This window comes from Nymphalis io, chromosome 20, assembly GCF_905147045.1.
Source record: "Nymphalis io chromosome 20, ilAglIoxx1.1, whole genome shotgun sequence".
NCBI classification, from domain to species: Eukaryota; Metazoa; Arthropoda; class Insecta; order Lepidoptera; family Nymphalidae; genus Nymphalis; species Nymphalis io.
The window spans coordinates 10,474,384-10,546,472 of NC_065907.1; the positions used below are offsets into that span (position 1 = coordinate 10,474,384).

The 72,089-nt window shown below is 33.1% G+C and overlaps 2 protein-coding genes and 1 long non-coding RNA gene across 3 annotated transcripts in view; 2 read left to right on the forward strand and 1 right to left on the reverse strand.

Annotated features, from left to right (window-relative positions):
* Positions 1 to 17,396: 17,396 nt before the first annotated feature.
* On the forward strand, positions 17,397 to 57,210 carry LOC126776459 (uncharacterized). The gene is made up of 3 exons (XR_007669952.1): positions 17,397 to 17,481; positions 18,069 to 18,151; positions 57,153 to 57,210. It is a non-coding gene; the product is annotated as an uncharacterized LOC126776459 (long non-coding RNA).
* A 6,788-nt stretch (positions 57,211 to 63,998) lies between these two features.
* On the forward strand, positions 63,999 to 68,955 carry LOC126776626 (uncharacterized). Its single transcript, XM_050499276.1, has 4 exons — positions 63,999 to 64,013; positions 64,384 to 64,549; positions 64,910 to 65,025; positions 65,356 to 68,955. The coding sequence occupies exons 1-4, from the start codon at positions 63,999 to 64,001 to the stop codon at positions 68,950 to 68,952; spliced, it is 3,894 nt and encodes a 1,297-aa protein (XP_050355233.1). The 3' UTR covers positions 68,953 to 68,955.
* A 1,930-nt stretch (positions 68,956 to 70,885) lies between these two features.
* The window catches only part of LOC126776354 (ribosome biogenesis protein NOP53), a 4,089-nt gene continuing 2,885 nt past the window's right edge, over positions 70,886 to 72,089 (reverse strand). The window contains exons 7-8 of the mRNA XM_050498816.1: positions 71,270 to 71,466; positions 70,886 to 71,096 (exon numbers count right to left, since the gene is read on the reverse strand). Coding sequence (XP_050354773.1) covers positions 70,927 to 71,096; positions 71,270 to 71,466 — 367 coding nt within the window. The 3' untranslated portion in view covers positions 70,886 to 70,926. The remainder of the gene's footprint in view (positions 71,097 to 71,269; positions 71,467 to 72,089) is intronic.

A 72,089-nucleotide genomic window follows, 5' to 3' on the forward strand; every position in this document is an offset into this window, starting at 1 on the left:
GGGATCTGTAGAGGCACACGTAGACTCGGCTCTGACAAACCAGGTCCACACGTACCACCAACATGGAGAAGGAGGGGTCCTCCAAGCAGCGCAGTCGGTGAACGCAAACATCCGTCCTGACGAACAAGCATACTCCGGCTTTCGCTTTGAAGGATTCGTCAAGCGTGTATCCGGGATAATTAAGGTAGCTGGTATCGGCAGGACGGAGTATTTGTGTCTCCGTGAGAAACAACATTGCTGGCCGTGCTGTCTCGAGATGGTGACAGCAACAGCAACAGCATTGAGGTTAGCGTGGAGTCCACGGATGTTAGAGAACTCGACCTCAAACAGCGAGGGTATGGTGGGGGTGTGCACCGCTGTACGACCGTTATTTCTGTTTTGTTGCGCTACCATTTGGGAAAAAAAATGGAAAAGGGACGTGAAGCGAGCAACGTATTGCCACGATAGGGATGGGCAAAGTGTTAAGGCGTTTTTCCTCAAGTGGTTGCCAAAAGGAAAAATACACTGACCCGCCGGACGGAAGGGCCCCCGAACCCCCCCGGAAGTGGCCGCCGGGACCCCACCTTCCGGTCACAACCGGCACGACGGTCCACCCCGAGATTATGCGTGGCCTGGTGGGGCAGCCTCGCGAGCTCGTTAGGCACGCTCGGGCTCCTGTACTATGCCACGGGTGGCCAGCGGCCGTTTCTTCAGGTCTCCCTGTCCGGCAGGTCAATACAGTTTCCCCCGGCATTGGTTCAACAGCCGTCTCCATTGGACCAACACCCATCGCGGCAATACTCGCTCGGGCACTGGCTGTACGCTGGCTGACCTTGAAACGCGGCTGCAAGCCACTTCACGAGTTTTTCACCATGCGTACGGTGGTAACAAGCCAGGCGGATGTTTAACATCCTACCACCAGATAAGCAGATGGTCGCTCAGATATCCCTTAGTCGCCTCTTACGACACCCATGGGAACGAGAGGGGCAGTGAAATGTATTCTTTCTCCGTCACTACACGGATATAATATATTAGATTATAGATTTAGATATACTTTGGTGAGTGCCGTATGAGGCCTTCTGTGAGACCGTAATGGTCCAGATAAATGAACAGGAAATGGCCGATTCTGCAGCCTTTTCGGTCCATGCCGAAGACTGCCATCGCAACGGTTTTCGAGTGGTTAAGAATCCCACATAACCCAGGCCCCTTTTCTGAAAATTTCTTAAAACTGCGTGTAAAAATGACTAAGTAATAAGTCCTGCAGCCCTATTATGCTTTTTCTTGAAATTATAGGCTCTATAGTTTCAGATATAAAAGATATTATTGTACATTATTTGTATTATTATAATAAGTAGTTCGTAATTCCCGAAATGAAAGTCTCAATTTTTAATAAAATATGTTCTATTTGGCGTTAATTATCTCGCTAATATAAACGACAGTTTGTGTAGTTTTTCATTTAGCAGTTACATCCGAAAGTTGATGTACTAATAAAAATATAGTATTCTGTATCTATATATAAGCCGAGATGGCCCAGTGGTAAGAACGCGTGAATCTTAACCGATGATCGTGGGTTCAAACCCGGGCAAGCACCACTGAATTTTCATGTGCTTAATTTGTGTTTATAATTCATCTCGTGCTTAACGGTGAAGGAAAACATCGTGAGGAAACCTGCATGTGTCTAATTTCATTGAAATTCTGTCACATGTGTATTCTACCAACCCGCATTGGAGCAGCGTGGTGGAATAAGCTCCAAACCTTCTCCTCAAAAGGGAGAGGAGGCCTTAGCCCAGCAGTGGGACATTAACAGGCTGTTACTGTTACTGTACTGTATCTATATCATAGTATACCACATATAAATTCTCTTGATTATTTATTAATTAAAAAAACCAAACGATATATCTTTATTATTATTAGCTTCAAACGAAGCTGGTAAAGATGGCTAGTATTTTCCTCGTAACAATCACATGTACTTTCTAATAAACATTAAATCTGTTCGCAATTATTCAATTGAGTAATTATGTACATCGCCCACAGTGAGCCATGCACGTGGTGAAATAGGGCGTACGCTGACAATGCGGGTCGAACACATCGAAATCCACTGCCATTCCGACGCAATAGCATCAAAATGCGTTCATTAGCCGCTATTGTGCGCGTTTAGCAACACTATTACAATTATTTTTAATGACACGATACAAAAGTTTTTTGGTTGCTAATTTTGAACGCTTCTATTTCTTCGCAAATTGATGCTATTAAAAAATTTAAATTGTGTAGTAAATAAATTATATGATATATTTAGTGATTTTTATCTTTTGTATCTAGAGTAATCAAATTATATAAATGCCACATTCAAGTTTATAAATGTAATTGAAAAGAAAAAATCTGATTTTTATTACGTTCTTAGACAATAGAATATCAGTAATCGGGACAAAGTTTTGGGACATCGAGATTATCGTGGACATGCATGAGTATGTGTTGTTATAACACAGTAACAATTCACTATTTACGTGATATTTATGTTAAATGTATCCGTCATAGAACCTACTCACACGCAGCCTTGTGGCGTACTGACAACTAATCAAAGATATTAATAAAAACCATAGACAATAAGTACTTTTTAATGATTTGATGGGATTATATTCTGTTAGGAATCTGCCAAGGAATCCCACGAACATCAATGACATACCTTCAAGGAAGACAACTGGCACTCAGCAATGAAGCAGGCATGGCTTAAAATTGTAAACTCAGATTGTATTGTGGAACGAGGAACAGCTATGTGGAGGTATGTTAGCTTGAAAAAAAACAGTTCAAGGACACGACAGGCTACCAGACCTTACCTAAGACATCCTGAAGGAGCGTTATGGTAGCCCACGTAAGCGATCCATCGACTGACTGCTTTTTGGTGAGAAGTTCAACAATAGGTCTCTTATTGAACTTCTGTAAGAATGATACATTTTTTCATTACATATATACATGTGTATATATAATAGGGCTATTTTTGAAAAACCATAAATACCTGTTTTAAATCTGTTTTGCAGTTCTAAGTTGAAAGTTAAGCTCGAGCTAACTTTCAAACATATCATGTTCTAAAGTAGTTCTCAAATGATATTTTTCTAGTTGATGACATGCTAAATATTTATCGTAAGACCAACTGTAGTCCGAAATGATTTTCTATGTTGAGTTAAATTACTTAGAAGAATAATAAAAAGGTATAAAAGAACCATATTTTAATGTGGTTATGTTATGAAATACAGTTGTTTAATATAATAACATTTTGACAAAAGCCAGAAAAGCGTGTTGTGAAAATTTGCCCATTTCGTTTTTGTCAAGAAACTCGATTAGTTTTTTTAAATTTAGTCAATTTCACAGTCTAGGTGGTAGAGCTTTGTGCCAATCCGTCGGTAATTCCACTCACTCATCAGATATTCTACCGCTAAACAGCAATACTTAGTATTTTTGCGTTCCAGTTTGAACGTTGAGTGAGCCAGTGTAACAGGCACAAGGGACATAACGTCTGTGTTCCCAAGGAATGGTTCCAAAAAATCTCTACGGTGGTAGTGATCATTTATCATCAGGTGTCCCATTTGCCTGTCCCCCTACTATAGCATAAAAAAAAACTTTCGAATGTAAGCTTAAATTCCTTACCTTTATAATGACACAAAAATAAAAAATAAAATATTGCTTGTAATTATGAAAAGAGAAAGAATTTATTGTTTTACACTAAAAATAAATTTGGTCATGATTTTAAATTTAATAAATTAATTTTAAATTAACAAATATTGATTAAGACCTTTAAAAAAATCGCCCATTTTTGTTACATTTGCCTTGAAACTATAGTATTGTAAGCAGGCTGTCACTTCCGTATGTATTACGGGTATGTATTGTTGATTTATGTTTTTACACGAAGTTACTTTTAAAATAGTTGTTAATTCATCTTTGAATGATCATTAAAAAATATCTTGTAATTTTCATTTGTTAAGGATAGGGTTGTTTTTGATATTTTAACTTTATATTGTACATAAAGACAAAGGTTTCATAGTGTGATACTGCTCTATAACTGTTGGGAGAGTGTCGTTAAATATATTATGGATCAGCATAATCCGACATTATATAATACCGTATATTTTCCAATTAATTGATACATTGTTATCGATAAGGCTTTGTCCGCACCGATGAAAATTATCAGAGAATATTACCATATTCTTGCGGTTTTAGATTTTTTTTTAAGTGATTAAAACTCGTTTTATTATTTTATACAACAATAAAATTACAGTGTTTTTTATTGGTTAAAATTACATAATATGAGAAATATTTTATGAGCTGTACATTTAGTGATATCTACCATCTCGCACTGTTTGAACAGCTTTGTGGTGTAAGCTCCAACTTTTAGCACAAAAGGAGAGGAAACCTATATATTGTTAAATAAGAAGATAATCTTATTATATAAACATAATATACTTATTATATTTTATCATACAGAGGATTTTACCATAGGTCACTTAGACCCAGCGAATCCCAAATTTGCCGCCCCCTTATATTTGCAATTGATTATAAAAAAATGGGGTATGGTAAGAGTACTCCCATTGAATAAGACTAACCTGACAAATGAAAATGACATTTGTTAACATATGAAAAAAATATGTTAAAAAAAGGAATAAAAAATCATTTACCATATTACATAATATTGGTAAGAAAACTTTCATCCAATGCAGCCCACGCCAAAGTGTCGCCCGGTGCGGACTGCATCCGCCATCTCCATGCTATGTCACTGTATACCTAGTACTTATATATATATATATATATATAAATTATAATATTCGAACCAATATAAACGAACCTTAACATCACAGATGAGCGTAAAAAACACTTTCGAGTTTCCTCTTGTCATCTCTTTTCAGCTTTTCTGTTGACTTTGCAACACAATCGTATAAATTGAGGCTACATTACTTCTGTTCATGCGGGATCCGTGTCAGCGCCTGTGAAAACATTTAGTAGCTAGTGACGTGACATTTTAAGATATCGATGTAATTTATTTAACAATTGAATATCTGAGTTTTGTCCAGCGATTATTATTAATTATTATAAACATTAATACTTACTAGTAGTAGTATTTAATTAAACTAATTTCTAGTAAGGTCTTTAGGGGGTTGAACTTGAACTGTAATTACGAATTAATTGATATTGAATTAAATTCATGTAGGTATTAATTGCTTACAATGTATGTTACATATTAAATGGGATTGAGTGCGAAATGTATGTAAAAAAAATGGATATTAATAAATGTAATGACGTCAATTAATTATCATAATATGTTCATATATGATACATAACATTATACTACAAACAGATATTAAGAAATTTAATACGAACGATCAAATAAAAACATAACATCGATTATAAACGAAATAAAAACCCATCACTATTTCCCACAGTAACACGTTTTTAGTCAAAAACGAGTTCATTTCTTCTAGTTAAATTATTATTTACATAGAGTAGCGAATCACGTTAAAATACTTAGTTAAGATTTGTGCCGAGATAACGAAAGATCACAATGGCGGCATTTACGAAACTGTCTCATTCTGTTGTTCAGAATGAGAGATTATATTATTTTTTGTTATAAATAAAATAAATACTTACAGTATTATATTAAATACTTGTAGCCATATTACTGTATCGTCTCATTGGTAATATAATTTACGCTCATATAATTACAGTTTAGATCAATGATTAGCTTTGTATAATCCAATAAAGCTATTTTGTATGTATACATTTTAAATAATTTACTAAGTATATACATACTTAGTATAAACTACACTTATATTTACGGAGACTATTTCTCATACGGAGACTATTTTCAGAGATAGAGTAGCTTAAAATATTTAAACTTTGTTTTTTTAATTTCTAATTAAAATACAGAGTATAATTTTAATTTAATTTTTGTAATAGAATACAAATGGGAGGTACATTGAAAATTTTCCAACGCTTATAATAGACATTATATGAATTGTGCATTTAAAAATTACTAAATATAAATATTTTCACATAGAGAGATAGCGCGTGGCGTGGTAGAGCTTTAACCACTTAGTACATTTACCGGAGCCCCGGGATCTCTTTTCACTTACATCTACATACTGAATACAGCGGGACAAAAGATTGAGCGCAGCTTCCCTTTTGGCTAATAAATGTATTGCTCTAAAAGTAACTTAAGTGTATCAAAATTAACTAACATTTGAGTAAATATAAGTTTTTCAAAGAATTTGTTGAGATTTGGTGGTAATATTGGAATAAGAAATACCTACTAACCGATGTAATAAACGGGAATATCAGGTAAGTGTTTAATTAGGGACAATTTACTTTTCGTTAAAACAATCCTTTTATCTTAGATTAAATACATTTTATCAAAGATTTTAAATTTATTTTAGACAAACCATTTAACTTTATTTATTTCATTGGTTCCAATATATTAAAATACCTATGGAAAGGCACAAGTGTCCCGACTTACATTGCCAACAGATAAATCTCTTGTTCAGGACAAAAACATAAATCTATACAAATAAATTAAAGTTATCAAATGGAATATCCATTTAATATTTTTAATTTTCGGAAATAATATAACACGAATATTATTTAACAAAAAAATTCATAAACTTCAAAACAACAATCTTTTCATAATATAAGATATTGGAAAACAACTCCATGACCGTACAACACTACTAAACATTATCAAATGTATTGTAACAGCCTTTCTTGTTGTGTCAAGATGAATTAATTGAACATTATAAAGTAGAACAACAATGAGCGATGAAGCTTGTTTCGATATCAGAACTACATTGTTTTACATATCTGAAGATTCTTTTATTACCATGTAGGTCGTTACTAAATAATATTAAGTAATTAATGTTATGTCAAGTCAAGTGGCACAAGCTTCCGCCTTATTAAAACTTTTGCTCTATCATTTATTTATGAATACAACGCTTATTATTTTTATATAGTTTTTTTTTATGTAATATAAATTATTTAAAATATATACCAAATATATTTATTTGTTCCGAACCAGAATAAACTTCTAATTAATTTCTTATCGAAATGTATGTACAACAAATTTAATTATGTTTTTTTTTTCAATTTATAAGACAACACAATTTTTAGAAACGAGATTTATCTAGTTTTTTTTTAAATTGTTTTGGGAATGATTTTGAGTACTATCTTCATTCATAATAGAGGAAACCGAATAGAAACGTTCCTACGGGTTAGACGCGCGACTACAGCGCCACGTGCTTTGAACTACCCTCTTCTCATCGATATCCGAACTGACCGGTCGATATTTTACGCGCTCTCATAGAAAACTCTAATCTGTGTTCTATGTGACTTCTATCATCATATATATAAGCATGGACGACACTCCCTGCTTCCTTAAGCAACTGGTAACCTGTGGAAGACGTGTGGATAGGAGGACCGAAGACACGTACTGGCCCAGTCTACGTAAGCTAGTTAGTGCTGTTGAAGGTAGGTGCTTAGGTTCAAGTGCCTATTGTACGTTACAATATTTAAGTATTCAATATATTGTTTAAATTATTTTTATTAAGAAATTACAATTTTAACTACAAAGATTACATTTAAACGATTTAAAATACCGAACGTTTTATTAGAGTTGTAACTAAATATATAAACTACAAATTTTCCAAAAAAATCACTCGTAAGAAACATAAAAAAATCGTATCATTTTCTACAAGTAAAGAATTATATCTACTCCATATGTTGCGATAAGTATTCAATCTCCGTTAATAAGAATACCGTGGGTATTCAATGGTATTAATGTTGAAACACCACATTGTCTTTTGCATGTATTTATATATTATATAAGGTATTATATTTTTAACTCATTTGAAAGTCATCTCTCGTGAGGCTAATGTAGTTTGCTGCCCGTAAAACATGAGAAATTTAATGACGTATGAATCAATGATTTCAGAATTAAATGACGTAATTTTTTTTTTAAAGAGCCATGGACAGATCTTTGAGTTTTAAGGTTGTCGTGTTGGGTTCAGAGATAGCTCGACTAATAGAAAATAGTTCACTAACCAAGATTGGCCACGCCCCAAAGGGTCTACTGGACCTATAGGGAAATTCGTGCCTGCCTTTACACCTAATCCTTTCAAGTTCCAGCTCTTCGGATCCCATTTAAAATCAGCTTCAAATATACTTTATTCAAATAGACGCATAAGCACAAATGCATCGTCACCAGCTCGGAATGTTTCTACTGAGAAGAACAGACGAGGAATTCAGTAGCTAAACATTTTTTTAAATATAGAATAATTAACAAGACATTAAATTCGTCCTAAAATAATAAAAATACATACATTAAAATATTCATTAAAATATATATGAATAATATTTAGGTACCAAATAACTAGCTGGTCTAATTGCTAAAAAACAAATGTTTTATTTTTATAATATTTAATTATGAAAGATAATTGATGTTCTTTTTCAAAAATTCTACAATTTCATTTTTAAACAAGTACATGATAAAACTTTCGTTTGCAAATGACGTAACATTACGTGCTACACTAATAAGCTGAAAATATGAATTCGTGAAAAGTAAAAGTCTTGCTGTATGTCGAGGATCTAGATAGGGTTAATACGTAATACCTAAACAATACATTACTAACTTTCTGAAAAATCGGTTTACGGTACACGCAATACGTTGTAGACATTCTAATATAAAAGAATTAAATTTTCAAAAAAAAAAATTATGAAAGATTTTTAGAAATGCATGAATAAGAAAGTTTTATGTTTTACATTTTTCATGTAAACAAAGTAAAGTTGTTAACTGCTGAAGAGAGGAGGAGCTCCTTCACCACACACCTCCATTGAGGTTTGGTGAATAAACAGCCACAATTTTATACTACATGCAGGTATCCTCGAGATGTTATCTGTTTTTTTTTTTATAGAATAGGAAGGCCGACGAGCATATGGGCCACCTGATGGTAAGTGGTCACCAACGCCCATAGACATTGCCATAGTAAGAAATGTTAACTTACATCACCAGACGCCACCGACCTTAGGAACTAAGATGTTATGTCCATTGTGCCTGTAATTGTACTGGCTCACTCACCCTTCAAACCGGAACACAACAATATCAAGTATTGCTGTTTTGCGGTAGAATATCTGATGAGTGGGTGGTACCTACCCAGACGCGCTTGCACAAAGCCCTACCACCAGTAAAAGTTTACTTAAGTACTTTAATTTTATTTTAATTTGATATGTTTTAATATGTAAGTGGTGTCCCTACGCTTGAAATAGAAATGTTCATTCATGTAATTGAAAATCTCAATACTTTTTGCAGATTTTTTTTTTGGTTATTTCTACTTACTCTTAGAAAACATTCAGTTTATGTTTTGTAAGGTATTTCGCTTGAAATTATAATGATGAGCTAATATGTGTTAAAATAAATCCTTAATCATTAAAAATGCGAAGGTGTGGTTCTTACATAATATATAATAAATAAATAGTTAAATTGAGACTTCGGTTTACAAACTATGTCTGGGTTCCATGTTATCCTGAAAAGATGCACGAAAGCGAAGTCCATAGGAAAACCATATAAGAATATTATTAATGCACTTTAAACTCAATTGAAGCTAGATTACCAATTCTTTATGAGCAATAAAATAATATATCGTAAGACTGAATGGAGTCTGCGCATTTATTGTCTAGATTTTGAAACTTTCATCTCTAAACTGGCACGCGGATGTGACGAGTGGCGAAGACCCGAATTAGGAGCGTTACGAATCTCACGTCTCATCTAGTTATATAAGGTATCGTCCTTATCTCACTTCCGTGATAATTGGTTCTGTATGGGAACATCCTTAGAACATAGAGCGATAGAAATGGCATCGTTCACTAAACGCAATTTTTTTGGATTTATTTATATATTATTTTTTGACATCATTTTTTACATTACATTTTTTACATTTTTTTTTCTTTACCGCAACAAGATAATATATATATATAACATAGATATCCATAAGTATTTCTTTATTTCATTCTCATTAATGCGAATTAAGCCGAGATGGCCTAGTGGCAAATCTTAACCGATTATCGTGGGTTCAAACCCGAGCAAGCACCACTGAATTTTCATGTGCTTAATTTGTGATTATAATTCATCTCGTGCTTGACGGCGAAGGAAAACATCGTGAGGAAACCCGCATTGGAGAAGCTCCAAAACCTTCTCCTCAAAAAGGGAGAGGAGGCCCTAGCCCAACAGTGGGACATTACAGGCTGTTACTATCTATCTATCTAAAGGCGAATTATTCAACTGAAGATTGTCATTGGGACGTGCTTCTGTTCGCCCTGCTGATTTGAGTTATCGAGAAATTTATACCGACATTCATAAAATTATTATTTTATATTAGTATTATCAGATACACTTGAAAATTGAAAAATGTTTTTTGTTTTTTTATGTAAACATCCAAGCCTGAGAAACTCTGTTGGATATAAATAACAGCAGGGATCGGGTCCTGTATTATCGTATATTATTAAAAAAATAAAAGAAATACGTTTTATGCTATTGGCATATTTATAGAAAGGATATCTGACTGACTGACATATCAATGCACAGCATATGCATATACATACATATATGAATTTCAGTTTCACAAGTGGATAGACGGGCCGTTGGCGTGGTTGGTCGATACTTGCCTTTCACGCTGAAGGTTGTGGATTCGATTCCCACCCAGAACAGACATTTGTGTGCATGAACATGTCTGTTTGTCCTGAGTCTAGCTGTAATTATCTGTATAGGTATGTGTTTGCAAAAGAAAAGTAGTATATTTAGTATATATCAGTTGTCTGGTTTCCATCGTACCAGCTCTGCTCAGTTTGGGATCAGATGGCCATGTGTGAATAATGTCCCAAAATATTATTATTATTATTATAAAAAAATGGCGTCGAAGTCTATTAATCTCAAACAGATATACCAAAATCTATTTTTGTAGATAGAGATGGTTATCGGCTTATTAATTCAATATGCTGAATTGAACCAAATATTGAACCTTTTTGGACACGAAATGCACCGACTTATACTTAATGAGTTACTGTATATCATCGAAACTATGAACATATCATTCATTTCATAAAAGAATGAATCTTGTAATTAATTTTTGTGTAAGGTTTAGGTTGATATTATAAAAGTTCGTTTTAGGAAATAGGATCCCTGAGGTCACGGTACCGGCGATGTCATCACCACGGACCTGTTATATTAGCGTTGTAATAAAAAAATATACCAATGTGTTGTTTTTATACTATGGATTACATACTTTTTTTTTCAAAATTAAATTAATAAAAAAAAATTAAGTACAATTTAGGAATGAATATTTTGTTAATTTTTTATTAATATATAAACTATGTGTATAAAATTACATACAAAATTGAAAAGCACATAAAGCTATTATACATGTACATATTTATTGTAATATAATCAACAATCAACGTATAAAAAATACAAAAAAATAAATGTGTTGTAATGTTAAATTCACTAAAAATAATATTTTTGAATAGCGTAACTGATGGACGGACATTGATGTGATTGGTTGAAGGCTTTAGGCAACATCGTTTAACAAATACTAAATGTTTATTGGTGTCGTACGAGTATGTCACAATAAATATCTCGCACGTATCGTTGATTTGTATATAACAATACTTTTTATAGTCAAATGGAAGGGATTGTCAATGCCAGTTTTCTTTCAACAAAGTGATGTAAATTATAGTGTAAGAAATCCTTTAAAACTTCATTGAATCAAAGTATACTCGTATATAGTATATCTCTATCTTGTTTACTCAGGCTAATACAATTTTTGAGGTTGGATGAAGTTTCCATCTCATCTATTAATGAGTAGCTTTGGGGCTTACCACGCTACTTCAGTGCGGCTTGATCAGATTATATATAAGATTATAGTATTGTAATTAATAAACTATAAGTTATCAATTTATGTAGGTAAGGCAAGAAAGGCAATATAAACTAACGTATAATTATTTTTGACAAGAAAATTAATGATTCTGATGATTTTGATTACGAAGTAGTATCGGGGAAACTTCGGGCTGGTGAATGAAACTAAAGAAGTTCTGTCCATTGTTCATATAACTATAATTTATTTTAACATTTGTATGGAAGTTTTTTTACAATATATATACGATTCAGAAATGATATATCGAATCGGCCATCTATAATATTTTATTTTTAAATTGTAAGACACAATATATCAACAAAAAAAAACAAACTTACATAAAATCCGCCGCATAACGTCCATATATACAAAGCAACAACCTCATTACCGTCTGTCCGTACACAACGCTTTCCTCCCCATTGTTATATCGGAGCAATAAAACAAGTATATCGCGTATCTGCGTTACGTGCGATAAAGAGGTCAATAGAAATGTGTAAAACATTATTTGTATTTAAACGTCTTCCTTTTACAGAGTTATGTTATAATCAAATTATCTCGTTTCTATTAGGGATACATTTTTAATAGAATAGGTAGGCATACGAGCATATGGGCCACCTGACGGTAAGTGATCGCCAACGCCTATAGACATTGGCATTGTAAGAAATGTTGACCGTTTACAACCTTGGGAAATAATATATAACATATTAGTACTTTTGTATTATAATTTCGTTGGAGCAGACGAGTCCTAGAGTGGAGACCGCGAATCGGCAAGCGCAGCGTAGGGCGCCCTCCAGCCAGGTGGACCGACGACCTTAAGAAGGTGGCGGGCACCAACTGGATGCGGAAGGCGGAGGACAGGGAGCTTTGGCGCACCTTGGGAGAGGCCTATGTTCAGCAGTGGACAACGATTGGCTGTTGATTGATTGATAGTACTTTTGTGCCTGTAATTACTCTGGCCTACTCACCTTTCAAGCCGGAACACAACAATATCAAGTACTGCTGTTTTGCGATAGAATCTGAGTGGGAGGTACCTACCCAGATGAGCTTTTACAAATCCCTACCTAAAAATTAGAATATAATATCTATAATATATAATACTAGGTTTAGGTGTTCTTCCTTGGGATAAAAGCTTGTTACCTACCAAATTTCATCAAATTCGATTTAGTAATTTTGTGATATGGCATAGTTCAATTTTATATTAAGGAAGGTTTGTAGAAAGCTAATACTAATAATTATATCCTCGGGCATTTTTTACGCACGGCCATCTCATCCAAAATATAGCTTGTACAGAGCTTGTACTTTGGAAACCGGACAACTGATATACTACATATACTATTTTTCTTTTGTAAATACTTACTTATATAGATAATTACACCCAGACTCAGGACAAACAGACATGTTCATGCACACAAATATCTGTCCTTGGTAGGAATCGAACCCATAACCTTCGGCGTGCAAGGCAAGCATGCATCAACCACGTCAACTGGCTCGTCAAATAATAATATTAAAATATTATATTATGTGTTTCAAATGTTTAAACAAAATAAAGCATACATTATTTACATCTGTACAGACAAATTGAAACCGTATAGTCTGTTCAACCGTTGACACCTTTTTAACGTTTCCCTAGGGTATTTTTTATTGCCATTCTGACCAGGTTTCGGCAAGCTAAATAATTTTTTTTCTATCTTTCATATTTTTAAAATAACTGGAAACCCACTGAAATAGTATGTAATAAGCTCCATATAGAGCTGCTAGTCGGAATTCGCTTCAACAAGACGCTATGTTTTACTGCCCACATCCAAATTATACACGACAATTACCAACCAAGTTTTTACTTAAATTTGATATCTCTACATTTGTTTTAAATTGAAGATTTTGTGTTTTAGACAACAAAACATGAATTTTCTCTACGGAACCCTAATCTAGACAATAATACTTATTTTCACTCACTAAGGCCGTCATCTCCGGCTCGGAGCTTTTCAATGAATTAAGTGTATTAGCTTGCTTACTTACGTGTTGTAGGCACTTGGATATAATCAATCATACTCCAAAAAGTCTGCTGTTCTAAAATTTTAATAATTAAAATGAATGTACTTATTGATCACTATTATTGTGATAAATTGTTTTATTTATATAAAATAATATATATAATAAAGATATTAGTTTCAAACGCTAGCATATGTATTTAATTTGAGAAAAACGGTAACTACTGAATAATTTACTTATTCATTTCAGTAAAATCTTCATATAAAACCGCAAACATTACATTAAATTTAAAACTGTAACATGGAGATTCAAAAGAAAAAACTGATATGAGCTTTACTAACCGTACCGTAACAGCCTGTGAATGTCCCACTGCTGGGCTAAAGGCCTCCTCTCCTCTTTTTGAGGAGAAGGTTTGGAGCTTATTCCACCACGCTGCTCCAATGCGGGTTGGTAGAATTCACATGTGGCAGAATTTCAGTGAAATTAGACACATGCAGGTTTCCTCACGATGTTTTCCTTCACCACGAAGATGAATTATAATCACAAATTAAGCACATGAAAATTCAGTGGTGCTTGCCCGGGATTGAACCCACGATCATCGACTAAGATTCACGCGTTCTTACCACCGGGCCATCTCGGCTTTACTAAAGCAAATTTAAATTTAATTTTTGTTATTAAATCAAAATATCGAATGAAATTTGAATACCAATTAAACCAAATAAGTTCTATACCGTATATTAATTTACAACGGTAATTTAAAATTAAAATAAAGAAAATAAGTTTTAAAAATCCTTTAAAAACGAAAAAAAAATATGTAAATATACAACAAAATACAGTGAAAGTAATACATAACTGTCATTCCTTTATTAAAAATGTTAAGCCATTTTCAAGAAATTCACATTTAAGTACATTATCTTCTTTGAATTTTAATTTTATATACTTAAGTATTATTTAATTGTAAGTTGTAAAAAATAAATCGATTAAATGCTTGTTATTTACCGTAGTTTTGTTTTGCATATGACTGCAACATGTTGTTAAGCGCAAGGCTGTGAGCTAAGCGCGACTAATAATGTTATCAAATTTTATGAGCATATTAAATATATAATAATAAAACTAAAATAAAGTAATCGTAGTAAATAAATTGTTTAACCTTCGATTATTTATAATCATACAAATCATGTTTACGTTTTTAAAATATAACAGTAACAGTAACAGCCTGTTAATGTCCCACTGCTGGGCTAAGGCCTCCTCTCCCTTTTGAGGAGAAGGTTTGGAGCTTATTCCACCACGCTGCTCCAATGCGGGTTGGTAGAATACACATGTGGCAGAATTTCAATGAAATTAGACACATGCAGGTTTCCTCACGATGTTTTCCTTCACCGTTAAGCACGAGATGAATTATAAACACAAATTAAGCACATGAAAATTCAGTGGTGCTTGCCCGGGTTTGAACCCACGATCATCGGTTAAGATTCACGCGTTCTTACCACTAGGCCATCTCGGCTAATACTAAAAATATGTATACTTTTAAATGTAATAATTTTATGAGTAAGAGTTGGACAAAACTTTCAGATCTACGGCTAAAGCCTCACCTTCTTTTGAGGATGTTTGGAGCTTATTCTATCACGCTGCTCCAATGCTGTTCATCCGACACATAGTGGTTTCCTCGCGATATTTTCCCGCACTACAGATGACCACGATATGATGAACAAAAATTTAACACATTCAGTGGAGCTTGTTTTGGGTTTGAGTTTTCAACCCGCAATCTTCGATTAAGACCACGGCTCGGAAGCCTTCCTAATGGTAATTGACTCAGAGCAATTAAACAATCTTCAAGGAAGTCAACTGTGTTCCATTCCGATTCAATGAAATAGTCGGCTGAACTTTACGCCGTCAAAGGTTTTTAATCCTGAAACACTAAACATCTGGACAACTGAAAGTTTGTGAAGATACAAACAAGGAAAAAAATTGCTCAGAGTATTGAAACTTAAAATGAATATAAGTCCCTACATTATAATATTATTCTTTCTTATATATCAAATATATGTATGTGTTGACTTACATCAATGTTGTTTTTTAGTTTATATATTATTTGCTTATAGTGGTTATTGATTACCTTGTATTATTTGTACCAATTGTTCTCTGTTCAACGTAGGGTTGCCAGGAAGGGAATGCCTTTTAATATTATGCAACTCTTACATAATTATTGCCAATAAAAGTAAATAAACAAATACCACCTTCACTCTGAACATCTTAAATAGTTATGTGGAAATTTCGAGACCTTCATTTTAAAGCTAACGTCAGTACAGTAATAGTAAAAGTTGTATCCCGATTATATTTAAGCAATTCACAATACTCGTAGTTCTTTAATTTTTACAATTGAATTAATGCTTAATACATTCAAAAGACTGTTCGGCTGTATAAAAGTAATGGCGCTTATGGCCATAGATTTTTGTCAATGTAAACGAAACTTATGTTTTCAAAATCAATTAAAAAGATACATATACCGAGGTCATCAACCTTAACGTATGGTGACCAACACTATATACTTATATTATATGCGACATTCATGTTATCTTTTCACGTATCTTTCTGGTATTTTACTAAGTTAACAATTTTTACATAGTTACCACCTGACCTCTGCGAATATTTTGGGTTAAGGAATTATTTAGAATAATATACGGATGCTGCTATCTATGGCTTATCAGATTATCTAAACAATGATTTAGGAAATCACGGCTTTGAACTGATTACTTAATGTTATTCTGATTACGTGTAATTTGTAGTAATAGAGCCTTCATGATTCAGTGGATAGAACATGTAGATAACCGTTTATCGTAGATTCAAACCCGGACAAACATCACACAGTTTTAATGCTTGATTTGTGTTAAATCGCGCTTAGTGTTGGCGTTAAAATATCGCGAGGAAACCTGCATGTGACGGATTAAGTGACATATGTTTGTCATATTTTTGTCCATCAAATTACATTAGTGGAATAATCTCTAAGTACTTTACTTAAGAGGAGAGAATGCTAGTGGGACATGCGAGGACTATTAATACAACGTAGGTCAAATGTTTACCAGGGATTTTCACATCATACTTGAACACTCAGAGGGTTAAAAAAAATTAACCTATACATTTATACGTTATAATTCCAGGTTACTCATAACGTTTACGACAATTAATAGCTTTGAAGTTATTTCATATTTATATTTTGTGTTAATTTCTTCAAAAAAATCGAGCAACTTAAGTCGCTAGCAAACACCATGTTACTTTACTTTAGCTCTACATTTTTAATACGTACAGTGACCTTAATAAATGTCTTTATGACATAATTGTAATAACTTACTTCAAGTGGGAGTAACGGCAACGAACATTAAGATGTAATTTTACTTAATTATAAAAAAACCATCCCGACCTTGACACGCCACCCTCGCTTTCACGAGACATTCCGGTATCGCAACACCGCATCCTTTCGACGCGATGCGATGCGCCGGCGCAGCGCTGGTAACATCGCAGTCTCCGACGAACGCGCGTCTCATCTCCTCGCCTCAGCAGTATCAAAATATTAAATTTTGTAAGCGAAATATTTTATTATTCGGTTTTCTAAGTGTCGAGCTTTTTGTTTCATTTCTGTGCTTTCGAATTGTGAATTTATTTTTATTTTTTTTTTACTTTTATAATCAAAGGAATTTTAATTCATATTATCATATCATATCATATCCTCTACAGTTTTAAATAACAATAAAAAACCAATTAAACATTGTAACTATTTTTTTTATTAAAAAAATATTTTTGACTGACCTCAAAAATTATTGTATTCTTAAACAATGAGCTATATACTCGTAGTTATCGTTTATCGTTGTCAAATATCTAGACATTGTCCGAATCGTTTTTTTAAATAGGTTTAATTAAGTGCAATTTTTGCGTAATCAGCCGTGAGAATCATTGTTTAAACCGCCGCGGTTTTTGTTCATTCTGTTACTTTACTCTTATACAATATAGGAAATATATGTCTTCTGCACTGTAATTAATTCTGTATATACCATTATTAAGATAAATTTTTCTTTCGATATATCATAAACATTTGTTTGTTTTATATAGTTTATAGTAAAACGTTTTACAGTTACACATATTGTTATGAAATTAACTGCTTTTTCACAGCTCGTAAGCACATACTAAGTGATCTAACTTTGCTTGTGAAGTGATTTGAATCTTGTGAACTGTGAAGAAACGCCTCTGTTCTGGTGAGTCCCATTGTATATTGTTTATATATTAATCAAAGCCTATTTATAATGTAAATACATACTGACGCAAATTGAAAATGACGATATATGTTGTAAATTGAATTTTGTCCTTATAGAATGGTCCATCTGAATCAGTAATTTATATTTATTAATTAATGAAAAAATTATATAACAACGGTAAAAGCTTCTTTATTTATATTTAATGAGCCTTTCATGCCGAAGGTTGTGGGTTCGATTCCCACCCAGGACAAACATTTGTGTGAATGAATATGATTGTTTGCCCTGAGTCTGGGTGTAATTATCTATATAAGTATGTATTTACAAAAGAAAAGTAGTATATGTAGTATATCAGTTGTCTGGTTTCCATAGTGTGTATGTAAATAATGTTCCAGGATATTATTATTATGAATATGAAGTATATTTTCTTATTATTTCGGTAACGTTCTTTTGAAATAAAAAATAATTTAAACATTCTGATTTTCGCTAATAAAATATTGATTATAACTTTTTATCTATAACAATTATTAAACATTAATGCTTAAGCTTAGTAACGTAATTTCATGTAACGAGGATGCTAAATTATTATATTAATAATATTAGTTATACTAGGCACCTAATATCTGAAATAGTAAACGGGTATGAGCAAAATTGTTTTTGTCATTAGTTGGCCTTTTTGCTCATTTCTCATATGTATAAATTATATTCATTACATAACCCAATACAAGTGGGTTTCAACTAATTATTAAATTATAAAAAAAACATGTTTATGTTACGATTGAAAAAGCTAATATATTATAAACCTAATATATTATAACAATAGTGAGACAATTAGATTTCATTTTATAGTTTTTCTTCCCGCCTCGTCTTTGTGACAAAATTATGAAACGAATCTATACATTAAACTGACATGAGGATAAATTAATGATTCAAAATTGTTGAAGTTTTTAATTTTATAAACTATTTTGGTATTGTTTTATAGGTTTTTCTTCTACAATTATTATAAGTATCAAGAATAAATATTAACTATAAACTGTAATTCAATTTACATGTACGTTGAAGTAATATATTAGCATCATTATATATTAAATTAAAGACAGATTGTTATCAAAGAATAGTTTGTGCTAGCAGGAACGCCCCAAATGATCAGAATCGAATCGACTACTTCCATATTGCTTAGCCTTCCCTAAATTTAAAAACAAACAACTTTATATATAAAACCATTGAATATCTACTCATTACTACACAAAACAAAGATAGCCTTGATAATGTTTACCTCAATTGAACTTTTACAACTCCATAACAAGCTATAGCTTGTGGTTTTACTTGAGAAATGCGGTAATGACGAAAATAAGTTTTTACATAATTTTTTTTTTTATTTTGTTATAAACAAATAACTGTTTTAATCAATAATACGTTATTATAAGAATCAATGACGCACGTAATGCGCTATACAAAACGTTCGATATTTGAATGCCATATAAAAGATTTCAACGATCACACGACGGTAACTCGGAAACAACTTTTTTTAATGTTTTTAATTTTAATTTGAAGAGGTAAATTATGTATCTGTGTTATTACGAGATGAATACATTTTATTTATTTATTTTATAAGCCGCTTAAAGATCTACTACTCGTATTAATTCAAATTTAATATTTACATCTAATACAGAAAAGTAAATAAGTTAAAGCTCGCATTTGACCCACTGCTGGCCTTATTCCACAAAGCTGTTCCGATGCGGATTGGCGGATACAGATACGTTTTTTTTATAAATACAAAATGAGGAAATGAAACTTTTATAGTCTGCGCGGTTTTTAACCCAAATTCTTCGTTCAAGATTTACTTGTTCTAGCCACAGGGCTGTCTAGGCTGATATATGAATGAATATTAATAACTTTCTCCTCAAAACGGGAAAGGAGGCCTTAGCCCATCATTGGAATATTCACAGGATGTTACTTATATCATATATATAGAACCTATTAATATAATATATGACATACATACATTATGTACTTCTTAAATATCTACATACATTTGTTACTACCTCTTACGCTTAGGTCAACCATTAGTTTGTTTGCTTCCTATACAGTAAGCAGTAACAGCCTGTGAATGTCCCACTGCTGGGCTAAGGCCTCCTCTCTCTTTTTGAGGAGAAAGTTTTGGAGCTTATTCCACCACGCTGCTCTAGTGCGGGTTAGTGGAATACATATGTGGCAGAATTTCAGTGAAATTAGACACCTGCAGGTTTCCTGACGTTTTCCTTCACCGTCAATCACGAGATGAATTATAATCACAAATCACTAATTAAGCACATCAAAATTCAGTGGTACTTGTCCGGGTTTGATTTCTATAAATATGTTTATTTAATTTAAATGATTCAAAACTATCTTTGTTATATTTAAAATGTTAAGATTCAAGAGACTGCGGAAGGCTTTGTCAGTATCTCTGTATACAGCATTGGCCTTCCTACGTCGTTAATTACCGATACATGTTCTTTCTATAAATTGAAGGATAATACAAAGAGATTAGCATATTGTTTAAGTAAGGCTAACCAAACATGTAGATTGTAGAGTAAATTAAATTTATTTATATTACGTAAAGAGAGAAAAATGTTATTGTATTCACACTGATTTCTGCACAATCATGATTTTTGGAGTGATTTTGATTCTATTCTTTAATTATAGAAATAAAATTTTAAATTAAAGTTGTGCGAACTTAATTTATAATTTGTTAAATAAATCATTAAAAATAATTTTAAACTAAATATGTCAAAAAATTCAATACAATATTTATTTTTTCTTTGAGATAATATATTTAATTATAATTTATTAAATTTAATACAAAATTTCATTAAATATAGCGAAATCTTGACTTAAAAATATTCAAATTAAATTAAGACATGCAATTTGTGACTAAATAATGTGTCGTAATGCGACCAATCCGAATTGGTGCAGTATAGTGGAAACTCCAGACTCTATTTACAGCGTTATATGCTAGTTGTTACCATAACTTTACTTATATATTACCTTATATATTTCTTAGTGATAGAAATCTAATATTTCTTTACAAGATTATGCATGATATTTATAATTTTCTTTTGATTTCGAAATCTTCGGAGTAAAACAAATCTAGGGAATATTAAATCCATATCTCAAATGCCAGGACCATATAACGCGTATATATGGGTTTCGACACTTTTAATTATTTCAAAAAGAAATGTTATGCTGCTATAGAATTCAATAATTTCAATCGAATCGCATAAAAAACTAATCAGACATTATTATTCTTCATAATTATTAAATACCACCTCATTGGTAACGTGATACATACAAACATAGATATTTTAATTTTATGAAATAGTTTTAATTCATGTTATCGATATTCGACACTATTCTTGTGCATACTGTTTTGTCCATGGTACATTTATACACCATGTACTAATGTCGTATTTATTACCTTTGATATGTATTTTTGTTAGAGTGCCTTAGTATTAAATAAATAAACAAATTTTAAGGGCATTTAGCCCAGGCCTAAAGAGAAAGAAGCAACTTTTCACTACACCTCGTAGTGTTATGTAACTATTGCATACAACATTAATATTATTTTAATTACAAAAACTGTCATTCGGTTTGAGAACAAATATAAATATCTATTTTTTTGTTGTCAAAATTTTTGTGGGTAGTCCAAGTTAAAATTTAAATGTGTTGATTGCTAAACGAGTTAAAAAGCAGTGGAAAATTCACTTCCCTTGAATAATAAATAAAAGAATCGACGTTACATACAATCTTAATGAGAGAACGTATAGAGATGTAACACATAGTTAATTTTTTTAGTTTTCATTTAGAAAAAATAATAATAGTCACTCTTGTTATCTCCCGTAATAGACATTACATCACGGAACATTCCGCGTAATGATAGTAAATCAAATGAGTAACGAAAATCTTGTAGCGGGTAAAAGTGCATTATTAACTTTGTATTTGAAATTACAATCTGTATTCGAAGTACACTTTTGATGTTTTGGCTCAATTACGAAGCGTTGCCAAGATACTTAAAAATCCTTTTCAACATATTTTATATTTTTAATGATAAATAATACGTATGTAGTGTTTATATATGTGTCTTTTATCGCGATGAAAGCCACTTTAAAAAATATATTTGTATAATGTACATAATATCATTGTGCTTAATATTTGCATGTGTCTAATTTCACTGAAATTCTGCCACATGTTTATTCTACCAACACGCATTGGAGCAGCGTGGTAGAATAAGCTCCAAACCTTCTCAAAAAAAGAGGAGAGGAGGGCTTTAGCCCAGCAGTGGGATATTCACAGGCTGTTACGGTTACGGTAATATTTCGGAGTTTGAAATTCGCCCACAGTGGCCAATCTAGAAGTCTAGGCAATTTCTTTCAATATTGCAAGTGCAATAGTGCAAGTGTGTGTATACTCGAATACACATTTTTTTAATTGACAACCCGACACGTTCCGAGAGAAATCAACTAATCAGAGATACCAAGAGGATCTTGATGTAAAAACGCAGTGAAATTATATCCAATTGTCTCCGGATTTTAGAATAAGAACAAAAGTTATTTTTGTAATCGTACTCTAACGAATCTTGTTCATAATAACACTACAATGTATCATTTGATAGATTATTTACTGTGTCGTAATACGTTTGACTTCTGAATATATAATAGATATTGAATAAGATTCGACATAGTCATGTGAACAGAGATGAGAATTGCTACATGTGCGATCTAATTCGTGTTCGGTGCAAGTTACGCGTTGAGCGATTTAATTGTTAATTACTACTTTATGAGTTTGTTTTAATTCCAACTTTGAGTACTAGATGGCGCTATGTAATAACGGTAATATTTCTACATCGCGATGGCAAGATTCCCTATTTAATATAGTTTACGGAAGTTTTTGAATTTTTTATAATATATATAAAAAACGGTGGCATCAAATCGTTTTATTCTTCAATAGTGTAATCAAAGTATAGAACATCTATAGGAAGTTCTTCAGTATGTTATTATTACATATATATTATATATATAATGTAATAAAAATATATGCATAACCTTTTTATACTTTATAAAATACTCTCAATTCTCAAAAGTCCTGATATACTCGTACATTGTTTCTTTAATATATTGAAGACTATGCGGAAACTAAAATAAGTACCAATGGCGTTACTTATAAAGATATTTTAGCGAGTGTTTACGAACACTGATTTATCTTTTATATTATTATTGATTTGATGTTCGAAAGAAAAAGATACAACAATAACATTTATAATTTATAAGTAAGGCCGTAAGTTTCTTTGTTTTTTATTTGGACGTATTATAATATTCGGCGTTTGTCGACTAGACCTCACGATAGAGCGTCCGTTTTGCAACATTTGCGATTATAAAACGAGTGACGGCCTTTGGGGAATCGAGTGGGCCGTCCCTTCACACACTTGCCGACTTCAAGAAGATTATTATTACTATATTAGTAAATAACATTTTTATTTTTGTTCATATTATTAGTAAATATGTTTGAAAATTTTATGTTATAAAACCCAACGGTTTAACCTTCGCTTTGTATGCCAGTCAGTTAGTCAGTGTTTGAGTTTTAATAAGTAGGTATATTAATATTCACCTATATACTATATTCACCTATACTTTATAGTTATAATTATATTCTAACTTAGTTATATCTAAGGAGATACTATGACTTTTTGCTGTGATTTGATGTCTTAGGAACGAGTCGGATGTTTATTTATTCCGACAAGTGCTATTTTATAAATGTAGAATAATGTAATAATTATATATTTTGGTGGAAGGGCTTTGTGCAAGGCTGAGTCGGTACCACTGCATTCATCACGTATTCTATCGCTAAACAGCAATACTGTGTGAGCCAGTGATACTTCAGGCACAAGGGACACAAAATTACTAATTTTTTAATAATTTTAAAGATGATATTTGTATTTTTACGGACTTGTAATATTTAATGATTGACTTTATTTAATGACTATTCATAATGTGATGCTTTTTATGAATGATGTGATAGCCTATAATTAGTAGAACATTTATCGAATAACTTTTTAACCTCTTTTTAATTGTCTATCTAATGTATACTGTTGGTTGTCCTAAATAAAAAAAAATAGTTCTAAAAGTTTAGAAATAAAAAAGGCATGCTTCATCGTGACATCGATATTAAGGCGATATATAAAGTTATTACAAATTTTAACGCCTACGTAACTCGCATAGGACAGGCCTTAAACGATACATTAATTTCACAAATAAATACAAAAGAGATAGTATTTTGTAGCTTTCAACTACACAGCGTGACTGATTATATCGGATAAACAATTTGCACGCGTATTAAGATATACCGCGATATTCACATAACATTTTTAATAACATTGGAAGTAAACACTCATTGCCAGTTTTATTCACGTTTCGTGTGTATCTTTAGTCATACTTTAAAGTTAAGACAATATATAGATTTTTGTATTGTATTATACATAGTACGTAATCGTAAAACTTCGATTGTTATGCTGCCTGGAAATCTAAACATCCCATTAAATAAAGGCTGATGAACAAGGCTGTATATTTAATAAAATATGTTCAGTTTATATATATTATCTCGCAAACCAAATATGATATTGACATGGAACTGGGCTCATTCAACGCGTAATGATATGTAATGACAATGAGCAAAATCGGTACAACTGCTTTTTAGGAAAAATAAAAAATAATAAAAAAAGCAAACTCACAAAATTTTTGGAATCGATTTGTATTCAATATTTATTATTCCTCACCTCTGGGAAGTTAGTCGTGTGGATCTTACGGGCTGCACCCAATTTTTTTGTATATTGATTTTAATGCTTTGGAAAGATATTGTATTCAACATGGAGCGGACGTGACGTAATCACAGCCTCCGTGAATCAATACCTTATTTTATATATTAATCTGATTATGTTTATAATAATAATTATGTTATTACTTGTAACATATATAATTATGTCGTACGTAGGAGTAAGTGGCGATTTGAAATTGATATACGAGTAAGTAATAATTAATATATCTTAGTTTGGATGTGTATGATGAGGCCGAGCTTTTATCATTACCGTCTTTTTCTATATTTTCCATTAAAATGAAACAACCTGTGTAAATCCCATTGTTGGGTTAACGCCTCATCTTCTTTTGAAGAAAAGACACAGAACTGAATTCACCATGATGCCCCAACGCGTGTTAGTACACACGTGTTACAGGATTTTCACAACTTGCAACTTTCAGCGAAGTTTTCACCATCGAGCATAGAACGAATTATAAACACAAATTAAACAAATGAAAATTCGGTGGCTAACAATTGAAAACTCGCTTGTATTCGAGCCTGCAATTTGCGGCGGGCCACAGCATGTTTGCATTTGAAGTCCGCAATCCGTAGGTCAAAGTGCGATGCGAAAATTTTGCAACAATCATTTAAACATGGAATTTAAAATCGATTAGTGACAGATACGAATGCGTCGCTGTGATTGATTGTCATATCAGTTATATACATGTTATTTACTATTTGTTACATTAAAGAAAGCGTTCAAAAGTAAATAAGATTATAATGTTTGATCAATTCTATTGATATTATATTGATACAATGTCAAATCATCATTTTTATTATGTTGAATTTTGGAAGATTATATTTCCTTATTTATTTATTTGGGAGCTCCAAATAAATAAATATATATAAAAAGTATATATATTATAAAAAAGTTATGAGCAATTAAAAATATAAAGCAAGTAAAATAATGAAAGGGCACGAACACATAGACTATGTATAAGTTGAATTGCTTTGTAGGCCTTATAAGCTTGTGCGAAGCCCCGGGTTGCGCCAGTAAATGTTATTGGGGTTTTCTCTTTCAGTCTGGAAGTTTGCAATGTACAAGACCTCGCCTCGGATAGCACGTAAAGTCTGTATCGTATCTTACACTTGAACTCTTTACGGTCGTATCGAATGTCCTGTCTCACGGATGGGACATCAATTTGCTTGACTTGACTGGCTTATATTTACCCGACCCAGGATATGAAGCTATCACCAGTCCTACAAGCTAGCCACCGTGTCAACCAGATTTTTTGTCTGCAATAAAAATACAATTATTATGCGATAGCGAATTTATTATCTGAATTTATTGTTAAGAAATACTAAAATCGTTATTATTATTAATATATGATACTTTTGACGTGTTTCGTAAAAATAAAAGTTTATTTTAATAAATATCACTATGAAAATAGGGAAAAGATTTTATATATTTAAATTTCATTTTATTAAATAATATAATTTACTTAAATTAATTTAAAAATTATATATTTTTAAGAGAGTTCCTCATTCGCCATATGTCATCCTAAAGGTTCATCAACTGAATTAACAACCTGCCAGGGAACAATGGCTTTTATACCAAATTAAAATAAAGTTTATAATGTAATTAAATGTTAAACTAGAGCCAATGAACGTTATTCAATACTTTAAGCACCATCTGTATACCTTCAAACATTCTCTCTTAAAAGTCACGGTCAATTGGTTGCTTTCAAAAATTATTTTTGTCGCTTCGATGTTTATAACGATTTTCGAATGCAGTATTAAGGGCTGTTTTTTGAAATTAAATGTCAAGCAATGTTTTTGACTTCGAAATGGTGGAAAACCAAATTGATATTTATTACCGTTGCGATAGTAAGATATTTTGTTATGTTTATATTTTTTACTGATTTTATTGACTTTTCGAAGGTTTTTAAATAACGCAAAAGTATTTGTTTTGATGAAATGTGCCATAAATATATATTCATATGAATACTAGTATTCGACCGCCCTTTCGCTGGTGTCTTAAAAGGAGGTGGTTGGTGTTTATACCTAAGTATAAAAAGTAGCACATGTCCTTTCTTGCGTTTCAGACTCGTCTGGGTCTGGGTAGTAGATGGTTTTGTCTGGGTAGGTACTACCCACTCATCAGATATTCTACCGCAAAACAGCAGTACTTGGTATTGTTGTGTTCCGGTTTAAAGAGTAAGTGAACCAGTATAATTACTAACACAAGGGACATAACATCTTAGTTCCCAAGGTTGTTAGCACATTCGCGATGTAAGCCATGGTCAACATTTCTTACAATGCCAAAGTCTATGAGTATTGATGACCACCTACCCTGGTAGCCCAAACGCTCGTCTGTCTACCTAGTCTATAAAAAATCATCAAAATCAGTTCAGTGGTTCAGCCTTGAAAGCCTAACACACAGACGCAGTTACTTTCGCATTTATAACATTAGTAAATATATGAACCCGTGACCCTCGTTACGACTTAATAACATAAATACTTAAATATTCTTATTACAGTGAACTTAAACAACGTAAGCAACATTCGCACGTGTAAAATTACACCAATTAAACTAAGTACCTGTTACGCAATACGTTCTAAATACTTATTTTAATGACGAAGCGCTTAGACGTTCGTTGCGTTGACGAAAATATTAATACTTAACTTGTAAAACTTTACTTAACTTAACCCTTAAAGTTTTTAATTAAAAAAAAAAAATTACACGACCACAATCAATCTTTCAATTTTGGCTTTTTCAGAATGCTTTGATGTATTCTATATACATGACCATCTCAGTTCTTTAATGCAATGAAATTTATAGAGCTAACTATAACTCGAAACTCTACGTGAATACGATCCTGAAATGTCAGAAAGTGATATGCGACTTTGATTATAATCTAATTAAAGGATATGCACGTCAAAAATTTTCAACATTTAACGAGTGATACTCGAAGTGAGTGTAGAAGATAACTTAGTATTCCAATTTTTCTTTCAGTCGTTTATGCAATGTTTGTATATTTCTATCATCATACTAATCCCATCTGTGGGACATTGAACTGTTGTTACAAATCATTATAGTCATTGATCAGCTATAATTATATGAGGTAATCGTACAGCGGCCGGAGACGTTTATTTGTTTAAATATTACTGCATTACACGATATGATTCAACTTTCATCGCACGGCATGCGCGCGCAGCGTAACCGCACGCACAAGCTTTCACCCACACTCCCGCGTCGATCTCAGATCGCGGACTATTGAGATTTATTATTAGAAACATCGTTTTTGTTCACATATAACTTAAGTTCATTGTACTTTACGATTAATTACATTATAAACGATCATCAGCTGGATTTTTTAACGGTCGTATGTGATATATACATAGAGTTTGTGACTTTTTACGTATTTCTCGGATATTTACGGATATATAGTGTCATTTGATTACTTAGGTTATATTTATATTTGTCTCGCCCGTATAATTCGCTTGGAGAGATCGCTACTTAGTGATAAGACAACCTTTAAACCTATATATATCCATAACCAATATGTATGAAAATTTTTGTACTTATAATCTTCGTGTAAATAGACCACATCCTGAGTTATATTTACAAACAGACATCCTTTGTATCCATGTTTAACATATGTTCACTTTACCAATTAACCAATATTAATGAGTAAAAACAAAATACAATAACATCATTGCATTATAACAGCTAAGTACTGTTTCCCATCACCTTATGCAACAAGATAAATTCGTTAGAACCTCTTTGGGCTGGTGCAGACGGGGCGTGACTATGCTCGAATACTGCGCCTGCGTACTGGGTTTTGTGCAATCTGGGTGCCATCTACTTCATTTGAATAGTGATTAATGTGCCACTGAGAAGATTTGTCGCTTTTTCCACCACGCTGCTGCAATGCGGGTTGGTGTAATTTTGAGAGAGCTAGTGTAATTATAGGATATAACATCTTATATCGTAGTGTGACGGTCTAAGGAGTGGTTTATACTTCCAGTAGTGGTAATGTCCGTGATGGAAGGTGACCCATTTCCTCGTCTGCCTATTCTATCAGATAAATTTAAAAATATATCTCTTTGCTTTCGAGAACATTTTCTATATAATGTAATCCAATTTTAATTGTAACCGAATATGAATCAATATTCAGATTTATCTTTTTTTAATCCATTTCGTATTAAGTTACAATTTACTAATAAATTATATTATTTATGTATGATAGTGTGAACCGAGCTTAGCGCCGTATCGATTTTGGATCTCCGACAGAAACAGAATTGATGGTATCTCATGGGAATCGCCGGTACAGACGCTGATGGCTTTGGCGTAACAACGATGACATAATTCCGAGTGACATAACACGAGATGTTCGCGAAGATGTGTATTAGAATGGATGCTATTTATTAGATCGGTTTATATACCTCATATTGCAGTAATTTATATTCACATATATCGAATCACAACTTATTAACTAATTTATATTCTTAAATGTATATTTCCAGCAACCATTTCGTATCTTAGAACAAAACATATAACTTAGAAAAAAACATAACGTTTGGATACTAAGGTAAAACCTATCTCTCATAGCCAGCGCTCATCGCAATGCGTTAGCCACAAAGTCTATACTAATGTTCTAATCTATAATAAATGCGAAAGTTACTTTGTTTGTCTGTTACGTATTCACAGTTAAATCGAAGAACCGAATTAAATAAAGAGTTTGAAAAGCGGCGAAGCTGCGGGCGAAAACTAGTATATTATATTCATTCCTCTTAAAATCCTAATATATACATTTTTTAAATCAATTAAATATAAATTGATTACACTAAAACAGTAAATACGATGAGTTTTCTAACTTTCAATGATTGGGCGACTGTTGTGATTCATTCACAAGAATTATTACAATTACGAAATATTAAAATTGCCTTGAATGTAACAATAAATAATAAGATTATTTGATATTTATTGTTGTAAACGTTTATTTGATTGACCTCAACATCAAATAAATCGCAGCTCAACAAAGCGCCATAAAAACGAGACAGCAAGACAGAAGATTAGGCTTTTGTGGGGAAATTGCGATGTGAAAATAAGGTCGTATGATTTCATACAATATGTGGCTTGTATTGTTCGTATTTTAAAACCAAATAATCATTGATCAAAAGACATATTGAAAAACAAAGGGTTACAATTTATACATTAATTGTTAATGTAATTTAATATGTATGTTGCACATGGTAAGAAAGTGGTAAGAACGCGTGAATCTTAACCGATGATCGTGGGTTCAAACCCGGGCAAGCACCACTGAATTTTCATGTGCTTAATTTGTGTTTATAATTCATCTTGTGCTTTAACGGTGAAGGAAAACATCGTGAGGAAACCTGCATGTGTCTAATTTCATTGAAATTCTGCCACATGTGTATTCTACCAACCCGCATTGGAGCAGCGTGGTGGAATAAGCTCCAAACCTTCTCCTCAAAAAGGGAGAGGAGGCCTTAGCCCAGCAGTGGGACATAAACAGACTGTTACTGTTACTGTTGCACATGGATCATGGATTGTGTGTAAGTTTTTTAGATTTCATATATATATATATATATATATTTATTATTTAATTGAAGTTAATAGTATATAGTAAAAGAGTAAAGTAACAGCCTGTAATTGAGAAGGTTTGGAGCTTACTCCACCACGCAGCTCCAATGCGGGATAGTGGATACACGTGGCAGATTTTTGTCCGCCACATCCAAGCTTCTTCACGATGTTTTCCTTCACCGCGGAGTCCGAGATGAATTACAAACACAAATGCACTCGATATGAATTTTCAGTGGTGCTTGCCTGGGCTTAACTCAATAGACCTAGACATACGTTGTTGCCATAAGAAGTAACTCAGTGTATTTTTCTTAAGCGAATTTGTCATTTGTCTCGACTCAACCACCCACATGGTTGCGGGAAAACCACAGTCATGGAACTGCGTCATTTAACACACGGCGCAGTTCCCAGACAAATGGTAGAAGCGTTTATATTTCTTGCTTACAACCAGATATATCTTTCCATGAGTGAAAATAACCCCTAACATCTGATGTGTCGTTACCGTCTCGTAAACCATGAGTCGTGATAACTCGTAAAGTTTGACATTAATTGTTTCAACACTTGGAACCTTTTACGACCTTTATCCCTTATCAGATCTGATGACACGTTCGTGCTGCGATTGCGAAAGTATGCGAATAAGTGTTCTCATTTCACAATTGAAAATGGAGTTAAGGATCATTGGGATAAAGGTGATTTTTTTTCCCATTAGTATGTGACTTCCACCTAATTGATTCTGCTGAATGCATCTTTGCACTCACTTTCGGAGTCGGACGATACATGATATGTTTACAAACTAAAAAAATATTTTGTATCTATGTGGTTTAAAATAATGATTTATTGAACGGAAACAAAATTTACAAGCAGACATATTTCCAAAATAATTTTTTAATGTTAGAGGTTTGTGGGTTGAACGGGTAGTTCCTACCTTAGATCAAGCTCATCTAAATAATTTTCTTACCCTTACCATCATTTAAGTTTTAATCTCTTAATAAAGCTCTGCTTAGTTTGGGATCAGATGACCATGTGTGAATAATGTCCCAGGATATTAAAAAAAGACTAGAGTCGCATTGAGAGGGATTTGACGAGCCGGTTGGCGTGATTGGTAGATACTTGCCTTTCACGCCGAAGGTTGTGGGTTCGATTCCCACCCAAGACAGACATTTGTGTGCATGAACATGTCTGTTTGTCTTGAGTCTGGGTGTAATTATCTATATAAGTATGTATTTAAAAAAAAGTAGTATATGTAGTATATCAGTTGTCTGGTTTCCATAGCACAAGCTTTATACAAGCTGAATTTGGGATCAGATGGCCGTGTGTGAAAAATATACCAGGATATTATTATTATTATAGATCTTTCTTCAAAAATGAAGGATTTTCACCTACTGTGACATATATTTAGTTTAGTTTATATTTAGGGATGACTATTGACACAGTTACAAAAGCCGAGATGGCCTAGTGGTAAGAACGCGTGAATCTTAACCGATGATCGTGGGTTCCAACCCGGGCTAGCACCACTGAATTTTCATGTGCTTAATTTGTGATTATAATTCATCTCGTGCTTGACGGTGAAGGAAAACATCGTGAGGAAACCTGCATGTGCCTAATTTCACTGAAATTCTGCCACATGTGTATTCCACCAACCCGCATTGGAGCAGCGTGGTGGAATAAGCTCCAAACCTTCTCCTCAAAAAGAGGTGCGGAGGCCTTTAGCTCAGCAGTGGGACATTCACAGGCTGTTACGGTTACGGTTACGGTATTGACACAGTGTTCATTTTCAAAAGAGAAGATGACCATACTATCAGATGATCCATTGCCTATCATATGCCTATATTAAGTATTAGTAATTTTTCTTTGTAACACATTTGTTTTAAGGTTAAATATTCCTAAGAATTTTTCTTTCCTCTTACAAACTTTTATCCTTTCAGCCATCGTTACCTTAATCAAAAAATGTATTGATTTTTCTAATTTTTATTAATGCAAATTATAAATACATACGGCATACTTTGTATCCAAAGAACATCAATATAGCTATCAAATTAATAAAATACTCCACTTCAACTGTGTTACAAAATAAAAAAAACTATCTTTGTAATATTTTATTATTAATATTTAATATATCTTAAATAATTTAGTAGATAGATATTCGATCGTAAATTATTTAAAACTAATGACAATTATAATATTATAATGCATTTCTAAAAATAAACTTTTTTTATCTTGTTAACCACACAAGATACTTATCGCTTCGCATCTAATTGTAATTTCAATTGTCCGTGCGTTCCCATAACATAGATACTTAAACTACTTTCGTGGATAATTCTAACTACTGTTTGTGAAATGTAAATTTTTACGATGTCATAATTGGTTGAACAATGAAATATTTCAAACATTTCACGCGTTAAGTCATCAAAATAATTGACTAAAACCTCCTCCGTTGCCGACTCATTACGTTAAATATGACATTGTAGCACAATTAATATTCTATTTAATTTAATAGCATATGCATATAAGACAGATAACCCGGCGGCTTACTGGTGGTAGAGCTTTGTACAAACTGGTCTGGGTAGGTACCACCCACTCATCAGATATTATATCGCAAAACAGCAGTACTTGGTATTGTTGTGTTCCGGTTTGAAGGGTGAGTGAGCCAGTGTAATTACAATCACAAGGGACATAACATCTTAGTTCCCAAGGTTGGTGGCGGATTGGTGATGTAAGCGATGGTTAACATTTCTTACAATACCAATGTCTATGGGCGTTGTAACCGCTTACCATCAGGTGCCCCATATGCTCGTCCGCCTTCCTATTCAATAAAAAAAAAACATAAGATTTTGAGTAAAGGCACAGACACGCACCACTGAATTTTCATGTGCTTAATTTGTACTCTGTTGTAGTTATTTATAATGTCATGCTTATCTGACTTATATTAAATATGTGAAAGTAACTCTGTCTGTCTGTTCGTTATCTCATCACGACTAAGTCGATCGTAAAGATAGAGGTAACCTGAGACCTGGGTATGGACTTAGAAATATTTATAGCGGGAAAAATAAATTGTAAGCAAACAGAGTCGCGGGATTAATATATAGTTAATATATTTACTTCTAACATTTTATATATCAAAATTAAATATTTATATGTATATATTATTATTCAAACCATGATTGATCCAGTGATCTTAATAGTATCTGATAAACAACTTTTAATTTCAAAAATAAATAATTTGACTTGAAATAGTAGAACGTATTAACATTTCTAAATAAATACATTATATGTGACATTTATATACAGGTGTGGGATTTAGTTGTTTTTACATTCATAATAAAACTATTACAAAGAATATTATGTGTGTATATATTTAATACTTAATCGCACAAAAATGGCTGGTCATATTATTATTAAACTTTGCGCGCTTTTAAAAGTTCCGATACAAAATTCAGTCATTTGTTCATCAATCCACTGATGGAACTTTACTATTTCATTGCTATATTTGAAAATACGAAAACAATCCTCAGCTGCCTAGGTAGCGGTGGAAAAAGTGTCAGCTGACGCAGTTAAGATTTGGTCAGGAGGTAGCGTTGTTGTTGCTGATATAAATAGTTGAAACACCGCATAAACATTATAAGTACACATTTTTTATAATATTAACGTACTTTTATTATATATTATATATCAAGTCAATGTTTTTTTTAATCTTTTGGAACCCTATTTACATTGATCTTTTTCTAGAAAAGTGTCTGTACGATATCATTTTTTTATATATTTTCCTTTTTTTTCTCATACAGTACAGTAACAGTCTGTTAAAGTCCCACTGCTGGGCTAAGGCCTCCTCTGCCTTTTGAGGAGAAGGTTTGGAGCTTATTCCATAATGCTGCTCCTATGCGGATTAGTGGAATATACATGTGGCATAATTTCAATTTTTTTCTCATGCACTTATATAAAAGCCCCTGCGCAATCTATTGTCCGTTGAGAACGACCACAGTGGCCAAAATTGGCCCGAAGCATAACATCTTTTCATCACATATATTAACATATATATCACACTTAAAATAACAAATATAATTAAGATATTACTAAAAAAAACTTATCCGATTTCATCGAAAGACACTTACGCAATACGTAATATCAACAAATCGAGTACCTAGATATCCTAAATGTCAATTAGTCTAGACTAAGTACGAAATTAAGCAAAAATTGGTCATTGACATTACACATCAATTAACAAGTTACAAATAACATGGAGATATCCAGATCGAGCCGTCAATACAAAGCCTCGTACGAGATCTGTGTCACGGACTCGCGTTGCTACTTTAATACTTTAAGCTTATTTAATGATAGCTTTAGTCAGCAGCCTTACTCGCATTCGTTTCTTATGTTAGAGCTACTTCCGTTAATTATTTTGTAATATTTTTATTTTATTTTATATATTATTGTCTTTTACCCGACTTGAAAAACAAAGGTTCCTAATTCGATTTTTTATGTTAGTTACCTCAGAATTCCGTAATTTATAAACCGATTTGTAAAATCTTTTTTTTGTTTCGAAGGAGAATACCTTCCATTTGGTTCTATTTTATTTTAATAAGAAATACGAGCTAAGGGTGAGAAAGTAGGAATGATTTTTTTACGGGTTCGAAATTTATTTTAGCTTATCTCATTTTTTAATAACATTATAAATGCTTAAGTTTGAATGTCTGTTAAACGCTAATACCAAAACAGTATACGTACGTACGTAGATACGGATTCAAATCCTTGACATCAAGTAAGCACATATTATCTATTAGGAGTGAGTTAGGACTCTTTTGTAAAATAAAAAAAAAAATTGACAGCTACTTATACTTAATACTTTTGAAGGATAAATGATTGATATTTTATATTATGTGACTCATTGACAGAAAACTTGACATTTCATAGTGAAATGCGGAACGGATAAGTATTGTAAATCTTATTAAAATAAATAAATTGTAAGTATAATTGTTATTATAATTATTATTTAAAAATATCATTATATTATCATTCTGATATTGTGATGTATTTTAAACAAATGATACTCTTTGTTTCAGATACACATATTTAAATAATTCGAAAGGCCTATTTGATACATATTTTTCGTTACATTATGTTCATTATTTTTTTTTTTAAATTTAATCTAAATAAAAAAGTAAAGCAAAAAATAAGATCACTTTTAAAATACTTGGGATTCAATAAAGTTATGGAAATGTTTTTATTCAAAAAAAAAAGTAAAACAAAAATGTTCTGTTTGGCATTATTTGTAACTAAACATATAGTGTAATTAAACAATATGAGTTGAACTTAAACATTTAAGTTAAGTTTCCGTATTACACCGATAGTTTGTAGTAGCGTCATGTATTTACATGACGCTACTACATACACTTAATGGCTTATAAAAGTGATGTAATCTGTCCACAGAGCCTTCTTATCGTATCGAAGTCATATGATATTCTTAAAGTTCATGGTCAGACAAAATAAAAAAGTGTTCCAAATTCAAGAAGTAGCGTTGCAAGAAAAAAGATTGTATTTTTTATCTAAGCTGTTTTTCTTGTTTAATTTAACTTATTTGATTATTATATATTATGAATGATTAGAGGATTTCTTAATATTTCTATATAAATTAAATGTAAAACTCTTTTAAAGCGAAAATCTCTTTCATATTACTTATATAGAACCAGAACTAAAACTATCCCAAAGCCAAGTTTATTTACTTTCTAACGACCACAGGTAACAGAAAAATGTTATATATTCAAAATAAATGTTTGACCTCTGTATTTAATAGTAATGAAAAATTATATGAATGGATTATTATGCTGACGGTATTAGGCTTAATCGTTAAGCACATTGCTAGCAATTATATAATGTAAATGTCATCTTCCCATATCATGTACGGTAACGCGTCTTATGTAACGAATTATTTATTTAGTATATCAAGGTGAACACATAAAATATATTTTAACCTTTAACAATAATAACGTGTCTTCTACTGTCATTGTTGCCAAGTTTTCTGTGCCCAGCTTCAAAAGTAATAGTCTTTTTTAATAGTATAGGTAGGCGGACGAGCATATGGGCCACCTGATGGTAAGCGGTCACCAATGCCCATAGACATTGGCATTGTAAGAAATGTTAACCATCGCTTACATCGCCAATCCGCCACCAACCTTGGGAACTAGGATGTTATGTCACTTGTTTCTGTAATTACACTGGTTCACTCACCCTTCAAATCGAAACACAACAATACCAAGTACTGTTGTTTTGCGGTAGAATATCTAATGAGTGGGTGGTACCTACCCAGACGAGCTTAATCAGATATTCTACCGCAAAATAGCAGTACTTGGTATTGTTGTGTTCCGGTTTAAAGGGTGAGTGAGCAAGTGTAATTACAGGCACAGAACATAACATCTTAGTTCCCAAGGTCGGGGGCACATTGCTGATGTAAACGATGGTTAACATTTCAACCAATGCCAATGTCTATGGGCGTTGATGACCACTTACCATCAGGTGCCTCATATGCTCGTCCGCCTCCCTATTCTATATAAAAAACAAACGATTATTAACAATAAGCTTATATTATATATGTTACTTGATATTAAATAAATAAAACGTTATATAAATATTATTCGTATGTAAGTCATACTTTAACGAACCGCTACCGACGAGAAGGTTTACATAAAGGATATAAGATTATTAATGAAAACCAGGGATATATATATATATATATATATATATATCCCTATTTCTCAGAAACGGTTCTAAAGATTTGGGTCAAATTTTGTATGTATATGTTTTTGCTTTTTAAGTTTATCTATATGGGTGTCTTAGAGAAAAGACAATTTTCACAATAATACAAACATTATTATTAAAGCCGAGCAATGCTACGCCCAGGTACTATTACAATAAATTACGGTAGAAGAAAAAAAGATTATGTCCATAACTACATACTTAATACTTAGGCGGTGTGATATTGCGGATTTACTAGCGATCACTTTTTATTCACCGAGTGAAGACATTCATCGTTAAATCAACAATCTACAATCCTTGACTCTAGAAAATATTTATGTTATTACTAAGTGTCGTACTAATTTGTATTATTATTTGCACTTGCAAATGTTACGCCATATTCTCTGAGTCAAACAAAGTATAACTCGCCATAACAAAGCACATAAACTAATCGAATTCTTTTGACCAAAACTTCATTGTCCTCAACAACAAAAGTTCTTACACGTTTCATAATATTTTGTATTTGAAAAGCGAACAAATGTCGATCGATTCTGATCTATACAGATAGACAGCGCTGGTGACATTTGACATGAGATACATCAGCTTGTAATTATCAAATTTCTACCATCGGCTTTACATGATTGTACTTAGTTGTTACGTAACCATTTTTTTCACAATACAATAAAAGTCGTCGTTATAACACGATGTCAAATATAAATAACGGCCTGGTAATAAGACACTGCTGGGCAAAAACTTAATCTCTTCTTGATATTTTGGAGTTTATTTATGTTTCTCGTAATGCTTTCCTTTACCGCCGAATTAGATACAAAAAAAAATCAATGCTTGATCGGCTTAAATATGCAAACCTTGGTTAAGATTTTTAGTCTTGGCTCACCGGTTGTTAAATCCAGCATTCAACTCGATTACTTTTAGTGATGACTTATCAAATATTGAATCTTCAAATAATGTGTTAACTTGTGACCTGACACCTCAGTTTGTCTGTCGAGTTTCAGTGACTCGAAACAGTACAGGCTACTTTGTCCAAATTAATTATGCTGTGTTATAACCGATGGCCTAGCGATGCCCCACTTTTCGTATACAAGCGGATTTATTCAACCATCGAAGTGAATGCTTGCATTAAAGCAATATGTTTATTCTTTATGAATGCATTAATAATAATTCATTACAAGGTCTGAAAGTAAAAATTATGTCTATGAAATAGTTTAATGCTAAAATATAATGTGATATCTCGTTTCACAGGCGTATTGCTTGTTTTCCCAGCACGGCGACCTCTGCGCAGGCGCACAATAGGTTTTCTTCTCTAATTATATTTAATTACACGACGGTATGTTGATTTTTTTCGGTCAAGAACGATACATAAACTAATGTGTCATTGTGATGTGATGATTGTTCAAACTGAAATACAAATAGAAATATACAAACACATTTTACTCTCAAATAATTCTCAGAAGCAACCAGGAGACTGGAATTTACATGTTTCGGAAAGTACGTAAAGCCGTTGGTCCTGCGACCCGTCATATTGGCTACAGTCGTGTCCGATTAGTTGTCCCATCTGATTAAGAGAGTAAATGGAAAAGTACACTTGCGATTGCACACACACTTGTGCACTAAAATCTTATGACAAGCTATCAATCAGAATGAGTAACAAGTACCAAAACATCTCGAGTCGGTAATAAAAGCAAAATTTGTCGATAAAGTCCGTTCTAATAACTCGATAAAGAAAATTAGAGGTAAAAAGAAAAAAGCAATGTGTGTATAAATATACAAAGAAGAAATGATAATATAATTATTATTGTCAATTAATAACATTTTCGCAAAACGATTAGCCTGTCAATTAAGTTTCGTTACGCCACGCGCAAATGCGAAAGATTGTAAGACAACAAAATAATGTTTATAATTATGTACATTGAAATCGTTGTTTTTAGTTATGTATGTATAATCTGAAGTAAAAGTAAAATAACAGCCCGTAATTCCAATGCTGGGCTAAGGCCCCTCTTCTTGAGGTTTCTTTTTTCAGCGAATTTTCTTTTGCAATTATTAAGGGTTCCGATTTCTACTAAATATTTTTTATTAATTATATTACTTGTAAATGAATGAAAGGTTAACCCTAGCAGAATGTAGCATCGTTTAATTTTGAAATTTGGCTCTCATAGTTCCCAAAGTATACTTTAACAAACAGTGGCCACTGAAACTAAACAAAGCGTTATTTCGTATACGTACATTAGGAAATAAGGCTTTGTTTAGTTAATGTATATATATAAATCCTGTCCTGTTTGTTAACTTCTGTCTATCCATCTAAGCTCTACTACTCTACACCTAAACTACTCTAAACTAAGAAGTGACAACAGAAATCTTCTAAGCCGTGTCATATGTTCTGTCGTAACGTTAATAGACGTCAATTGACGATATAATTTGATATATAATTCATCTTGAAACAAACAATTGCAACAATGGAAACGTAATACGTCTAAGATCATTTGTCCGTTATTTTATAAGTGAGCTTTGACGGACTGCGTTATGTAAAGTCGAACTTTACTTTCAAAATAGAAAGGATACCTAACGACTCATCAATAGTAAAGATGTGTAAGTTATAAGTGATTGCGAAACATGAACGTCTTAATACATATATACTGTTAATGTTTTGTTATTTTCTAGTGGCTAAGTTGAAGCTGAGATGGCTCAGTGGTAGGAACACGTGAATCTTAACCGAAGATCGTGGGTTCAAACCGGGCACCACTGAATTCATTTGCTTTATTTGTGATTATTATTCATCTCGTGCTTTACGGTGAAGGAAAACATTGTGAGGAAACCTGCATGTGTCTAATTTCACTTAAATTCTGCCACATGCCACCAACCCGCAAGGTGGCATGAGCTCCAAACCTTCTCCTCAAAAAGGGAGATGGGTAGCCCAGCAGTGGGACATTCATAGACTGTTACTGTAAGATAAAAGACTGATTTTGAGAAATCAGCCGGTCGGGCACATAAAAAATGGGTGTTCCTATCATGAATTAAGAAATGAAAGTGCCATATTTTGGCCATCACATGTGTTTACCTATGAATCTCATGTCACACAATATAAAGCCAGGCAATCGATGCTAATACGTATGTATATATCCGTGGCGTTTCGCAATGGGATGAGATTTATAATTTGGTATCATATAATTTACTGGTATGGCTTTGTGCCAGCACGTCTGGGTTGGTACCTACCCGCTCATCAGATATTCTACCGCAAAACAGCAGTACTTGGTATTGTTATGTTCCGGTATAAAGGGTGAGTGAGCCAGTGTAATTACAGGCACAAGGGACATAAGATTTTAGTACTTTTTTATATTTGCCGGAAAGACTCACAAATGACTCTACTCCACCTGATGCTGTGTTAGTAAAGTCCAAACGCGACGACGGCCAGTACAGTCGGGAAGAATGTTCTACACTAGCTGCCCCCGCCTTGCCGGTCCGCAAGATGCCTCTTCACGCCTCGTTTGAAGGAACCCGGGTTGTAAGAGGAGGGGAACACTTGAGCTGATAAAAAATTCGATTTTTTGGAAGTGTGACAAAGAAAATTTCTTCGTGCGTGTTGGAATTGATGTCACAGTTAGCCGGTGACATCGAGCCAGCACGCGTAGACTTGTGAAGGAAGGGGGAAACAGGAATTAGAAAGAATAATTCCTCAGAGCACTCGCCGTAGTACAGTCGATAGAAAGCGCTCAGCGCTGCTATCTCTCGACGCAATTATAAAGGCTCGAGGGTGTTTGTGACCTTTACGTCGCTAATAATGCGAACCGCACGTCGCTGCAACCTATCCAAGGCCTCTGGTACTTAGCGGAGCCATCCCAAGGGTGCGAGCAATATTTAACGTAAGACCGTACCTGTGTTTTGTACAACAGGCACAGTTTTTGTGACGTGAAAAAACACCGCACCGCGTTCAGGACTCCGAGTTTCCGCGAAGCTGTTTTTATAACAGCTTCGAGTTCCCAAGGTTGGTGGCACGCATTAGCGATGTAAGCGATGGTTAACATTTCTTACAATGCCAATGTCTATGGGTGTTGGTGACCACTTACCATCAGGTGGCCCATATGCTCGTTCGCTAACCTATATAATCAAAACATTCGACGCGTTTTTACCGTATACAAATATTCTTATGTGTGTACATAGTAAATATATTTTTTAAAACAATGTGTTAAGCGCACTATTATCTTGTGACTTGCGCTGCATCTTAATTGTAACTTCGTGAGCGAAGGTTCGTTGTCTCTTCAGTGAATATAAATGATATCTTTGGAGCGAAAGCTTTGGTTTCCTGATTTATTTATATTAAGTAGACATATATCATTAGACAAACAAAAAGGAAACAATATAAAAAAACTGTGTAATGAACCTACGTGACATATATATATTATATTATAATAGGTATATAATATTTTGTTTTTATTTCACACACAGTAGTCTATTCCTAAGGTAGGCAACTTTATTCCTGTATTATTACAGGTAAAAGCAGTTTTAAATAAAAATATTAATTCATGCGTATGTATATACATAATACACCCACACTTGGGGCGAAAATCGAACACCCCAGGAGCGGAAAGCAGGCTCACTGCTAACTGCGCTAATGAGCCATACAAAAAGATAGATGTTACTATGAGTCGAAAGATACTCGAGGTCCAAGATAAGGAACAACTCTTTTTGTATTCGGTATAAAAACTATGGAACTAAGCAAAAAAATACTGATCGAACATTATAGTGGTTAGTTAATAACTTTTCTAATCGCGTATCCTGAGGAGCTGAATATTTCTTATATCGCTATATGTTATAAAACAAAGTGCCCCGCCGCATCTGTCTGTCCGTCCGTCTAAAGGCAATATACTCAATAACTATCAAACGGCTTTCACCAATTGGCGAATTGATTCACGAGGAAGGTTTAGGTGAATAGTTCATTAACGTTTTGTGAAAATTGACTGTAATATGACGATAAATGTTGAAGATGTCGGAAAAAATTATGGCGACTGGCAGCTTTCCTAACGTGTGCCGCGTACACCATTAGAGTTATGTGTGCTAAGAGTTACGGCACAAAAGTATTAAGTATTATGTAGACCATTATTCCGCCCGTGGGAAGCCGGGACAGTTGGTTGTGGAAGCTAGTGGACAACACATAAGAATTCTACTGAAACACCAACACTAATTCCTAAAAAAAATGTATCATCAACATTAAACCAAACTTTTAAGCTCGGTAACAGCGTTTTATGGAGTCATTATTTCTATATAATGAAAATATCAATATAATAGAATTTATCACTTTTAAGTCCTTCCAAATACTTGTTAAATTACTTCGACTTAAGTATGAATCAATAAAACTAAGGAATATAACTTTAAATATATCTAATATATACACTGATAAAAGTATACAAGTGTATAATAATGTCCTCCAGACCGATTTCGGCCACGGCGGCCAATCTCAAGAGAGATTAGCCAACTACGCAGAAAATATTATAGTGCCCAAGTGTGTGCGCAAATACAGATGCACTCTCAATTTCCCAACTCTCATAATCCGATGGGACGACAATCAGACACTACCGTTAAGAGTTCAGGCGCAGGAACAACCGCTTTACATGCTTTCCGAGGTACTCTGACAGAAAAACCCAATAAATTTTTATTGGCCAGACCTGGGAATTGAACCCAGGACCTCCACGTCTGCGGCCTTTTATCAAGCCACTAGACCATTGAGGCAGTCAGTGTATATAAGCTATACAAAAGGCTGTTTAAACGATTTTTAATGTAGTAGCATTACAAGATAGACTGAAATATAAGACCATTACCGATAACATCTTTATATTAACGATATAGACCTCGAAACAATGGCCGCGAGCAAGGTCAAAAAAGTTAATACAAATACCTAACAATTCATTACACGAACTAAAAGGTCTTTTATCAAATATTCAATAATAATCTATATTTAATATGGTGAATGCTATTTTTAAATTTGTATTTGAAATAATCGTGTATGTACAATTTTAATAAATAATCTTTTATTAATTGAAGATCGTGAATTCTTGTGTATATACAATATTATTGTTTAAAGTGAAACACGTTTTTAATTTATGTCAATAATTTATTTTTTGTTAATAATTTATACGCTTTTGTCAATGTAATGTGAATCAAACGAAATTATTAAAACTTATTGAACACCTCCCGTGTAAACAATTATAAACATACCATTCTGTTACCGCATATATAAATATTTCGTTGATCTCTCGAATCAGAGTTATTTGCAGAGATGTTTGACTAAATATAAAAAGCATGTTAATAAAATAACATGATGCCGTAATATGCTGCTCTCAACAGTTCATTATGTAGTTTATTCTGGAAATAAAATAAGTCAATATGAAATATTGACAAATCAACCCAGGCAAAATGATTTAATCTGTTAAACACTTTTTCTTAAACCTTCAATCAGAAGCACGACATTTTTTTTCTTTTAAATATATTGTGTATATGGTTCGCTGACTGAATATAATCGAGATTATCTATTTTTGATGGCATTTGACGTATCGATAAGTTCCATGGCGAGGAAAATGTCAATAATCTCTCGTAAAAGAACATAAGGGAATCGATTTCACTTACAATTTTTAATCGTTAGGTTAATAGATATAATCACTTATGCTAGATTTTCGTAAAAACTCTCAATTAAATTGTTTGTTTGCACGAAACATAGTCTAAGGAATCCTGGATTACGAAAACAATAAAACAAAACACTTAGTCCAATAAACTTTAGCAGACAATTTAATTAACGTTACGCACTATTTCTGTGGAACAGCGGATGATCGTATCTGCGAGTTGAACGAGATGAAAACGAGTGTGGCCTTTCATTGTTCGACTGTGGTCAGCTTTCTGTGGGACGAAGGTCGATTTTTAACCGGCTTCGAAAATTTTACTACAATATAATAATATGTAAACAGACCTTAACAATATAATAATAATAAGATACAATGAAATAGTATGTATTATATGTCAATCACATTATATAACGAACGGAAAGCCTATACAAAATCGTTATTTATTCTATCCTATTCTTAAAAACGAGGCGTGAAGGGGCATCTTCCGGGCAGGCAAGGGGGCGACTAGTGCAGAACATTCTTCCCGACTGTATTGGTCGTCGTTGCGTTTGGACTCCACTACCATTTACTATCAGATGGAGTAGAGTCATCTGCCTTCCCGGCAATTTTTTTTTTTTTTATATAATAGGAAGGTGGACGAGCATATGGGCCACCTGATGGTAAGTGGTCATCAAACGCCCAACAAATACAATATATATACCATACCGTATTATTCCACCACGCTGCTCCAATGCGGGTTGGTGGAATACACATGTGGCAGAATTTCAGTGGAATTAGACACATGCAGGTTTCCTCACGATGTTTTCCTTCACCGTAAAGCACGAGATGAATTATAATCACAAATTAAGCTCATGAAAATTCACTAGTGCTTTTCCGGGTTTGAACCCACGCTCATCGGTTAAGATTCACGCGTTCTTACCACTGGGCCATCTCGGCTCTTATACATATATATCTAATGATGATTTTGTGGTTGATATTTTAAAATTACTTACAGAGTAAATTCTAATCAATATAAATGGTAAAGTTACAACCAGTAAATGTCTCAATGTTGGACGAAGGTATCTTCGAGAAGGTTTAAAGCTTATTGTACCACGCGGTTACAATGTACAATGTAACAAACACATGAACCAATATTATTCGTCTTTATAGGTCAGGACTCCCTTCAATGCTCTTAAGATACTTTTGATAAAAGTTTAACAGAAATATAAGTAAAAAGATTGACTTTTAACCTCAATTTTTTATGTATAATTAGGATACGATGTTAAGAAACCGACAAAAATATTTACTCGTTAGCTCTAACGATAAAATTCTATGATAATTGCGTTAAAACTGTTAAATAACTTGCGATCAACATTGTAATATCGTGATAAACAATAATAAATGTAACCATACATCATATTTACACAATTTCTTTACGTAGAAGCAATGCTCGTTATTTTGTTCGTTAGTGTGGAATAAAATTAAAACTGAATATCACTTAATCTTTTCATAAATATAAAATAGATCGGCAGATGTGCAAATGACTAAGCCCTACAACCAAATACAGTTTAGACCATTAAATGTTATTACAAAAGATTATAATATCTGGGACTCGATACGTCACATGCGTACGATTAACAAATTAATTTAATACATAATTAATATATTTTTATTGAAGTTAGATAAGTTTATGTAGAGCGTTGAATTAATATTTCTTAACCATTACATGAAACTATTAAAAATGAATATCATATATAAATATTTTATTAACCTATTGCAATTCTGAGTTAGCATTTAAGTGGATAAATAATTTGATACTATTTGTTTAGTATGTTTTCGGCTAGGTAGGTATAATCATACGATTTTGACAGTGAAGGAATAGTCTGTGCGCTTGTGTTTGCGCACACACTTGTCCATTATAAAGTTACCTGTGCAATTGGCTACTTAGAAAAATCGTAGATTAATCGTAGGATAATTTATTTGTAAACACATAAATCTAAAGACATTTTCTAAAAATATGTTCATGGTATAAACTATGATGGTGTTGACATTTGCGTGAAGGTATTTATTAAAATATCATTTGAAGCGCAATAAATGACGCGCGGCGTACTATAAAGGTAAAAAAGATTATACATACCATAAGCTACAAGCTCACATTTCTAACAATAACATTACATTTTTTTGTAAACATATGATAATTTTCAACATGCAATATATCACTAATGAATAACATCACATTCATTAATTCGATTCAATAATTATCGTGCAATAAGCTGATGTAATGATAGTTAAATCATAATTACTATAAATAATAAATCAACGTAATCCAAGCGTGAGTATGATTGACTTAAATTCAAAAACATCGGATTTTAATACAATTTTTATATAATTACGAGCCAAGAAAGTGATGTATGAATTTCGCCACAGACGGACGGACAGATAACATAATTAATACATATGCGGAAGATTAGAGCGTATTACAATCAATATATACATAATGTACATGTATATAATCAATATATAATATATATCAATATATATATAATGTAATAATATTACATTTATTACTAGTATTCGTCCGTGGCTATGCCCACATATTAGTTAGGGGGAAGATGTTGGGGGCAGGGTTTGTTATAAAAAAGTAGCCTTTACCCTTCCTTGAAGTTCAAACTTACTTCATATCAAATTTCATTAAAATCAGTTCAGTGTTCTAACCATGAAAACGTGACAAACAGACAGGTACTTTCGGGCCTTTTTTCCAGTTATCCAATGCAGGATCGGTAATAAGTATATGACATTTTTTCATATTTGTGGCAGAATCATTATGACACATAAGTAAATACGACATTTTACTTTATAGCCATTAACTTTAATTTTATACACATTATAAACAACAAAAATTATGACCGATCTGTGATTCCCGATCTGCCTTTTGAGCCACAAGTGCAGATGTCCATAATGTCACAAACTTTATAAATATAAATTAAACTCAGTAGTTCTTTCCCTAATTTAAAACTTCTTTGAAAATTATTGATTGAATTGATCCACTGAGCCATATCGGCTGTTATAATATAGTAATAATAATAATAATAATGTCCTCCAGTCCGATTTCCAATCTCAGAGAGATTAGCCAACTACGCAGGAGATATTATAGTGCACAACTTCACTATTCCCTAACTCTCATAATTCGATGGGACGGCAATCCGACACGACCGGAAAGAGTTCAGGCGCAGAACCAACGGCTTTACGTGCTTTACGAGGCACGGGAGTGTACACACTTCCAACTTCCAGACTCCGGGCTACTACTGAGAATTTTCTGACAGAAAAACACAATAACTTTTTTTTATTGGCCCGACCTGGGAATTGAACCCAGGACCTCCGGGTCTGTGGCCTTACATCAAGCCACTAGACCAACGAGGCAGTCAAATAATATAGTAATAATTCGGTTGACATATTCTATCAAACTTGTCGCGGTTATATATCTTTTAGAACACACATACGAGTACGTAGTACGATTAAATAATACGAGTTCACACGTTCACGTTTTTATTGAGCTTCAATCGTGCCTTCCTTGGTCTTATCTTAATCTTATACTGATTACAACATGAAATTGTTTTCTTTACATTTTGAGAAATTTCTTCACCACGTGCCTTCATTTGTGAAATTACTTTTTTTTTTCTTTAGCATGTTGTAACATTCTACAGTAACACTATATTAGTATGAGTTACGTCTCGTATGTCCAGATGCTAGCTTATAAGGCTATAGATCCTGAGCTCCTGGGTTCAAACCCCGAGTTTAGCCAGTCAGAAGTTTTTTTTTATGAAATCATGATTTTTTATAACTTGTATATATACTATTTTGATACGAGTATTCATGAAATGTTATAATTCTTATGGCCAGTGTCGCATATCACTTTCTAACGTTTCACGACCGTTTTCTAAGGGAGTTTCGAGTTTGATTTTAGAAAACATCCCTACATGAGTCGCACATACTCAACATAGTATATTTATAAAGATTTTACAGAGGTACAAAGATACTCCTATAACACAATATCGAAAACGTACGCTAATCCTATCCAAAGTACATTTTTCTTCTTATCTACCGTGCGAAGCCGGGACGATTAGCAAGTTGTGTGTGTGTGTGTGTGTGTGTGTGTCTGTGAGAGAGAGAGAGGTTTATATAATTACTCTGCTTTTTAATTCAATCATTGTAAAAACATGCTAATTGAGTACTTTAAAATCCCATACTATTTAAATGTAAGTAAGCATTAATGCATTTTTATTCAAAACATTTTTAAAAGGTTTTATCATCTTTAGTTTAATTTACTTAATGCAGTAAGTAAATAAACATGGTCCGTAAACGTGCCACTGCTGGGCAATGATATCGCATTCTACTTAAGTTACTGAGAGTTAGGGAGTAGAGAGTGTATGTGTTTGCGAACACACTCGTGCACTATAATATGTGCGAAGTTGGAATCTCTCGAGACTGGCCACCATCGCCGAAATCGGTCAGGAAGACATCATTACCAATCCCTTTAAAGGAATAATAATTGTTACCTATTATATATTTCATATCAAAGTAAAAGCCTCTATGAATGAAGTTTATTCTGTCTTTAGTTTTTGAATCAAAGTGACATATGTTTCACTATTACATAGGAGAGCAATAGAAAGGGGATGCATAATTGAAAGAACCATGTCGAAATGTCACGCTGATAAAATCAGTATAACGACAATTAATTTCATTTCATTTGACATCTTACAAATCGTTAATCAATTACATCTAATCATATTTTTATATTCCGATCATCAGTCACTTATTCTATTAATTAAAACAGTGCAAGGTAGAACAATCATTATTGTTTTAGGTTTAAGATCTATAATCGCATAATAGAGTTGCAGCTTGTTAATAGTACTTACACTACAGTTGGTTATCGCATGTCTTCATTGGTAAAGCTCCAAGTAATAAGCGATTTAATCAATTTTAATTGTAATTAATCAATGCAAGTTTTATTTTTCGGTATTACCTTTATGTAATATTTGATAAAACATCTTGATCCTTTTATATTATTATTGTTTGATTATAATTTTGTACATTGAACACATATTACTAAACATTTTGTGAACTGAAAGGTGATGTGTTTTTTTCTTGTGATGCCTACTTGCATGTTAATATACATATATTTATAGTTTAGCTAGACGAACGAGATCAGTCAAATATCAGTACTTGAGAAAGCGTGGAGCTACGAGTAGTATACGAAGATTTTCATGCAGGATATATAATAATTTTATATAAGTTCCTTTTCGGTTTTTATCGATACAATCCACATTTCGATTCGTTAACTGGAATATAATACATTTTAATTTTAAAACGCTTGTAGCTTATCCCTTGTACTGTAAAAACACTTTCACTGCATAACAAAGATGCGCGGCGCTCGACCCGGGTATCAATACTCGACTGTTATAAATAATTGGTCACGTCTTAATGCTGTAATCTGACATAATATTCCAATAACACTTCGCTGACATAGATCGTTCATACCAAGAGAACACCAGAAGTGACTTATGACTGACTCATTTGAATATGAACTATCCAATCTATGGTTGTTTTCGTTTGGAGAGAGAATGATTATTTGGAGTACATTCACACAATCGTTAAGTAACGTTATAAATGTCAAACTTTTGGAGAAAGATTTTCACTCTTATTTAGATTCAGCTTAGGCTTCGAAGTTATTCCACTCCGCTGTTTCGATGTGGAGTAGTGCACGCAATTGTGGGAAAATTTCGTGGACACAGGCTTGCACTCGATGCAATCTAAACAAACCTCTACTGGTGGTAGGGCTTTGTGCAAGCTCGTCTGGGTATAGATATTCTACCGCAAAACAGCAGTACTTGAGTTTGTTGTGTTCCGGTTTGAAGGGTGAGTAAACTGGTGTAATTACAGGCACAAGGGACATAACATCATAGTCCATCATCCCAAGATTGGTGGCGCATTGGCGATGTAAACGATGAGTACATTTCTAACAATGCCAATGTCTATGGGCATTGGTGACCACTTAACATCAGGTGGCCCATATGCTCGTCCGCCTAACTATACTATATTAAAAAAAAAAACAAATATTATGAATGCAAAAGTAAGTTTGTTTGTTTCTTCCGCTTACATGTCTTATCTAATCAACCGATCATCACGTTGTCAGGGATACAAAACATGACGTCGTGTACCTAAAACCACCCCCATAAAACACAGGTGAGCCGCATGAGAAAATTAATAATTCATATTTTTTTATTATAGGACTTAACCCTAACTAAAAATACAAACTTGTAACTTAAAGCGCATTAATACATCAATACATAATTATGACTTCAGGACGTCGACATACATATATATTAATGGACACTAACGTTGTCACTTTACATAATATGATTGTCACTTCTGACACGTAACAGAAGCATTAGTGCTCAAGACTTGTAACTTACGAGCTTTTTCAACTTATCGACGTAATATATTACATTAAACATATTAGTGTGCTTGGAATATGTTAATTTATTATTAGTATATTTTAGAATTTATATAGTGCATTTACTCATGTATGTATTCAAATAATGTTCAATTGTATTAAGGAGGTATTTAAAAGCTTTTTGTTCATTTTCATAAATTTTTAACTTATTAACTATCACTTAATTAAATATTAATCACTGGTAACATTTTTCCCCATAAAATAATAATAAAACCGTAATTCAGAATTTGAAAACTTACCAATTAATATTTTCGATTCGATTGGCTCAACTATTACATCGATTTCAATTAAAAAAAAGCACGATTACATGTTTCTTGCTTTTAGAGATTACATCGATTTTGAAATTCAATAAAGAACTTATTATTATTCTTTTTAAATGAATTTAAGTTAATTCATTCACGCTTTACTACACGTACCAGAAATAAAACAAAGTAAACAAAATTGTCAAAAGAGAACTAAGATTAATTAAATAAGAGGTAGACACGTATTATACGAAAACCAAAATATAATGTATATTAATAGTATACAATAATTATAATCATAGGACGTAACAGGGTTTTGTAACTGCTTTAAATCTATACAATAGATGTAGCAAGTAATGAAAGCTATTTTCATTGTAAATGGTATTCGTGTCTCAAATAAATCTTCACTTAGGAAAGTTTGAGGTCACGCGCTAGGTCTTACGACTTTCCCTGTGTGGGTAAAGGTGTAATTTAGCACTATTTTATGTATCTGACGTTGCTCTCTACGGGACTTCATCTGCGTGGACGTTAGTTTCAAGCCAGCCCTTTCGTTCTCTATTTCTTCCGTCTATCGAAGAAGAAAGAATTGTCATTATTCATCCTAGATATAGCAGACATTCACTAACATATCAAAATCTGTTTTTTTTTTTTCAAATAGATTAACTACTTTTAAATCATCAAGCCTTACTACCGCGAGGATTCTACCGAGAAGTACAGATAAGAAACTCCGTAGTTACAACTCTAGTAAACACTCAAAACTAAACAGTATTTACATTTTTTTTATAAATATCTATAAATTATTTCAGAATAAGTAAATAACTTCAGAAATGATTACATTTATGTATTATATATATATAGTACATATGTAAATTGTAATAAGCTTATTCCCTTGAACCTTCGGTGATTAAGGTTAAGTCAAATATGTAAACAGGTGTATTCATTATTCTTGATGAGCCCACAATGTTGCATTTTAATATGAGGTCAGTCACCTTTATTAATAAATATATATTAATGATAATAAAATAAGATATTCATTGAAATTTTGATTTACAGAATATACATTATAATTGTCTCGTTGCTTTAAGCTGAATAATATTGCATTTTTTGTCACTGCGGCCTGATTGAAATCAGCCAGCTTATTGATAAAAAACATAAATCCACTTAACGCTTTTCGCAAGCTATCAACGACCTAGTCAGCCCGTCACTATGAGTGTGAAAGTTTTACTTATAAATCGAATTTTCAAACTTCAATTTTAAATTAAGATTAAATAAATCTATGTGTTACTAAAGCAATTAAGCTATTATTTTTAGTATAAGAAGGTGGACGAGCATATTTGCCATCTGTTGGTAAGTGGTCACAAAGGCCCATAGTCATTGGCATTGTAAGAAATCTTAACCATCGCCTACATCGCCAGTGCGCCACCAATCTTGGGAACTAAGATGTTATGTCCCTTGTGCCAATAATTACACTGGCTTACTTACATATCAAACAGGAACACAACAATACCAAGTACTGCTGTTTTACGGTAGAATGTCTGATGTGTGGGTGGTACCTAACCAGACGAGCTTGTACAAAGTCCTACCACCAGTGATTGTTATTATTGTATTTTAAGTCTATATGCTGATTGCTTTACTTTTAAAATGTTTTAAATTATTATACCAACTTTTATTATTATTAAGTATTTATTAATGAAAAGAAAAAGTTTAATGTTAAGTGCATCAGCTTCATATTTAAATTGTAAAGATACAAAATTTAATTATCTAATTTGCTCATGCTTCGTTTTTGTTTTTTAACTTTTCTTTTTGTAGAAAGTCATAGTAATTAGTGATTTAATTAGCATGTAGTGTTTGCTTTCAAGTGGTTTTACATTATCTGTGGATGTAATATAATTGTATGTATGTAAGAATGACCAGTGTAAAATCGCTAGCAAACTTAATAAATAAATAAATAATTCTACTCTGCTCTCATTAGAATGCTAAGATTTCATTACTCTTAAAATTTAAAGTTACGTACAAATATGTTATGATATGAAATACTGCTTAATATGTGGAACGTGGGAGAAATGTTGCCAGATTTTTTATAAGCAATCCAAAATGAATATGTTACTTATCTACTTATTTGTAATATTTGAAAGATCTTTATATCACCTAGATTTTAGCTTATGACGATATTTTTTGTGTCATTTTTTTTCATTTTGTACCTGGCAACACTGTGTAAAGGACTGTAGAAATAATTACAAATAAACAACTTTGACCTTCAATTGATATGACATTATTGGTCGAGTCTAAAATAATCTACGGTATTCCTTGCAGAATCGTGCAGATATCGTTTGTAATTTCGGCGAAGTTGTTATCGGAACTTTGGAAGTAAAATTAAAGTAGATTTAAGTAGTTAAGTGGAATAATGTAAAAGAATAGCAAAACTATTAGCAAATATCATGGAATGTATAAATCTAAGAGACTATTTACTCTTTCATTGGAATAGACTATAGAATGACCGCAGGTTATGTTAAACATAAGTGTTGTAAAATTGACTTGCATTACGGTAGGAATATAGCAATCAATCAGTCTCCATGTTGCATCTTCCTTGGCGCGTGAAACTGCAACGAACAATGAAGATGTCTGCAACAGAACCATTTTAGTAATTTCCAGACAATTTACACTGAGTGTGTCTAGGCCAAGTGTTCGCAGTTCAAATTAAACTTGCTTCCACTTCGCAATGAATTATCATTCATATAATATCATTGTCGTATTATATTTTTGCATGCACTTTTTATTTTTTTCATTAGATACATATTTTCAATTGTTTCTCAACCAATCTGTCTGCCGATTAACCAAACGTTAACTTATAATTAACTAAGAGCGTTCATCGTTCTCAATTTTAACGGTCCCCTTAGGCAGTATATATGGCGCTGTCAAGTTGTTTAAACTTTAACCTTTGTTACATAACACTCTTGAAGTTACCACAGATATGTATAAAACAGATAAAATGAAATTTATAAATATTATAAACAAAGGCATTAAAAAATTGAGCCATTTAAAAAAGACATAAAAAACACATAGGCCCGAAAAACACTGTCTATGAAAAAAAATATGTTTAAATTATGTGATGTGAGTGATGGAAAAATGTGGCTGATTTTCATCCGATACAAGCCAGTTTCCCCAAGATGTTTTTCACTTCACCTTCGAGATGAATTATAAAAACAAATGAAAAACATAAAAATTAAGTGGTGCTATCCCGAGTTTAAAGTTTGAACTCGTAATCTTCGGTTACGATATACGTGTTCTAACTACTGCGCCATCTCGGCTATTTATAAGTGTATGTACCACTTATAAGTTCCTTATTGAATTTTAATAAAAAAAAAAAACTTTTGTATGGAATACTTATTTATATACATATATTTAAGCTGAAAAAGAAAATTTGTTGCTATCGAAGACAAAGAAATTTAGCACTCGAAAAATAAAACGTGTGCAAATTTAAACCTGCGATCTTCAGAGTTCAGATCGGCATTATCTATGAACTGGACACATGAACACATAGACGAAACAGAAATATAATTAAAAATTTGAAGATCATTTACTATTTATCATCGCCCTTGTTTACGGCTTAATGACCTCAATATAACCTTGAACTATTTACCGATGTAAACAGTATATCGGAGAGCCTATTGTTCTTCACAATACGTCTTGCGCAAACCTTATTCTTATAAAACAACTCAGTTTAATTATATTCGCATTAACAGATTAGAAATGACCAAGTTGATAGTAATTGTTAATAAGCGTTTATTTCCCGACTCGATTTGCAGTCATTTACCGCCCCGTTGATCTAGTGGCTAGTTCATCCCGAGAACCCGGATTCAAATCCAAGCTCTGGTCAATCAAAACGTTAATATGTTTTCTATAAGATTAGTTAATAGAGAGTTCTCTTTTATTTCGTAATTATTTACAATCCAATTTACAGGAATTTAAAAAATTAAATGCACTCCTTGTATAAATGGTTTTAATTATTTTTTTATACGGCGGCCATTTTCAATGGTTAATAGTCTGTGTGTAAACATGTAAATTTTTATTTCTTATCATCCAATGGGACGGTAAATGTCCAGGAAGAACGGCTTTCCGTGGCACGGAAATACTGCCAACATCTAGGCTTCGGTCTCCCACAGAGAATTGCTTGTTAGGAATACCGAATATTTTGCTTTGCTAATAGCCTGCTATATTGTGCACTGACCACAGTTCATGATTAGTATATCGTAATGTATACATCACTATTTCACTTAACTACTTATATATTTGGATTCTAACATTTTTACTTCCAAACATTCGAGACGCCATTTTTCATAAGTCCATATTGAATATCTAAGATTACTGTAGATCTCAATGATATCGCGTCAATTCAATGACAAAGCTGCTTATTTGTCTTTACATCTCTTGAGGCTGGAATTAAGACAAAGACAACCAACCGTTCCAATCTCATATGGAAACTATATGTAACATTGATCCGCTCTCTTTAATGCATTTACTTTAATGTTACTGAAAATAATATTCTAAAACAGAAAAATATCCTCGTGATATTTGTCTTCATCACGAAAACTCGACATTCACCGCGTAAGATAATCGTAAAATGTCAGAATGTGATATGCGACATTGACTATATAAATTATAACATTTAAATGATATACGTATCAAAATAGCGTATCACTGCCATATGCGAAGTGAGTTCTTACCGTATGTAAAGTGTACTGCTTTATTGTATTAAAAAGATATATATGATTATATTAAAAAGGAAAAAACACAACTTTCAGTTTCTAGTTTAATTTTCTTACTTTGATATATTTATGTATATATATACTGGTGGTAGGGCTTTGTGCAAGCTCGTCTGGGTAGGTACCACCCACTCATCAGATATTCTACCGCAAAACAGCAATACTTGATATTGTTGTGTTCCGGTTTGAAGGGTGAGTGAGCCAGTGTAATTACAGGCACAAGGGACATAAAATCTTAGTTCCCAAGGTTGGTGGCGCATTGGCTATAAGCGATGGTTGACATTTCTTACAATGCCAATGTCTAAGGGCGTTTGGTGACCACTTACCATCAGGTGGCCCATATGCTCGTCCACCTTCCTATTCTATAAAAAAAAAAAAGTAATTTATATAACGTACGTCGGCAATTCTTTATATACAGGCTGTTAAATTTATGTTGTTCTGTCATGTCATAGTGAATTTAAATTTTGATGGCCGAATTAGAGTGTATCGTTCATATTTCAAACGATTTAAAATACAATGTTAAACTAAAAATAGTATCTCTTAAAATATATAAAACAATAACTGAGTATAGCTGCGATTAACAAGCTATTTTAAATTTGCTAACTATACACGGATATATTTACTCGAAAAGTCATAAATCTACTTTAATAGTAAAGCTGCACGCTCAGAACTCGTTCCATAATCCCGATCTTCGTTTAATTAACTGGTAGCGGTTTTATTACCAGAAGGCTTCAACTCGGTGGTTTCAACTTTTGACATTTGACTCCTTCAACAGTTCATGCCACTTTCGCCGTTATGTAAATATCGGACGATCTATAATTGTGTACAATTTCCAATCTCGACGATGGACATCTTCAGCAAGAGTTCGTGTTATATAATACGGAAGGACCAAGAGTACAAGAATTGCACCTTCATAAATGCAAAAAAATGTAAACGATGATTAATAATAATGGTTTTAATAAATTTGAGATTATTGTCTCATGTTTAATGTGACTTCGATTAGAAATATTCAAGTTAGATAAGCAGCGTTATTTGAAGTAATAGTATGTTAGTTTGACATATTAGCTAGGTGGTTTAGGACTTAGAATTAATTAACAGTCAGAGTGGCCTTTACACTAAAAGCTCAGAGACCTCTGGATTAGAACGTAGGACCGAGAAAGAAAATTGGCGATGTGTCGGTAAATCCGAAACGATGTCTTCTCATGATTTCGAAGCATGCGAATGCTAACACTTCAGACTACGAGCTGATATTGAGATTTTTTGGCAGATAATAAATAGCTCCGGATCGGGGCACTAGACCAACGAGACAATCATAATAGCTTTATCTCTACGTGTATATACGTACAAATATATTGCGATTACAAGGAGTTGAGGTCGTTGACGTATTCCAAGCGCACGCGCTTCGTGACATCCACCGTGTGAACATAAATTTATCTTGATTTACTTATTAAATAAACTAATAATTTATCTTTAATAACAAGCAAATGTTCGCATAACTTTAAAACAAATGAAGCTGAGTAATAAATAACTAGTTGTAATAACATAAATAAGTTTTCAAGATGTAACGTCACTATACGTAACGTTTCAAGATGAAGCATTTGTGACGTTACACTTCGCATTTAACGTCATTGGTAGCGCATTTTTTCATATTAGATTGTTAAAATTTTATATTAACACATTAATTAATGCAAAAATTTAATTTAATTTATCTTATTTTACAGATTAAATATGCGGTGGAGGCGAGAAGATATGAATATAATAATGTCTCCGAAAACTGTGGTCGTCCTCGTGTTACTGGCTTTCAGTAAGTATTCATGTTCATTACCATTATTCCTTTACAGGCGTTATACCGATAACAATAATTAAATACCGATAAGAATAATACAATATTTACTATTTACTTAATAACCAAATTAAATATAATATGAAAATATCACTTCACTCAAAAAAATTACAAAAGAGAGCAATACGAAGTTCTTTTTTGTCAAAAAGACAAAAAAGAAACTATATAAAAGAGCCTGCCTATGCCTAAAGTAGGCTTTTTTTACAAGCACTTTGGAATCGACATTTTCCGGTTCGGAATGTAGTTTTAAGTAATCTAAGTTACTATTTTCTACCATTTAAATAAAAGTTATATCAAACAAATACAATTAAAATTATATATTTCCTGCTAGTTCTATCTCCACGCTTTTTTTATCATGTATACAGTCTTGTGTTCAGTAATTTGCCTTATTTATTAATGTATTTTTAACAAACGATTTAAATTTAATAATAGATAAAGTTAATAATTAATATCTGTGGAATTTTACTATTGAATCGAATACCTCATACTCGGATGGATTTATTAACTTTGTGGAATAATAACTTGGCGTTTTAAGCTTATCTAAGTTACTATCTTGTATCAGTACATAAATATTTTACACGTATATTATATACATACTTTATCGTACTACGATACGTACGAAAATTTTAAAAGACGCTTTCATAATGACCATGCTTATGAACCTTCTGATGACCTGGTCGGCCTTTATATAGCGCAAGACTGTGCAATCACTGTGACATTTAGATAGGCGAACAGCTTAGATACATTAATGTTGCAGGACAATCTATTGGACACATTTTTGCTTTAATTTACATTATCCTAAAACGTAGAGTGCATTCTAATTACCAGAAAAAAATCTAATTAGCTTAAATTCATTTTAATTAACAATTCATATATAAGTATATTCAGTTCGAAATTATATTTATTTTTCATCCAAAAATTAAGTTATTACATCCGTGTGTTGGTATGTTCGTATTAATATTCAAAACTACAAGTACATGCTGATTTTTATGATTCTGTCACTGTTTTTATGTTTTTTTCTAATCTATATACTAATGGGAAGGTTTAAGTATACAATAAAGACTATTATATACTTATATATAAATTGGATTTATTGACTGACGAAGGCGGTTAATATATAATTAAATATATATAGGCGGTGAAGGCGGCGGTAAATATATAATTAAATAAGTATATAATAAGCACGTTACAGTCTAAATGTTTAAAAATACATAAAACATACAAGAACATGCTATGTACGTATTATATATCATGAAGATGAATCTATAAAAGCGTTAAGTAATGGCTTATTTACGTCCTCCACTAACAAAAGCGTCTCGCAACAGATTATTACGTTTAAGGGCGCGTAGACACATAAGTAGGTATGCTATGATAATTTTATCATTAAAAATTATAGTGTTATCTCGAGCACCACTAATGAAGCAAGCATCGTGAGGAAACCTGCATGCGTCTAATTTTACTAAAATTCTGTCGCATATGTATCCGAAAATCCGCATTGGAGCAGCCTGGTGAAATAAACTCCAAACCTTCTTAAGGGAAGAGAAGCCTTAGTGGGACATCCACGTGCCCGTGTTACTTTATTTATATTTTTACCTTAAAAAAATATGCCTACGCTAGTTTTATTTTGTTATTGGAGAGATTACAGAATTTGTAGCATAAAAATAACTATTTCAACTTAAACCAAACCAATGAGGATGTAATAATAATGAGATTGACATTTTAATATACACAGATCGATTTCAAATAATTTAATTCGCACAGAGATCATTGGTTTATATAGTCTTACAATTATATATTGTGACAGTGGTCATCAAACTTCTGCATGCTAAAATCAAACGTACTTATATCTCAATCTAAAAATTTGTATCGTTACAAGCTATACCCTAGAGTCTAGAACTAGAAAAGCCATTCATAGAGGTTAATTATTACAGTTAACTAAATAATTAATCGATTATTTTCTTTTCATTCTCATCGCATTAATCATCAACCTTCGCATTTTAATACAAAATATTTGTATACCTTGTGTATTCGAATTAAATTATACGAGTTGTGTCGCGTCGTACGCGTGCTATCCGCCTTATTTGCTTTACAGATATCGCTCCATTGATCATAACAGAAAATTGGTACAAAGAAAATCAGCAACCGTCAGTGTTGAAATGTTCTGTGACCGCTATTTATAAGGTCGATAATTGACCAGGGAATCTTGTAAAGGTTACAGTAATGATGTACTCATTTTGCAAGGGTCTTTTCAAAGGTATATTTCTATAGTGAATGGCGATCAATGCTATTCACCATTCAGCTTTATGTTTATTATTAAATTCTTATTTTATTTTAAATACGGTATCTCTTAAAATATGCTTAATAATTAACTAAAATTACCTGCTGGTCCTTCTTGGTGGAATCTTATTTAGAACCGTGGTAGTTTTAAATTTAACTCATCGTATAAAATAGCGATTCAAGATACACTTATATATTAAATATTGTGTCATTATTATATTTATATATAGTAAATAAAATATTAAAACATTGGTATATTAAAAATAATACGTTACGAGAATAAAGAGATGCAAAGTAACAATCTTTTAATTTATTACTAAATAATGATAACTGGTCGCAAAGCCTTTTACCAATTCGCCAATTTAAAAATTATAGTAGGATAACAGATGATTCGAAAATAGATAGAAAACTGAAATAAGAAGTAACCTATTAAAAATACCCATTCGCATTAAAATATTTCACATATATGTCGATCGTTAAGTGAGAACTTTAATATGTTAAAGGTTAAAAAATTATTTGAACAAATAATCCTGTAATCTGAAACAAAGTTCTATCTTTTAATAATGTCTCTTCACACAAAACTTGCAAAATAACAATAACGTGACAAAAGCAAAATCTTGACAAATTCCCACAGATTAAAACAACCAGGTATTTTAGACTGTTCTTAACCCACAATCTACGATCCGAATAACCCCATAATTTGTAACAATACCCCTCATTGTAGATTTGATGAGTCAATAGTCAAATAGAAGAGCACTTTCTGAACTGCGGAAATGTCAGGATTGTGTGTCATTTGGAAAATTAGATCGTTACGACAGAGACAAGAGATTAAAAATAGTTCCACCGTGATCGAATTTCAAACATCGAACGATGTGTTTATATTTTTGCAATAGCTGTTATTTGTGTGTCTGTTGCAGGGTTATTGTAATTTCAATTAAAAAAAATCCTGGTGACATTATAATATCACAGAATTTTGTCAATTGTTTCAATTTCTTTGAGTAATAGAATATAATTCATTAATATTGAGAATCAATGTATTTGTTTTAATAATTTCACTAAATCATTAAATAAAATAAAACACGTAATACTAAATACAGGCATAAAAAAATTTAAATATTATAGCAAACGGCCTACGGTAATTAAAATGCAATTGAACCTTTTTTATGGCTTTCGGTTCTGCGGATGATGATGCTTAAGCCCATCATAATCGTATATTACTAAAAAAATAGCGAAAAGTCAACCTTTAATGGATTTGGTATTAAACTAACTTATACATGATATGCATTATGTTTGGCCGCGGAGCGGGAACGCGAGGAGAGTGCCTCCGCTGACCCGCTTCGCTAAAGAAGACCGGGGAGAAGACATCGGCGCTATGCGCATCTTCTCCTCCCGCCGTAAGTGTCGCCGGGGCCAGGGGGTCTCTGTACCCCGAGTACCCCCTAGGATTTGGAGGCCCGCAGAAGCGGGCCAACCGTCGGGACGGCACGGTAGTATGCTCAAGCGATTCCGTGACGTCCCCCGACAAGACGGAGTGGGTACCGCTGGTTTTTAGTGGGTATTCCGGCGCCTTCAGCGTCGACGTGTCCCACATACCCCCCCACCTCATGTGGAGGAAACACATAAATGTGTTTTTCCAGCGAGAAAAAAAAGGATATGCATTATGTACTCCGGGTATATTATAAATACATAAAAATCTATATATCAGTAGATCATTTTGAAAACAGTAAATCAACATCTTTTAAGAGATTATTTCCATTCAAAAGTTCAAAGTACCTAAGCTGCCAAATAAACATTACTTAAATCTCTTAAGTTTTATTGATAGAGAATCAATGATAGCACATTTATTATTATGGTAATACATATTATATTAAATATAATATATTAAAACCAACTTTATTTCATAGATATAACGGCCATTTTGCATAATCATAAAATGTAAGTCATAAGACAATGAAAACGTAAACTATACAGACTATTATTATTGATTTTTATCGATTACAGATAAAATTGTTTAATAGCATTAACATCTATTACATAAAGCAATATTTTTGTTTTAAATATCAAAACGTATTGTAAAGATTTTGATTGTCCTTCAAATAGTTTAATAGATTAACTATGGTTATAACCGTTAAGAACATGTCAAATTATTAAAAATAATAAATTGTGTATGGTTTCATCTTAACATATTTGATTAGTTGACAGAACGTCACAAGGATAGGTGTGTAGGCTCTATGCCTCTGCCATTATTAATACGTAAAATAATTAATTTTTAGATAAACAAGACTAAAGACTTATTAATAATAATACAATTTCAATAACCCATAATAGAGATTCATAAAAAAAATATTATTATTAATAAAATGTCTGTTTGAACGAGTAACAATAACGAAGCTTTTTTTGACTTGAGTATTTTCATTAAATTATATAAAGAAAAACTGCATCATTATAATATCGAAAATAGAATGATTACTGCATTAATTTTAAAATTAAACAAACAAATTAATGTTAAACAACAACAACAAAAATTATACATATTATAAGCTTAAATTCTTATATAAAATTTCCATTACCTAACCTTAAAAATCCAATAACAACAATCACAAAAACCACAAGCTTTCGTTTTCAATTCCCACTCACGTGAAGACGTGACATAAGGATAACAAGTGAGGTCGGGTCGCGTAGATAGTACGCGGTGAAAGCGCACGTCGATGACTCAGGTTATAAGGCACGACTCTTCGACTAGTCAAGCTTTTTGGCATTACTCGACGTGTTAATTTTTTATTTATATTATTATTATTTTTTTTTTATAGAATAGGAAGGCGGACGAGCATATGGGCCACCTGATGGTAAGTGGTCACCAACGCTCTTAGACATTGGCATTGTAAGAAATGTCAACCATCGCTTACATATCCAATGCGCCATCAACCTTGGGAACTAAGATTTTATGTCCCTTGTTCCTGTAATTACACTGGCTCACTCACCCTTCAAACCGGAACACAACAATATCAAGTATTGCTGTTTTGCGGTAGAATATCTGATGAGTGGGTGGTACCTACCCAGACGAGCTTGCACAAAGCCCTACCACCAGTAAACGGTAGTAAGTTAACGGTACAGTACGTATTTATAATAATTTTGGGCAGAAATCCCGGGTTGGGCTGTAAAAATTGTATAAGTTTTGCTGTTAAGAATATCTATAGCTATTAATTATAGGGAGTTAATTAATAGAGTTACAATCCCGTTGTATTCGCAATGAAAATATTGTAGAGGATATTTCAATATTTAATTTGTAAATCTACACATAAATGAAATGAAATGTCTTTTTGTGATTTCAAAATGCCTATTTTGAAGTTAACATACCGAACCAAAACAAGCTTTTTTTAATATTTATTTATCTGTTTGTCCATGGCTATCTTCAGATATACATTACAAATGCAATTACTTAGACTATTATAGAGAATATTCTATTATTATAGAGAATAAATTACCGTTTATACCTTATTTTTATAAGTCCTCGATGTCATACTTTAATCATAAATATTCACTAAGTATATAACATATGAACAAACACAAAAACGATGTTTGGAACAATAGTGCCTATAGACATCTGATTATCGGAATTGACTATTAGAAAGCCGAATCTTATTCATTGTAAATAACACGAAATGGTCTTTACTTTTTGTATTGCAGTATTTAGTTTATACGTTTATTTGTATTGATCATATTGTGTTATAATGAGATGATTTAATGTTGTGATTATTTGTATAACCAGATTTTGAGCCGGATTTAAATTATATGGTAATAGGTTAGGCAATGAAAGTTTAAACGGATCTGCGGCGTCATTCTATACTCTCTATGTATCTCACTCGTATTTTGATACGTGAATTATAGTTGCGTATAACCTAACGCTACAATTATTACAATGGGTAAATGTCGTTTTTGACGTTTCACGATCCTGTATTAAAGGGCTAGTATTCTGTAGAACTCGCAAATCACCGCAGAAAGCGGTCATAAAAGTAATGCAACATTGACAATAATAATTATAACCTTTCAAAAATACACGCATCAAAATAGTATATCATCATAAATTTGTTATAATGAATTTATGTTTTTTTTTTCTATTTTCAGATTCGTTTCAAACTTGCCATGGAGTTCGAAGAACATCACATCGAAGACGAGTAAGTGATACAATATTATCCTTTATAAAGCTATTAATTATCCCTAAATAATTTGCCGGTTGGCGTGGTTTGTGGATGCTTGCCTTTCACGCCGAAGGTTTTGGGTTCGATTCCCACACAGAATAGATATTTGTGTGCATGAACATGTCTGCTTGTCCTGAGTCTGGGTGTAATTATCTATATAAGTATGTATTTACAAATAGAAACATAAAATAATGAAAACACGTGTAAGTATTCAAGTAATATTTTAATCTATTTTATTATTAAGTATAATGACGTTGTTGAAAGTGAGTACAACCGTCTTTCCGATCATATCAGATTGCCGTCCCAATGGATTATGAAATTGCATCTGTGATACTATGTCCTGCGCAAATGACTCCATCTTGATAATGGCGGCCTTGGTCGAAATCGATCAGGACATCGTCAAGGATGTGCTTTCGAACATGTTATGTACAGTTCGAAAAGTATTTGTTGCAGTTTTACGATCATAGTTCTATGAACTTTATGTTACATTTATTCTGGATGCTTAACACAACATGGTCGAAATAGCACAGGAGCAACTTATCATCATCAACACTTATGCAGGCCTTTATATATATAACAGGTGTATAACGTTGCCATTTTGCCCATTTTCTTATGTCCATAATTTTCTTTAAGGATGCTTCAGACCTTTATCTACCAGCTCCGAGCGCAGAGTCCTTAACAGCAATCGCTCAAGCGATGGGTGCGGCCGGCTTCGAAGACTACACCGAAGGCAAGGCGCTCGTCAAACGACTGATTCCCGCTGACAGCCAGCCTGATTTAGACGTCGTTGAACATTTGGGTATATTCATGTACTATATTGCATTATATACAATTGCTGTCTTTCGGTTGTAAAAATGTGTGAAGCTACACATTAAAGACTTTTTTGTCCTTTATATAACCATTTTTTTTTTATTTCTACTTCAAAACAGTTTCTTAGTTTGTCTTTAGTAGAACGTTAAACCCTAAATTTATTCCAATATAACTTCGTTCTCTTGTGAAAGTAGAGAAGGAACTAGATATCACAGTTACCATATTTAGTAACTTCATATACAATAGCGGACTTTCTACAATGCGATTTATCATTCAAATTCAATTATTTCGTTTCTCGTTCTGCAGTTTTGTTATTGTCTCATATCATAAAACTATGTTATTTCTACAGGAGTTATTGGCAAGGTCGGTGTTGATTTCCCTGCTCTACCCAACATCCCAATTACTGGGTTTAATTGCAAGAACGTGCCTACTGGATATTACGCCGATTTGGAGACTGATTGTCAGGTACCTACTACTACTACTACTACTACTACTAGTAATAAAATATTTTTAGTACAATTAGAAATTTTAGCGATTTAAGTAGAACTCTACAGTCCAAAAATATTGCTTAAAATTTGAATAGAAATAAAAATATGTAAAAACATAAAACTACAAGACTACAAGAAAATAAATAATATATATAAAATATATTATATTTGTGTAAAAAAATAGAACCCTTTCATTTCTAAGCGATTCGATACGACTTTGAAGCTTTTTTAAATACTTAAATGTAATTATCTTGCAAGAAATCTAATATGTATTGTAATGTAGCATAATTATCATTTTTTCTTCCAGGTGTTCCATATCTGTGACACGTCCCGAAAGATATCCTTCCTATGTCCAAATGGCACCATCTTCAGCCAGTCGCATCTCATCTGTGACTGGTGGTTCAAGGTGGATTGTGCATCTGCCCCCGCCCTTTACGAGTCCAGCGTAGAGTATTATTCCAACGAACAAAAGAAGTCACAGAGAGTCAGTCACACTCTCAGCAAGAATCCTGATCTTCAACAAATCGGAGCTGATAGCCATCTTCGCTCAGAATCTAGGAGAACCCCTGTTCCTAGCACTACGGAAAGATTATTAAGACATCGTCAGAAACTTCAAACCGATACTTTACCATCAAGTGCACCGAACACTAAAGCCACAGCACGAAGCTTTCAAACACTGTTCGAAGTAAACCCAACTCAGAGAATCCAACCTGCTACTGCATTCGAGAAAAGAAGAAAAAATATTGTACAATTAATTACTAACAACTTTGATGGGATTCCATTAAAGACGACTTTGCCGGTCTACGACAGTTCTACGCTCAAAAGTAATATTCCTGCATATGATCACAACAGTCTAAAAGAGATGCAAGTGGCAGCAGAAACGGCTTCGTTCGTCCAAAATCAGAATAGACAACTTCTTCAAGAATATAACGCGAAAAACTTCAGACCGTACCCAGTTTATACTCCAAATATTACACCCAAGCCCGCAAAATCTAAGAATAATCCTTCTTTAACCACTCTTTATGACATTCAAGCACCTGCAGAAAAACATATAACCCAGTACCTGCAGGAAGCGACAACAAAGCGGCAAACATTAGTCCCATATACTAAAAGTTATGCTACCACCATTAACGAAAGAAACGAGCCATACACAAGGCCAGGGGTATCGTTACTTAGAGATTTTCTAGAAAAGGAAAAAAATAAATCAATATCCGCAACAACTGAAAAGATATTTGAAGCAACAGCTCGTAGTGATAAATACGAAAGCCAAACCATTCCTGGCAGAAAAGTGACTATTGAAACCAAAGATAGTTATGAATCCGCAACTTGGATTCCACAATCGACTAGAAGTGATAAAACTGAAACTGCATTTTCTGACAGCGAAGTAAATTCGAGCCTCAATCCAACAACTCAAGAAACAACTGAAGCATCTTATAAAGAACGTCGAGATAGACTTATGAGAAAACTTAACTTTGAAGCGAGTGAAACTACCGAACCTGCTGTACCCACTACACCCACTGACAAATATTTCGGAGATCAACCCAATAGAGCTGGGCTATTCGTTCCTCCTTCATTAACACCTAAAACTCTACATTCTTTGGCCATTTACTATGCCACAGCTTTAGACAATTTATCAACAACCACTCCTCCTGAAGAAGGCGAAACGACTACCCCAGCATTTGATGAATACGAGCCAATCGAACAAAGTTTACCAGCACTATTCAGTCATCAGACTATCACCAAATATGGTAGTCTTTTTGGACATGGTTCTAATAATGCTGAACTCTTGGAAGAAATTAAGCTTGATCCGAATGGTACTTTCAACGAACTGGCCGAAGATCTATCAGTACAAATGAGTCAGGGTCCTTTGGCTACGTCTCCTCAAATAAGGGAACTAGCTCAAGTATTCACGCATGCTCTCTCGGCCTATCTTCAAGATCCAGTACAGTTTAGAAAAGTTCTTTCAGACATAAGACCAACACAACCTTCATTTGTTGACATGTTGACAACCAGTGATGAACTTTCTCATACTGAACCAACGACTACAGTTAACGAAGAAGACGATGAGATATTAGGATTTTCGGATGACCACAAAGTACGTGAATCAGAAAACTCTGTCAGAGGAGGTAAAGCTCTTAACCTTGAAATCGATTATCCCACTACGACAGAGGAAACAACTACCACAGCTAAACCTACAACAGAAGCTTTTTCTACATATTCAACAACGACGCCCAGAAATCCATTCAGATGTTGTGGAAGAATATCTGCTTCGTACACTACTGCACCAACACCTAGAGATATTTATTCTACTTTATACCCATACACTCATACGGCAGTTGTAAATATAAATTCATTGATAAACACCAACAATGAAGTAACTCCCACCTCAGACAGCATGACTTTATTTAGGCATGGCTCCGGGAAACCAAATAGCAATATTATATCTTCTTTTGGAAAGACTATTAGCACTTCTGAGGTCACGCCTTTCAATGACTTCTCAGAAGTGACTACTGTTCCTACAGCTTGGGGCGTCGACAGCGTTGATTCTACATTATCTCCAATTACTAACTCACATCAACTTTTTGAGAGTAAAAAACTTAGAGCAACGACTGCCATACCCGAAAGTACACCACTATATTTTACTGAAACTGATAGCATCGAATTAGAAAATGAAGAAGAACTACAAAGAGCTCACAGTCAATCATTTGTGTCGCCTCAAAATAATAATCTACGTCAAGGAAAACAACTTAAACAAGATAATAAAAAGACGGTTAGGAAGCCTTCTGAAGATTTAGAGGCACCTTCACAATCTACTGCTACAGACACTACCACAACAGTACAAATCACAACGCAAGCAACTACGACTCTTAAAGAGCAAACTGAAGCTTTAACCACAGTGAGTCCTCTATCCAGTAGTATATTTACCTCGCCTGACAGTGATAAGTCAACAAACGATTTCCAATGGCAGACTACGTTTGGAAATTGGCAAAGTACAATTCTCGATCCCATGACGTTGAACGATGGTCTCAGTCCTACTGGCCCTGAACAGAGTGTCTCTGAACAGACCCAGCAAACTACCGAATCGACTTCAAACATCGCTACAACTCCCTCAGCCGTTTCTACAACGAACGAACCTATTTTTTCATCGACAGTAAATGTAGAAGTAACAACACCTAGCAACGACCAAAATGAACGTTTCGGTAAATTCCTTCGAGATTCGACGTCCACTGAGCCCGCGCTAGATTTTTCAACGGTGACCGACACAATCGTAGAAAAGGCTAAAGAAATTATGGAAGGTATGAATGCAACTACTACGCAAAAACTAATGAACGTGATGAAGAAAACCAAATCTAAAACAGTAAAACGATTAATACTACTATTAGTACAGACTTGCGATGACGATCATAACTCAACCGCTGAAGCCTCCAAAAAGGCTTTATTAGAAGCTCTCATGGCTGTCTCTCAAAAAGACATGGAGGAAATTGCTAAAGAAGAGGACTTGACCGAAGCGCCATCAACTGTTTCGGATGTAGATTATGTTAAAACGACAGAAATCCATCGCCGAATGGACCGAATGCCAGTGCAAAGACGAGGCAAAAAATTAAACATCGAAGCTGACGCCATAAATTCTCTATCAAATCCATCGACAACGGAAAGTCTGATGACTGATGAGACGACAGAATTAGCAACAATCAGTACAGTGAAGACGACAACGCCCAGTCGCAGAGGCGGTAGGAAATTTTTAGCTAAAACAACAGAATCAGATCAATTTAGAACGACGATAACCTACCGACCGATCGCAGAAGCGAGAGTCGCCCCACAAGGGGATTTGAAAGTGCAATCAGATACAAGAGCATTAGAATTATTAAGGTCCTTATACACTATCGCAGCACGATGGGGATAAATTGACGAAATGCATTATTTATTTGTAACTAGGGTTCGTTACATGTATATTGAACGACAAAAGGTCTAAAGACTCAATTTTATATAAACAAAATGTAAAGATAGTTAATTAGTTTATATAAATAATTCATAAAAGTAATTGAATGCATAAGAGTGGAATTCTTTTTAGGTGAATATGTTAAAGTCGAAGTTGGTATTTAATCCTAGAATGCTCAATTTTGTTCCACCAACGAACCCTAGCTATAATAATATATAAGTATGTGATTCTTTTGTAGATAACACCGAACTATTAGGCCATTTTCTCCTTAATATTTTTATTCAGAGATTGCGAAAATTAAAAAAATCAATCAAAAATGTTTTATACACTAATTAATTTATTGTTTTGTATGTTTTAATTATGACTTGCCGATTAGTATTTTAATTAGAAATAAGAAATAGGTTAATATCGAGTTACCTACGAATTACATTTTGGCGTCTGTTAATCGCCAATCTAAATATTGTAAAGAACTACTCTAAGAGATAATTTAAGACATTTTATACAATAAAATTTAATATAAAATGTATATCGTTTATTATTCGTTTATATGTAATTTTTGATGTTTTCATACAGCTGTAACCTAAATTCTTATCAATGAAAATTATTTATTTTATATAAAATAGTTGACAAACAACGTAGATTAAATAATAATACATAAGAAACTAAAAATAGGACCTTCGTTTACATTTTTTTTGCCAAATTTTCAATTTAAATCGTCCTCAATACAAAGGCTCAATCTCTAACTTTATGCAATCGACCTTCAAAATGACATATTTTATCAAAATACCAAGACAAACATAAATTTTTCATATTAAAAAACCTAACAATATGAAATGTTATATGATCGTATGATCAACACGCTTAAATTTTGCACTTATTATAGCCGTATAATTAAAATTTTTAAATGATTGCACACGAATTTTGTATATCGGCTTAGGATCTATTTAGTTAACCATTACAAAAAGAAATTATTTATTAGTAAATATTTAAGTAGTTTTGAATTGGTATGTTCCATGATTAAATCTGAGTACATGGCCGAGATGGCCTAGTGGTTAGAACGCGTGAATCTTAACCAATGATCGTGGGTTCAAGCCCGGGCAAGCACCACTGAACTTCCATGTGCTTAATTTGTTTATAATTCATCTCGCGCTTGACGGTGAAGGAAAACATCGTGAGGAAACCTGCATGTGTCTGATTTCATTGAAATTCTGCCACATATGTATTCTACCAACCCGCATTGGAGCAGCGTGGTGGAATAAGCTCCAAACCTTCTCCTCAAAAGAGAGAGGAGGCCTTAGCCCAACAGTGGGACATTAACAGGCTGTTACTGTTACTGTACTGTATATATAATGACCCCTGATCTCAAGAGACTGGCCAACTGGCGCAACGGCAAGCCGTCAATCGGCAGAGACAACGTATGACGTTCTTATCGCGACGAAGTCCACATATAGTATAAATAGCAACATATATTATTCACATAGTTTTATTTGCTCTTTATATTTTTTTAGGAAGTATTTATCTTTTTTTTTTTATAGAATAGGAAGGCGATAGATGGTAAGTGGTCACCAACGCTCTTAGACATTAGCATTGTAAGAAATGTCAACCATCGCTTACATATCCAATGCGCCACCAACCTTGGGAACTAAGATTTTATGTCCCTTGTGCCTGTAATTACACTGGCTCACTCACCCTTCAAACCGGAACACAACAATATCAAGTATTGCTGTTTTACGGTAGAATATCTGATGAGTGGGTGGTACCTACCCAGACGAGCTTGCACAAAGCCCTACCACCAGTAGTACAAAGCCCTACCACCAGTAATTTATCGTCGAGGATAGGACACACTGTCAGCTGTTCACAAACTTATTAAAAACATTTGTAGAAATAAAACTTTGATAAAATATATTCAACTTTATTTCCATGAACAAGGTTCAAATATCACTTTTTCCCTGCAGATCTTTTAACGTATCTGTCAATATCCTGGTCAGTGACCTTGTGCCCAGATTTGAAGTAGCTCTTCAGCTTCCTCTTCTTCTTCATCATAATCTTGGTGGCTGCGAGAGTTCCGCGTCGTTGGAAAGACTCGAAGCGGTCTTTAAGAAGATTAGCTGGAAAATAATGATGTTATTTAAAAGTCAATCATAATTTACTTTAAACAGTAAAACAAAGTCAAGAATGGGTCAAAATATAATTAAATAAATGTAAAAAGTAAAGTAACGATCTCATAATCACAGTTCAAATGAAAATGTATACAAAGGGCTATATAACAAATATAACTCACATGTCATTGGCAAATTCCTCAAGTCACCGGTCAGCTGTTTGGGGTCAATAAACTCCGGCTCCTTGATCGGAGGCTTGCGCGCGTTGAGTGCGGGAAGCGCAGTCTTCTCCAACTCCTTACGTTTAGTGATGCGCTTGGTACGCTCTTCTGCATCTCGGCTCTCCTTATCCTTAAGAGATGCTTGGATCTTACGTAGCCTAAAATATAAGCAGCGATTATTATAATTATACAACTAAATTGATAGACTGATACTATATTCACTCGAATATAAAGTATCATTTTACTATATAATACTTTATAAACATTTGTAAAACATGACATTATATCTCATTTCCTCTATTGGTGACATTGCTGACATGCAAACAAGTTCATTTTTTCGTCCAGGAAATAAGAATTGCAGCTATATGGGAAAGAGCTGCTAACAACATGCTTGCTTGATGTTAATAGCCCATTCCAATTGAAGAATTATATAAACAAATCTTAGATTTACATATTCCATGTGATTTCCTTATAGCCCTGTTAAATTAAACACAAACAGTCCTCGATTAATATATCTTCATTTATAATACAACACTATTCCACTTAACTATTTATATTCACATAAATTTGATGTCCAAACATACTATAACAACTTCACCAACATTCAAAAGGTCATTTTTTTGCAAATCCATAATGAAAATTATAGATTACCAATAACATCGCGTCAATTCAATTTCAAAGTTTTTTATTTGTCTTTACTCCTTTTGTGGTTGGAGTAGGCTATACATTCATACATACATACGCACATACACACACGCATACAAACACATGCATACATAAA

What these genes read in the sequence shown, in the direction of transcription:
- LOC126776626 (XM_050499276.1), top strand. An exon ending in AGACGTCGTTGAACATTTGG is followed by an intron (nt 64,550 to 64,909) that starts GTATATTCATGT and finishes TTATTTCTACAG; the next exon opens with GAGTTATTGGCAAGGTCGGT. An exon ending in ATTTGGAGACTGATTGTCAG is followed by an intron (nt 65,026 to 65,355) that starts GTACCTACTACT and finishes TTTTTCTTCCAG; the next exon opens with GTGTTCCATATCTGTGACAC.